Below are 51,784 nucleotides of genomic sequence, written 5' to 3'. Positions count from 1 at the left end.
GGGTCAAAATTACGTATATTTGTGCTTACTATACTAGTTGATGCTACCCAGTGAACGATACACACACTCGTATACGAAATTGTTAACGGCGCCAACTGGTGAGTAAAAATGCTGCCGAAAATATGCGGTCACGAGTTGGCGCCCCTGGCGAGAAGACTACTCGTTAGTGGCGCCAACTGGTGAGTGCAAAATTAAATGCGTTAGTCTCTTACCCGTGTGCCTTCACCAATTGGCGCCACTGGCGAGCCACAAGACCCTACTTGTTAATGGCACCAACTGATGAGTGCATTATGCGTTAGTCTTCTTAACCCGTGTGCCTTCACCACTTCACCAGTTGGCGCCACTGGCGTGCGACAAGACCCTACTCATTAGTGGCGCCAAATGGTGAGATTATTTATTTTTATTTTCGCAGGTGTTACAAGAAATGCACGAGCGTTCTCAGAGCGAGGGATACAAGCGAACTTTGTTCAAGTGCGAAAAATGCGTCAAAGGATTCAATTTCGAAGACGTGCTGCAAACGCACATGGAGAAACATTCTATGGTGAGTAGTGTTGAAAATGACCAAAGCGGCTGAATTTAACTGACCGTCATTTACGGTCAAATTGGTCAAAAACAAGTCATAAACTTTCAAAAACGGTCAATTTGATTTCATTAATAGTTTAGTACTTCTTAGATTTTGTGATTGATAAAAGTGTACAACATCTTAATTGAAACAAAAAAGGGGTTTTTAAAAATTTATAGTGAGTCTAAAACTTCTAAATTGAAACATTAATGTTTTGTAATGATTTATTGTGCTCTCTTTCTTTCCCTACGCAATTGCCCTGCACCCCGCTCACGTGCATCATAGGTGAATGGCAATGTCGCATCGCTGCGCACGTCATTTTGATGACGTCTTATCTTAATTTATTACAAAACTAGCTGACCCGGCGAACTTTGTTCCGCCTTAATGGCAATAAATAAGCAGACTTTTTTTTTAAATTTCGAACGGGATAAAAAGTATCCTATGTCCTTCTCCTGGCTCTAAACTACCTCCCTGACAATTTTCAGCTAAATCGGTTCAGCCGTTCTTGAGTTATAAGTGGAGTAACTAACACGACTTTCTTTTATATACAGGGTGTTACTTTGCATTCTTGCCATATTTACAGAGGTTACTATATTACTGATACTGAACACAAATCCGTAAAAAAATAATGCCCGAAAAAATTTTTTTTTAATCTTGAGTATTTTATTTTATCGACAATCTGTTAAACACACCACTAATTATCGTAACGCATGCACATCACTTGTTGGCGATGGCGATGGAGACTTTTTTACTTTTTATTGTATTTTTAAATATCTATTGCAATCTATTGTCTTTAAAATGTCTTTTTGACACTTGTAAAAAACTGAGAAATCCATCAAACACAAATCACGTTATAAATAATACAAAAATGACTGAAGTGTATTCAAACAACGAATAATTTAATCAAAATGGTGCTTGGAGTGTCTGCAAGACGTCTTAGACGAAATGCTTGATGACGTACCCTTAGCGTTACACCAAATGCTGTACTACCAGCAGGATGGTGCTCCCCCACAATGATGACGTCAAGTGCGCGAATAATACGTTTGGTGAACAGTGGATTGGACGAGGGGTCCAGTAGCTTGGCCACCACGATCCTCGGACCTGACACCAATGGATTTTTGGAGTGACTCGAAACGACTGGTATGCGCAGAAGAGATAAACAGTGTAAACGCATTACATGAAAGGATTGTTTTAGTGAAACTGTGATACAAAACGTTTATGTGTTGCGAAAACTAAAGCGAAAAACCTACGTTTCGCCGTGCTAGACTGTGCCTTCATCAGAAAGGAGGACACTTTGAACACTTGCTTCGCAGTACGTAAACTTTGTAAGTAGGAACTTATAAATAAATAATTAATTGTGAATAAGGTGATTTCATTTCATACTTAATTTATTAATTTGTAAAAATAGGGTACAATGTTGTAAATTAATTGAAACCCTATTAATTATTACGTATTTTTGACGGTCCTAATCCCGTAAAGTAGAAAGGAAAATCTGTAATCAACTAAAGAGTATTTTAAAATAGTTATTATTACTGGATAAAAAGGCTGGTACCCAAAGCCATAAAATTAAGAACTAGGCCACGCCCACTAGGTTTATTCCACTTGCACCTGTAGAACGTGCGAGACAAAATTGGTTTATTCCAATTTGTACTGAAAAACCAAATTTACTAAAATCTTAGTGTACTTTCTTTATGGGAGTCTCTTGTTTATCTTAAATAATAGGTATTGTTACCTACTTTTATCTCTGTGAATATGGCAAGAATGCAAAGTAACACGGTGTATGTTACGGCTAAAGATAGGTGTGAACATAAACTTAAGATTAGCCGGCTAAACTTAAGTTTATCTTCGACGAGGTGTTAATGTTAGTTTCTTCTATCTTTAGCCGGCTAAACTTAAGTGTAACCGCAGACCCCTGGCTAAAAATGTAGAAGGAAATGGAAAAGGAAACAATGTAATAATGTTTACTATTTTGACACGAAAACTTAATTAAGAAATAATCACTTTCATTACACATACTTTTATGTACTAGGTACTCAAAATTACAATTATTACAATAACAAAATATTAATTACTTAAAACTATATCTACCTAATCATTAAAATAAAATAATAAGGAACCATTTGGTCATTACAGAATCTTCTGTAGGTATTTAAAATTACAAAATAAAACTGCGCGCGCGTTGTCTCCCCACCGCCCCCTCAAGCCCTCCGCCGGCCTGGCGCGCCCATCGAATACATTTTTAGCCATTTCGTTTTGGCTAATGTGCACATTAGCCGGCTAAAGATGGAATATCACGACGCAAACTAACATGTTATCGAACTTTAGCTGCTTCTCGAAGATAAACTTAAGTTTAGCCGGCTAATCTTAAGTTTATGTTCACAACTATCTTTAGCCGTAACATATACAGGGTGGAAACGATAAGTGATCTCATTCGATTATTTCTAAACTATACAAGATATTGAAAAACTGGTTACTGATCCTGAAAGTGCTTTATGAGCTCTATCCAACGGTACCAATAATAGGTTACAGAATTAACTGGATCTATCCGAAAATTAATTGTTTTCAGCTTCCATACATTTAGTAAAACCACATAATATTAAAAACTATACAAGATATTAAAAAACTGGTTACTGATCCTGAAAGTGCTTCACAAGCTCTATCCAACGATACTAATAATAAGTTACAAAATTAACTGGATCCATCCTAAAATTCAATGTTTCCAGCTTCCATACATTTAGTACAGCCACAGTCATGGCACTCATGTCTTGATAATATTATAGCAAGTAAAGCCTAAAACCAATGTTTTCCATGAATAATTTTAAATAAGAATGCAAATTACGAGTTCATTTTAAGTGTTTATTGTTTAATAAAAAAAATTAATACTTCTAATTTTGTTTGACTGGCATACATTTAGTATGGAGGCTGAAAACATTTAATTTTCGGATAGATCCAGTTTATTATGTAACCTATTATTTGTACCGTTTGAAAGAGCTTGTGAAGCACTTTCAGAATCAGTAATCAGTTTTTCGATATCTTGTATAGTTTAGAAATAATCGAGTGAGATCACTTAACGTTTCCACCCTGTATATAGATAACGTTCCTTCTTTTAAAATTGCACATAAATTGGGTACGTAAAGAAATAAATTATTCGGTGGTAGTACAGTAAAATTGAGTCATATTGACTGAATTTGACCGTTTTTGAGCAGTCATTTATATGTGCGTGCGCGCCGCATACGTATTGGCGCGCTCACATACAAACCGCGCTCGGTGCGTTTCTATGAAGATAACCTACTCATTTGTATTTACTCTGATAATATTTAGCAGTAATTTGTGCCCTTGTTACGCAGTCAGTAAGCGACCGCTTGGGGCTTGATGGGTTAAATGAATGTATGTTTATTACCTACAGATTCGACAACTACAATTTTCTTTTCAGGAGAATGGCTCCCTCCAATGCGACATTTGTACGCAGTACTGCCCCAGCGTGGTGTCACTTAGGGGACATATGAAATCCCATACCACTAGGTAAGTTCATAGAGTTGCACGGGAGGGGGGGTGACATTGACATAATTATTATTATTATGACGTGACAGAGCATATAAATGGCAATGCCAGATTTTGTATGGAAAGTGGCGTCTTTTTTTTTTTCGCGCGGCCATCGACCAAACTTTGTTTTTTGATTACAAAATAGTGTAATAAACCAAACTTACTATGGCATGTATACCTCTAAACTCAGTCTGAACTGAGTTACGAGCATTAGAAGTTTGATGATTTTCATACTAGATTTGCTTTTTGTGCGCAAGTTTTGTAAGAAATTGCAACAAAATATTGCGCTATTTTTTTATTGCGCTGATTCTGCTCCATACTGATGACTGGAGCCTATAATTGATGTTATTGTTTGTTTACACATACAATCTCACTATTTTGTTGCAATTTCTTACAAAACTTTGCGCGCAAAAAGCAAATCTAGTATGAAAATCATCAAACTTCTAATGCTCGTAACTCAGTTCAGACTGAGTTTAGAGGTATACATGTCGTAGTAAGTTTGGTTTATTACACTATTTTGTAATCAAAAAGCAAGGTTTGGTCGATGGCCGCGCGAAAAAAAAAGACGCCAATTTCCGGCATTGTCTTTTGAAGGAGACACCCTCACGTGCCGCTCTCAAATGTAAATGTGTGTTTCCTTAAAAATTAAAAAAATGTTTTCATTCAATTCCCGATACAAAATGAAATTTCATAGGCAAAGAAACAATCTAAAGTCCAATCGCTGAGTACGTAGAATTTCGTCCAATGACCCCAAGCTACCCATCCTTATCGCTCGCGCGTAATTATATTGCTGTCGCGACTGTGCGACGGGCGCCCGCAGTGAGTGTGCGAGCGTGACAGCAACATAATTCTACGTGCTCGACGACCGGACTTTGGAATTTATATTTTTCAAATGTCTGTATGCAGTTCCAAATTTCATACTGCATAAAATTGGGAATTCATTTATGGGGAAATGTATTAAATTATTTAATAAATTACCACAAACTGTTGTAGAACTACCCATTCATAAATTCAAGGCACATATTAAAGGTACCTTAATGAAAAAGTCGATGATTATTTAAAGGATAGAAATGTTTGGGATGCGTAACTGCCTAGGTCGCATAAATATTTATAACTATGTATTTTGAAAACCTGTAAACCTTTGAAAAAGAGGCTGACAATAGTGTCTGAGTTTCTTGCGCTGCTTCTTCTCAGCACTGGCCCATTTATTGTCCTGAAGCAGTGGTAGGGTTAATACTGGGACGTGTAAAAGTGCTTTTTTAAAGCCTACTTACAGAAATAAATGAGTTTTACTGAGTTTTTTTACAGATATAAATGCAAGCTATGCGGCTGCGTGCGACAATCGCGACAACATTTATTAGAGCACCACAACACCACACACACTCGCGGCGCGCCCGACTACACCTGCCGGCACTGCGGGTTCACTACCGCGTGAGTGTCATCATCATCATCGTCATCATCATCATTTCACTTACCAAACTTAAAATTTGCATGGAATTTATTGTCATAAACCTAAAATTAAATAATTTCTTCAAACGTGTGCGACCTTAGTAGCTGTTCTATTTGTTATTTTCGTGGATAACGGTGCTGGTTGTGCATTTATTTAAGATATATCTGTAAGACTTTTTGTAAAACCGTTTGTACAATTGTATGTTGTCCCTAATAAAATAAAATAAAATCATTATCATCATCGTCATCATTATCATCATCGTCATCATCATTATCATCGTCATCATCATCGTCATCATCATCATTATCATCGTCATCGTCATCATCATCATCATCATCATTATCATCATCATCGTCATCATCATCATCATCGTCATCGTCGTCGTCGTCATCATTATCATCATCATCGTCGTCGTTGTCATCGTCGTCATCATCATCCATCATCCATCATCATCATCGTCATCGTCGTCATCATCATCCATCATCATCCATCATCATCATCGTCATCGTCGTCGTCGTCGTCATCATCGTCATCATCATCGTCATCATCGTCATCCATCATCATCATCGTCATCGTCGTCATCGTCATCGTCGTCATCATCATCATCATCATCATCATCATCATCGCGCGAGCTGTGCGGCTGTTTGCTCGTCGCTCCTTAGTGGCGCCAAGTGACTATAGTGGCGCCTTAGCCTTCCTCGATCAATGGACTACGTGTTGAATAGGTGCAGTCCTGTTGTCCCCCCTGCTTGGCCCCCCTGGGGGAGCCAACAGGATTTCGAAATCCTGTTGTCCCCCCTGGCTAGGGGAGACAACAGGACTAGATTTTTAATCAATGATTTGAGGACTGTTGTCCCCCCTGGCAAAAATTATTTAAAAGCCATACATTTCTATACCATAATATTTATGAAAAACTAAAAAAGAATTTGACTGAATGCCAAATTACCAAACTGAATACCGAAACGTTTGTCAAGTAGGTAATAACACAGAATAATAATAAGTACTACGTACAGAAGTTTTACTTCGCGAAGGTATTTAAAAAAATGTATGCTCAATGTCATTAACAATATGGTGTAATTTAGCTTGTCTCAAGAGTCAAGCAAGTTTGTCAGAAGTTTTGTTGACAAACGTCAGTGATCGGTACTGCGCCGAAGCTATAGGGCTGACTTCGGTAAAATGATGTGACGTGAGGTGCCAATCTGCAGAAAATGGCGGAGGAAATACATGATTTAGCATGAATTATCATGAATAATATTAACTACTTATTTACCTCTCAGTGTCTTCAGGCAGCTTAAAAAAGTACATTCTGTGTTTTTATTATTATTTAGGCAGTTAAATACTGCACAGTATTTAGTACACCATTTTCTTTATTTTTGTCCATCATACACAAGAATACGCGTGCGTGAGTCAATGTTCGCTCGTATGTGAGGCCTTGTCGAATAGTACTCTTGTAGGGGGCAATCGTGCGTGTTTTGTTTTCGATGTAAACTCGCGGAGATGAACAGGCCTGGTAATAATTACAATTTTGATAGGTATTGGTGCCGGCCGGTATTAACTAACACCTACAAACTTGAAATTTGGCAGGTAGGTTCCTTATAGAGTGTAATTTATTTATTAAAGGATAGAAAATAATATGACGAAATCGCGGGCGGCCGCTAGTTGACACACTGTCACTGAGCAAGTAATTTGTTGAATATTATGATTAATTTAAAATTATTCAGTTTTAGCATCCTACCTACTAATGTTGTAAGTAAATGCGGAAGTTTGTGAGTATGGATGTTTGATACTCTTTCACGTAAATACTACTAAACGGATTTTTACTTACACTTGATAAACTTTACAGTAGATAATATTTTTTATACATGAGAATAGCATAATAGAGGTACCTACTTAGCTTTTGCCTACGGCTTTGTCCGTGTAAAATTTTGTCTGTCACAGAAAAAATATAGAGCGCATCACTGTTTCAAAAACCGGGATAAAAACTGTCCAACGACTTTTCCCAGGACTCAAAACTATCTAAATATCAAAATCGGTTCAATGGTTTAGGCGTGAATTCGTAACAAACAGACTTACTTTCGCATATAGAATATTATTTGGTAGGGATAATTCAAAACGATCTGTTAAAAGCAAGTAAAGCAGATTTTGAAATAAAAAGTCTAAAATAGTACCGATACCAATAACTTTTTTTTTTGTTATCCAAATGTTAATTATATTATTATTTGACATAGGTACGTTTAGGTATTTAGTTTGGCAATTTGGAATTCATTCAGGTACTCCAGTCCTTCTTAAATGTTATAAAAATTTATGGCTTTTAAATCATTTTTGCCAGGGGGGACAACAGTCCTCAAATCATTGATTAAAAATCTAGTCCTGTTGTCTCCCCTAGCCAGGGGGGACAACAGGATTTCAAAATCTTGTTGGCTCCCCCAGGGGGGCCAAGCAGGGGGGACAACAGGACTGCACCTTGAAGGTGCATTTATCGAGATATGACACCAAGTACGATCAATAGGGGCGAAGTATCTCAATGAAATATGTTGAAAAAACGAAAAAATTTTTTTGTATTATGTCTGTCAACAGCAAGCGAACGTCCATGCAACGTCACGTCAAATCCCATCGCGCGGGTGAAAGACACGCGTGCCACCAGTGCGGGAAATTATTCAAGAGTCTGGAGACGTTGCGGGTTCACACCATGTGAGTAAAAACTACTAGAAAAATATTATCATAAGTGCCACCTGTGGTCTAACTAAATTGAATATAACTTTTAAAAAAAAACCGACTTCAAATGCGTGAACACAAATAATACCTATTCAACAAAAAAATTATCGTTCAAATTGGTTTATAATCGGCGGAGATATTGCGTATAAAAAAGTTCATCCCCAATTTTCCACCCTTGGGGGTGAAATATTTTCTTCAAATTCGCATGAAACCACCTATTTAATAATACCTATTCAACAAAAAAATAATCGTTCAAATTGGTTTATAATCGGCGGAGATATTGCGTATAAAAAAGTTCATCCCTAATTTTCCACCCTTGTGGGTTGTTTTTTTTATTATTAAATTTAAATGGGACCACCCTTGAGGTATTACTTATACGCCGAAAAAAGATTTGTTCAAATCGGTACATAATTGACGGAGTTATCGCGTAACATAGAAAAAAAACCATACGGGTCGAATTGAGAACCTCCTCCTTTTTTTGAAGTCGGTTGAAAAAATACTTTTGATTTTGATTATTTAGCGGTTTAACATTACGTCCGATTCATCCGCCAAGATACACACCTAAAAGTAAAAAACTAACCTAGTATCTTATCACTTGGCGCCATACGCGCACTGCTCACTAGGCACCAGTTGGCGCCCATTTGTGGCTAAGACAACACAAATAAATTGGAACTGTCGCATCTAATTACATCATCATTTGGCGCCATTGACGAGTGAGGCGATGTAACTCGCCAAAGGCGCCAACTGGTAAATACAAAGTAACGTATGTTCAATATTTGACAGGCAGATATAAGATTTCAAACTTTTGCGTTCCATTTCAACGACTAGACGTTCAAGCCGTGAGTACATAACGTGGGTTCAATTCCCGCCTTAGGCACTTCGATTTTTTCAAGTTATTTATAATTTTCAAATTAGTTTGAGAAGCGACTCTTAACGCTAAAAATTAAAAACAACTATAACGTAACTCATTTATGAATATTGCGTGTCTTTCTATTTTAGTTAGATATAAGTATAAAATTATGTACCCTTGATAATAAAGTACAAATAAATTATTTTTATCGCAGGCGCCACGACAAATCCAAGCGTCTACAGTGCGAAGAGTGCGGGCGCGTGTTCATATACCCGTCTCTCTTGCACCGCCACGTGCAAGCGGTTCACGTTAGGAAGGATTATTACTGCGTGGAGTGCGACGTGGAGTTCAAATCCCGGGTAAGACACTTAAGCCCGTATTCACAAACGTTACTATGAGGTCTCACAGTGCGCGTGGACGCACAGGGTGACACACGAACCAATCACAGAGCTCTATTCAAAGCTGTGCGTTCGATTTGCTGCTTCACTTAAGCAAGCATCGTTTGTGAATCATCGCATCGAAAGCATCGGGCGTTGGCGCCGCTGAGGAATGATTTTTTTACTTATCCTACGGCGACGAGTTGACGCCACTCTTGAGTAAATGTCTCCAGTGGCGCCGGTAAATTTTGGACATTTCTTGAACTTGGCACTAGGCAGGCTGGCACCGTCCGAGAATATTAATCATGGTATTTGTCCTAATAAATAAATAACTTAATAACGTAATTATTTCTATACTTTTTAGTGCAGTTTTTTTGAGTATATTTTAATTTTTTGTCAAAATTTAATAGAATACTTATGTCGGTTTTTCAGCGAGCTATTTCTCAAATTTCAAAAATAATAGTAGACATTTATTTCTTGTCTTGTATGGTGTACAATAAAGTGTGTTCTATGTATTTTTTATTTTTCACAGGAAAATCTCAGGCTACATTTCAAGAAAGCTAAGCGACACAGAGATGCTTCTTCGTACCAGTAAGTTTATACTAACTTTCCACCAGTAGCCGTTAACTTAATCTGTGAATATCTTCTTCTTCTTTTTGGTGATGTTGGCAATACACGTCGAGGTCGACTTGATTTGTGCCATTTTCAAGTATTTATGTTATTACGAGTTACAAAATGAGATCAAGTAATGATATAATGAAGGATGATAGATGATACCCCTTCCCACCCCTTGAGTATCAGTAAAGTTGTGGTGCTTTACTGAGACCTCCTATGGACAACTTGACAGAACCAGAAGAATCACGATGCACTGTTTAGCTTCACTTGCCCACACCCATGCACGTTCACGAACACTCAATGGTTAATAATCCACCATTATTACACATTAATAGTCGCCCAAACACGAATTTGAGGAAATAAAACAAAACCGCTAACATGACGCTTCAGATTCGTTGCTTGTAGATTGTTCGTTGTTGCAGAAGCGTTGATGTGAAATGCAATAAAGATTTGAGTATTGAGTATTGATTCCCGCCAAGAAGCATCTGTGAATATCTTGCGTAGCCAAGATCTACAGTTAACCGCCAATAAGAACCCAACCAGTGGAGGCTAAGTTTGACCAAGTTTTGCTATAACTTTAGATTCATTTCGTTCATTCGTACGCACGTTTCAGCCAAATGACGTCCACTGCTAGCTGGACAAAAGCACAAAATAGATAATCACGTGTGTACTTAATTTTGCATTCGCACACAGACATCTCAAGCGGGCGGTAATAGCGCTTGCACTGGTTTAGACTGGTCTGCGATTATTGACGATATCGTGATCGTGTGCGCTTTGTATGTATATTGTTTTCTGCTCCTATCTATTTTGTGACAAAGGCCCCTCCAAAGATTAAATAATAATAATTAAAGATAAATGTATTGCCTACTTATTTTCAGGTATGAATGCGGTCAATGCCCCGAGCGCTTCGTTTCCCCCTCCACGTTATCTACCCACGTGACCATGGCCCATGGACAACTGGTAGGAAACAAAATTTTTAATTACGAGTTTGTACCGGACGGGATGACGTAGAGCAGTGGTTCCCTAACTTATTTAGTCTACTGCCCACTTTGAGAAATTGAGAATACATTATTTTTTAGCGCCCCCCATTTTTGTAGTCAAGAGTCGAGCTCAGTCGATGTCTAAGAGTCCTCCTAGTAGATGACGCCTCCCAAGCCTCTACACAACGTCCCGATTTTTTTTTCTGGGTCTCTTACCGCCCCCCTTTAAGCCTGCAGCGCCCACAAGGGGGCGTTATCGCCCACTTTGGGAAAGACTGACGTAGAGTAAGCAAGCCTTCCACTCGGTGGACCGACGATTTTGATAAGATCCGCTGTCTCAATTACTGCAACGCTATTACTACAACTATTTTGTCTACCAACACGATATTATAACTTTATCAAAATGAACTGTGTAGCTTGCAACAAAAGAATTGGCTCAGAATGTTCCTTGAAGTGTATAGCCTGTGGAGGACTATACCACTACCAGTGTCTTGGCATGTCCAAAACACAATATTTGAGCAACCAACATGCTACCCTCAAAAGTTCCTGGCGCTGCCCATCGTGCACAAATGTCACGCGCCGTAAGGACGACAACACGCCGGTACGTAGGCCAGCAGCGCCACAATTGAATGACTCGAACATGTCATGCGAAGATGATTCATCACCGCAGAACGTAGATTTATCCAAGCGCATTGTGACCGACACCCACCGACCGTTAGTGGACTCGCGTGCCCCTGCGTCGGCATCTAATCAGATGACCATTACTTATGCCCAATTTGGAGAGCTCTTAGATCAAAAACTAATGCATATTAGAGACAGCATTACTAACGACCTAAAGGCTACCATTCACTCTGAAATTAACAGTGCAATGGAGAAATACAAGACAGAATTCAGCCAGAGTATTGAGTTCCTAGCGGACGAACAGCGTGATTTCAAAGTGGCTATTGACGCGACACAAGCTAAAATTAAATCTATGGAAGCTGAAAAATCTAATCTTCAATCAGGTTTGCAGAATATCGAACGACGTCTGGCAGCTATGGAAAGAACTTCGAGAAGCCATAACTTGGAACTCCATTCGGTCCCTGAAAAAAAAAGTGAGAACTTGCTGGCCTTGTTGAAAAACTTAGGAGACCTGTTAAAAGTCAACATCCCGGACACGGTTACGGCACGTAGAATCGCCAAATTTGACAAATCGAATAATCGACCTCGTAACATCCTTGTGTCGCTGCCTTCGGAACGTCATCGGGATATTGTTATTGCTGCTTTCAAGAAGTACAATAGGGAGAACCCTGCCAGCCCACTGAACTCAACAATCCTCGGTGTTCCTGGAGAAGTGTAAGGAATTATATGCAGCGGCTAGAAAATTCGCCAAAGACCGTAAATACAAATTTGTATGGGTGAAGTATGGAAGAGTCTTCATTCGGAAAGATGAGAGTTCTACACCTATACTCATCAAAAATTCGGAAAACCTGTCTGCGTTAACTTAAGTAGCTATGCAGTCTTATGTACCTACTAGATATTTTAGTCAAAATTTTTTATCACTTGTATTATTTTGTTTATCTTCCTTTATTATGAATTTTATAATTTTAATGAAGTACTTTAACAATGAATTATTATTTTTATATACCAATTACAATTTGATTTTTAAATTGCATGAATGTTGTTACTATTATAATTACTATTTTAAAATGATGTCAAAGAACAAGTCATTTTCTAATAATGCGAATTTTCCACTTGCCAGCTTTTTAATTTTAATGAATTTTAAACTTAACAATGAATTTTTATTTACTTTTTATACATTTTACATTGAGATTTTGAAGTTGCATGAATTTTGTATCTATTCTTGTTACCTAGGGATGTCAAAACCAAAACTTAAACCGTACTCAAACATTACGAATTTCTTATGTATTAATTTTAATATAATTTTAATTAATTTTAACATTAGCATTGAATTACTTTTTATTTATAAATTATACAATTTGACTTTGAATTTGCATGTATTTTTTTATTATTTTACTATCCAATGATGTCAATATACAAACGCTTTTATAATTATGTGATTAACTTGTCTAACTGTGTAACGATTCATGTTTGCATTAAGTACCTTGCCAGTCTGTTTCCGACATGTATCTCTTATTCGGGGTACTACTATGTAATTTTATTGTGTTTATCTTTTTCGCCTCTGTTGACTCGCTTCTCTTTGCACGTTTGTATTGACTTGCCTGCCATGACCGGCAGTGGCTTGGGCTGTGTTGCAGCGGCAATGGGGTCGAATTGTTCCGTATCAGGTTATATCAGATCTTTTACCATCGTATATCACCCACTTTATGTCCTTATAACATTAGAAATTATCTGTCTTATCACTCCCACACTTAGTCGCGCTCCTGCCTTGACAATTGTTACTCAATACCTCAAACGCTGTTTTGCTTATTTGGTACAAATATTAAATGAAATTCATAAAAATCAGTCTTTTTAATGCGGGGTCTCTGAGCACCGGTGATGAGGACTTTATCGCAGCGATGCTCAACATCAGTCCTGACATAATTGCGATTAACGAAACCTGGCTACGTGAAAACGAGCTTACAAAGGCACCTGTCGTGCCGGGTTATCGTCTGCGTCATGTGCCTAGGCCTGCAAGCATGCGTGGGGGGCGCGGTGGAGGGGTGGGTTTCTATGTGGCGCGTGGAACTATGGCACGTACCCTGTCACACCCATTGGCCCAAATTGAGCAGATGTGGATACGGGTAACCGTCAATGGTAAGAAAATCGCCGTAGGTACTGCATACAGACCCCAGTGGCTTGATGTGGACACTTTCCTCGATGCTCTCTCCGACAGCATCGTGTCATTCTCTGACCACGACCATATAGTACTCCTGGGTGATTTTAACATTAATTTAATGAATGGAGGTGACCCAAAAACCAGAAAATTCCAGGACTTTCTAAGTTCGATCAACTTGGAGCAAGTCGTAAAGTCACCAACACACTTCACAAGTCAGAGTAATAGTTTGATCGATGTGATCTGTACTGATGCATGTGTGAGGAATGTTGATGTTACTCATGTCCCTGATCTGAATCGTCACTGCATCGTTAGCATTACCCTTAAGCTTAAAAAGGAAAAGATCCCACCTAAGACTGTAACTTACAGACCTCTAAGGGACATCGACCGGGTTGCTTTTGACAGGGACCTTTTTCTGACGCGCTGGGAATCTGTCTACTCTGCTCACTCCGTAAATGAAATGGTTGAAATTTTCAATGAATTCGTAACGGTGCTGTTCGATCTTCATGCGCCTGAGCGGACGACCAAATTCAGGGAGGGTTTAACGCCTTGGATCACAAGCAATGTGAGAGCAATCATGAAGCTACGGGATGCCGCCCTTTCCAAATACCGCGCCGATAAATCTGATCTTAAAAAATCCGAGTACAAACAGCTTAAAACTTTGGCTGCTTCAGCGCTCAGGTCTGAAAAGTGTGCATATTTCAACACTCATATTAACAGTACGATTGACGACCCAAAATTATTATGGCGAAATCTCAAAAATAATGTATTACCTGACAGTAAATGTAAGCCTGACATACCTCATTATTTAAATATTCCTGACGATATTAATGATCATTTTCTAAATATTCCTGGCAGGGACTCGGTGGAACTGTCACAGCTAACCTATTATGAATTCCATAAAACCACTGCCGATACTTTTTCATTGCAACCGGTTTCATGCGATAAAGTTGCTAAAGTCCTACTGAGTATGAAATCTAATGCTAGAGGGGTAGATAACATCTCTCTGGACATGATCTTCCTTACTCTGCCTCACACTTTGCCCCATATCACCTTCATAATAAACCAATCCATCACCACAAGTACGTTCCCCGACATTTGGAAGATAGCTAAAGTCGTGCCTCTTCCTAAAAACAACAACCCTCAACAATTCAAAGATCTGAGGCCAATAAGTCTACTCCCATGCCTATCCAAGGTACTGGAAAAAATTGTGCATGAACAGGTAACCAAATATCTGGAAGACACTAACATACTCCCGAGTCTTCAATCTGGCTTTAGAAGGGGACATGGCACTGCAACAGCGCTTCTCGACGTGGTTGATAATATTTTGGCGGCTCAGGATCAGGGTATGGCTACTATTTTGGTTCTCTTGGATTTCTCTCGCGCTTTTGATTCAATCAGCGTGCCCCTCCTGCTCTCCAAACTCACTTTCTACGGCTTTGATAGTGGGACTGTAGCATGGTTTGCAAGTTACCTGGAAAATCGTTCACAATTCGTGGAATTGGCCTCAAATGGTGTCACCCAAAGTTCTAAATTGCGTTCACTCCACAGAGGAGTTCCCCAGGGTTCAATACTGGGGCCTCTGTTGTTCATACTATACAGCTCTGATGTGCCTTGCGTAATTCGGGACTGTCGATACCATATGTATGCCGATGATCTTCAAATTTACCTGTCCTTTGACCCCAGAAAAACCGAAGACGCAGCGGTTAAACTGAATGAAGAACTGCATAGGATCAAAGTATGGGCTCAAAACCATATCCTAACGCTGAATCCAGCTAAATCAAAGTATATGATCTTTGGTACCAAGAAGCAGATCGAGTTTGTTGAGAGTAGAGATCCAAGTATTACAATTAATGACCAGATAGTGGAACGAGTCTGGTCAGCAAGGAATCTGGGTGTGACATTTGATGCCGGCCTCCGTTTCGAGAGTCATGTCGGCGAGTTGGCCAGGTGTTGCCTCTACAGGCTGAAAGTCTTATACAGGTTCAGGGACTACCTCAGTTCGGAGCTCAGAACTAGGCTCGTTGAAAGTCTTGTTTTGTCAAAGCTAAATTACTGTTTACCCGTTTTTGGCCCTTGTTTACTTTCACGCTCGTGCCGAGTATTGCAACGAGTTCAAAACGCGTGTATGCGATTTTCTCAGCACATTCCTCCGAGAACTCACGTGTCTCCTTTCATAAATGAAGCGAATATGCTGAACATGAAGTCCCGTCGAGACTTACACTTTGCAAGCTTGCTTTTTGGCGTGATTAACAGTGAGACACCTGAATATCTCCATAAAAAATTGCAGTGGTTACACTCATCCTCTGTGTACAACACCCGGGGTAGGTCCTGGAAACTTGTCAATCACAAACACAGGACTGCCGCGTTTAGGGGTAGCTTTAGATACTTGGCAACCAAATGCTGGAACAACCTGCCCCCGCCCATTAGACAAGCTCAATCTAAGTTTACTTTCAAAAGTAAACTTAGAAAACACCTACTCAGCATTCAAAAAATGACACGTTGCTAAGTATCATCAAGTCCTCTAGTTGATCTTTATGATTCTTTTTGACATCTACAATTCTATCGTTTTTGACATTTAATTTTGACATTTCCTTTAATTATACATATTAATGTTGTTTAATTATTATTATTTTTTATTTGTATTAATTTCTTCTACTACTTGACATTAAATTTGACATTTATAAAATTCATATCCTGATACACCGAGCAACTCAGACCACGGCCGCCGTCTGAAAATCAGCGTCATGTGGTATGCACTTGACACATGCTGAGACGGGGACCTTTTTGCTGCTGCAGCGCCGCCAAGTAACTGTCCCGATTAATTTTAATTTTAATTATCATTCTTTTGACTGGTTCTGTAATGTTGACCGTTTGTTTTATGTATGTATGTGTATTCATGTGGCAGCAAAATAAACGTTATTCTATTCTATTCTATTCTATTCAACGCTATCAATTCTGATAGATTAGTCTACTGCTCGTTTGGTATTGCGCAACTTATCATAGTAAATAAACTAATAATAGTAGGTAAAAGCGCTTTTTAAAAGCCTATTTGCAAACATAAATGAATTTTATGAATTTATTTTAATATTAAATAAGCTAGGTTATAATAATATTTCACAGGACTCACCAGTTGGCGCCACTTGCAAGTCAGCTCCTTTAACTCAACAGTGGCGCCAACTGGTAGTTACCTCTTTATAAACCATATGTACGAGCGATAAATCCGAAGATTCGTAAATTCTACTCACACAGCGGTTGCGGGGTAATATTCACCATAGGTCGTGGTATTTTTATACTTCAGAAAAGAGATCAAAGAAAGGGAAGATTGCTGCTTTCTACTACTACGAACAAACAGCGCACTCACCCGTTCTGCAATCCACCAGCACCAGCAGTTTCAGGGGGGCGAACCGCGGTTCCCAATCTCTTGTCTGCCCTCGAAGATGGAAGATGATGAAGGACCAGCCTTGACTCCGTAGATCAAGGCAGCGGGTGCATATAACGCGCACTTCACAAACACGCAATATTTCAGTTCTCAGCGTCGGCTGAACAGTTCCAGCTTATAGTACAGTACAGCGGTGTGGACTTCAACGATAGAAGGTTCCAGCAAGAAGAGGCGGTAACTCCGATGCGGCGCGACGGCGTCCGGAGTGAGCCACGTCAATTCGTAGACTAGTGTAGAAAGCAGCGAATAATAGCGGGGTAAATTATTAGACAGAAGCGGGTAGGTAGGAAAAAAGAAAAAATATGAATGCCCACATTGGGCATGAACACCATACCTGCGTCAAAAATAAATTATACAGGGTGTTTGGCGCATCGTGTGCCAAAATGATTTGGCGGATAGAATGGGTCATTTCCTATATTTTCAGCCCCCATAACACGTTCCATGCCAGGCGGCTACTTTTATATTATTTTTTTTAGTAATTTCACCAAAATACCCAAATCGCATCATTTAATTTCGATTAAAAAAAAACTACTAGGCGCAGCCCTAAAGTAAATATTTTGTTTTGACGTGCATTAATGTAGGGTTGCATCAAATCTAAATTTACTGGAAAATATCATCTACTTTTTTTTTAATTCAGCTTTGAAGTTTTCCGAAAAGTTAAAAATGGACTGAACATTTAAGTTTACATAGGTATAAATTTTTTTTAAAAAGAGATAGCGATCTTCGGATTTTATCAAAACTTCTCTAGTCTATCCTCATTCAAACGGTATACTAATCTTGTTTAAATAATAACAACAACTTCACAAATTCCTTAAATTAGTGCATTGACTCTACTCGGACTGATTTGCGAAATTTGTGTTTATAGCCCCTTTTTGTGTGAATAGCATATTGAACACCTAACAGGTAAAAATTATTTATCTTATGCAATGTAAAAACCTTTTCCCAATCGTTTTTCAATGTGGATTTCTTGAAATTAAAGATGAAATTAATTATTTTGATCGTTAATTAATTATCACAAATTTTGTTCAAAATGGCCTCGACAACGTATAAACTCACGACATCTTCTAATTTCGACTGTTGTTGTATGCAGCCACATTTCTCTTTTTATTACTACAAAGGCGTTTTCTACTCGTGGATTGGAAGACATGGCCCTATACAGTGGCCTGCACGTTCCCCAGACCTAACTCCGTTCGATTTTTACATCTGGGGACAAGCTAAAGAACTGGTGTACGTAACGCATTCAAACAATAGAAAAACTACAACGAATAGAAAACGCCTTTGTAGTAGTAAAAAGAGAAATGTGGCTGCATACGACAACAGTCGAAATTAGAAGATGTCTTGAGTGTATACGTTGCCGAGGCGGACATTTTGAACAAAATTTGTAATAATTAATAAACGATCAAAATAATTAATTTCGTCTTTAATTTCAAGAAATCCACATTGAAAAACGATTGGGAAAAGGTTTTTACATTGCATAAGATAAATAATTTTTACCTGTTAGGTGTTCAACGTGCTATTCACACAAAAAGGGGCTATAAACACAAATTTCGCAAATCAGTCCGAGTAGAGTCAATGCACTAATTTAAGGAATTTGTGAAGTTGTTGTTATTATTTAAACAAGATTAGTATACCGTTTGAATGAGGATAGACTAGAGAAGTTTTGATAAAATCCGAAGATCGCTATCTCTTTTAAAAAAAAATTTATACCTATACAGGGTGACTTTTGTATCAGTATCCAAATTTTTTCCTGACATTAGGTATCGTTTATAGATGACATTTTTAATAAAAAATAGGTAGGTCAAATTTTAACATCAACTATTTTTTTCTTAACCAATTAATCACGTAGTGTGGTTTCCGCGCTTAGCGCGTAAACATTGTGCGGGAGAGCTGGTCGAGCGGAGAGCTGGCAACGTGTGGCAACGCTCGACCGGCCGGCCTGGCCGCGCGGCGCTTCAATCAGTCGCCCGCGCAACCCATTACGAGACGCGCGTATCGATGCGCGCGCCGATTGTTCCGTCGTGCGGTCAACGTAACGATGTATTCGCAGCGCGAGTGTTATGAAATGATTCGGTGCTACATTTTAAGTGGAGAGAGTTTGACCCGGGCCCAGAGGAATACCTCGACTTCGTAACCAAGGACTAAACCCAACAGTGCCAAACCGGTGAACGATTTTAGCGGCAAACTGAAGCGAGATCCGCGAGCAAGTAGGTAAGTACCTACACGAGACGCGAAGTGCGAAATGACACTGTAGTTTTAAATAAACTCAAAGACAATGTCTAAAAGCGTGCAAGTCTGTCTGGAGAAAAATGGTATGCACTTTGGGCAATTATTAAAATAACTACTCATAATTTGTTAGTTTGTTGTTAGGTTAGGTAGGTTTGGTAAGCAATCTCAATTATTGCACATGAAAATAACGATAAATACCCCCGAATACACAAGAAAAGTAGTGTTACCGCTCTCGGAGATTTTATTTTCTTTTTGATAGCGTAATTATTGTCGTAGGTATTTAATTTTTCTACCATAAATTAGTAAGTCTGTTTAATTAAAACTAATTACCACTTTGAAATCTTTTGCATTTTGACGGTCCTAAGCCCGTGAAAGTATGAAGGGAAAATCGACAACTTATAAATCGTATCGCAATTAATGAAATGCGGCGCGGGCAGGCGCGTACGTGTGTGCGTGCGTAAGCGAGTCAGCCGTGACCACGGTGTAAGTGTTTTTTCAGATTGTTTCTGGGTGCTTTATTTTGAAATTTTTGTACTGGACGATACAAAAATAAAAAATACGTGTTTTGTCTTTCGCTTCATAGATTATTATATTAAAATTTGGATACTGATACAAAAGTCACCCTGTATAAACTTAAATGTTCAGTCCATTTTTAACTTTTCGGAAAACTCCAAAGCTGAATTAAAAAAAAAGTAGATGATATTTGCCAGTAAATTTAGATTTGATGCAACCCTACATTAATGCACGTCAAAACAAAATATTTACTTTAGAGCTGCGCCTAGTAGTTTTTTTTTAAATCGAAATTAAATGATGCGATTTGGGTATTTTGGTGAAATTACTAAAAACATTAATTTAAAAGTAGCCGCCTGGCATGGAACGTGTTATGGGGGCTGAAAATATAGGAAATGACCCATTCTATCCGCCAAATCATTTTGGCACACGATGCGCCAAACACCCTGTATTATTTTTTCAACAGAAACAACACTCCTGCCCGGTTTGCAGGCGTCTCTACAGCAGCAGAGACGCACTAAGAGCGCACACCAGAGACAAGCATTCCATAGACAATATACACTGCGGTATCTGCGATAAGAGTTTCAGCGTGAGTGATCTTTCTCTTTTTTTATGACAAATCTGATTGATAAAATGAAATGTCATTACTTCTGTCTTTACTATTTGAGGATATGACTTCACATTTCTGCCAACCCAATGAGGGCTACCGTTTTAAAGCTCACCAGTTGGCGCCACTGTAGAGTAGGGTCATGTCAATTGACAGTGGTGCCAGACTGCCAATTGTTAAGTATAAAAACGATAGCCCTCATTGATTAACTATTTATTTATTTCAAGCTACTAAAAATCAAATAATTCAGCAAGTTAAAGAGTTTTTCTCTTTAAAAACTTCAATTTAAAGAGAAAAACTTCATGAATTAATCTACTATATAAAAATAAGTCGGGTTCTAGAACGCACGAACCGATTTCCACGGTTTTGTATTCGTTGGAAAGGTCTCGGGCTCCGTGAGGTTTATAGCAAAGAAAATTCAGGAAAATTTAACAAACGAAATTCCACGCGGGCGAAGCCGCGGGCGGAAAGCTAGTTGGTTATAAATAAGTCTAAACCCAATTGTTATAATTAGGCCACAAATTAAATATTAAATTTGTTATCCTTTAGCGCAAGACTATTCTGGCGGCGCATATGAGGACGCACGGCGCGTGCGACTCTTATGAAGACAAGGACAAGGTAAACCAAGTCGTCACGTGACACGGTGACATGACATTTTTGTCGGGATTTTAATGGAATAACAATGTTTTTTTATTAAAAATCTATTTCAATTGATTTATTAAAGATTTTTTTTATAAAAATCGATGTTCTTATTACAAAATTTTAATAACAATTCCAAGATGCAAAAAATCGGTTAAAATTTTAAATTAATACTCGAGAGTCGAGAGTATAATGCGTTTTTTTTTTTACTAAAAACTAATCATAATGTTTTTTCTCGCAGAAACTTGAAGATTCAATGCTGATAGAAGAGCCACAACCAGCGCTTCTAGAAAGTTAACCATATTTTATACCTTATTGCTATGGACTCAAGGTTCAAGAACAATTAAAATGAAAACTTTAGAGTTTTTTTTTTATCTGGCTTTGAGAAACAGTATTACGCCGTTTGCTTTTATATTAACCCATTATAGACTAGCGGTCCCATATGGTACCACTTTTTTGTGTGTTTTGATTTGGCTCTTTACATTAACACGTGAAAAGATGCAGTGCTCTGATTGATGCAAATCGTAGCCAATAGATATGGTCTATGCTTCTAGGAATAAAAATTGACAGTTATTCTTTTCAGTTGTGTGTAATTGATGATTGAAGTGAGCGCATCAAAATTTTCTCATAAAAATTGACGCGCCATAAAAGTAAGTGATCATATTTTTTTTGTGTGATAGTGAAATACTGATTTTGTTACAATCTTGTATTCTCCATAAGTGTTTTTATTGTGAAATGGTGTAAAATTACGTCGATAGGTAATAATAATAGGAAATATTGTATGTCAAAATTACTGGTACCGTACGGTACCGCTAGCCGCTTACCGTGTCTTTTTAATTATTTTATGATTTTTAGTTTTTACTGTATTTATTGGGAAGTATGTGATATATTCAATGGTATATAGGGTATACAGGAAGATAAAGTAAAATAGTTTCCTATACTTTACAAAACCATGGGTTTTTATTTATTTTAGATGTAACTTACACGAAACATTGGCAGTTTTGGAGGACGATGATGATCCCAAGACGAAGCAGAAATTTATAGAACGAACTCAAGATAATTGCAACTCTCGAACAATATCAGAGTATAGAAAATGTAACGTGGGGCTATGTGCAGCGTGCAATGCCAAGCTTCATTCCAAAATTTTGAATATTCAAAGATAAAAATGAATATTGCTTACCCAATATACAGCTTTTTTACATTTAATATCACTCCTGTTATTTGCTTGTATATTAATGCATATTATAATAATAATAAAATATATAATTTACTCTATTTTTATAAAGTCCATGATAAAGTTATGTTTTAACCAACTGACACGGTACAGTAGTACACATTTAATAAGGCTCACCGATGTACCTGCGCAGAAGACGAATTTAAGTAGCGCGGGAAATGCTATTGACCAATCGGGATACTCCACGCACGGCGCGTCTTCTTCCTGTGCCGGTATTGGTCCGCGCCGCGTGTCATGTTTGCGCGCGCTGTGACACATGTTAGTTAGCCGCCATACTCTAGAGTGCGTAGACGCGTTGCTGACAAAAGTACACATAGTGGCAAAAAAAGTGTTTTATTTTTGTGAGCCTCCAATCTCCGTACATCTACACATTCACAATTCATTCATAGATTCAGCATTAACCTTCTCACATTCGGAAATTCAAATATTTATTTGCCATTTATTAGAGTACAGTATATTAAAGATATGATAAATAAAATAAAGTGCATTATCGTAATTCGCTACAATTATATGTAGCATGCAAATTATAACATTTCTAAATTATGGATTAAATACATCCCACAAAAATAATCCTACTAATATTATAAATGCGAAAGTTTGGATGTCTGGATGTTTGTTACTCTTTCACGCAAAAACTACTGAACGGATTTTGATGAAACTTATTATTGTTTATAACCCAGAATAACATATAGGCTATAATTTATGACGATCTATGACAAACTAAATTTCACGCGGGTGAAACCGCGGGCAAAAGCAAGTAAATAAATAAATACATATTAGACGCGTACATCGCTCCGATCGATCCCAAAGTATGTAGCAAAAGCACTTGTGTTATGGAAATCGGGAACAACGACGGGTACCACAAGTGTATTTGTTCTATTTTTTATTTTTTCTTTTTGTGTCAAATAAAGTTTTTCTTATCTTATCTTATTTATTTAAATACTCTATTAAACTTTTTCAAAAAGATAAATATTTTATTCCCCGTACTTGGCCTGCAGTGTAATTATGAAATGGGCGGGGCTTGCGCAAGTGCGACGGGGAACATAATCGGAAAAATTTTGTCCTTGTCTGCGTGGCCGAAGATTCACGACGCGCCTTATTAAATGTGTACTACTGTAAGAGGCTAGCGGTACCATATGGTACCAGCATATTTTTTCTAGATTACAGGTCGGATAATTTTTTTAATGCTTGTATAGCATTATGTAGACCATAATTATGAACACATTTCAAAAAAACTAAAATCTGACACTTTAAGAAAACTCAGTCTATAATGGGTTAATGTATTTTGTGATAAATATTGTGATGTGAAATAAAAAAGATAAATAATTTCAGATTTTTATTAATAAAAATAAACTCTAACGAATAAATGCGAACGATGCACCATATTTACAATTGATATACTTAAATTTTATTACTATATTATTTAATTTAGAATTCATGCTGATCACCATTCAGATGTTTAGAGGTCTATAGTCTGGTCTGCGAGCACGTAGAATTTTGTCCAATGACCCCAAGCTACCCATCCTTATCGCTCGCGCGTAATTATGTTGCTATCGCGCTCGCACACTCACTGCGGGCGCCCGTCGCACAGTCGCGACAGCAACATAATTACGCGCGAGCGATAAGGATGGGTAGCTTGGGGTCATTGGACAAAATTCTACGTTCTCACAGACCGGGCTTTAGAGCATAACTGAGTCAGTGTTTGAGGTATGGTAGCGGCACGGGAGGGTGACATATTATGATGACATGACAGAACATACAAGTCTGAAGCACATCAGGGCCCCGATTGCGCTAAATACGCGACTAGACGACGAACGAAAATCAAATTCGTATCGCTGTGTCACTTTGACAGCTAGTGCAAACGAAAACAAAACGCAACTGCTTTTTTGTGTAAAAGCTAAAAGAAAGCTACTTTATCTCAAATTCAAGTCAAACGCCTTCACGAACATTTGCTGTTTTAGTGAAAAAATGAAGTGATCGGACTTTTAAGAAAGAAAGAAAGAAAAATTTTTATTTGGTCCAAAACAATTAATACAATTTATACAATTTTACAGTTCAAAGTATTTGTACATGTTTGAACCAAATAATATAATATAATAGGTAATTATAAACTTAACAATTCACAAAACTTAAACAATTAGGTACATACAATTTTTAGTGTGTGTGCTAGGTGTATGCGTTTTTTATATGTGTGATCAGAAAGTGCTATATGTATCAGAAAGTTATGTTTATGCAATAGAGGAAAGAGATACAGAACATCTACTCAGGCACCGGACATCTGTTCGTTTAATAAAAATTCCTTTAAATTACGTTTGAAAACAGCATTTGATTGTATTACATAGTATTGCTTTTATTGGTAAGTGATTAAATCCGTTGTTTCGTCTTTGTTTGCGCGTGAACTTTACCGCGATACAGAATTTGCACCTCAGCTGGAATGAAAAACGGAGCGCAACTGGAGTAGAAGCGCCAATGAATTGGAGACGCTAATAAGTATGCTACACAAAAAACAAATTTAAACTACCTACATCCGAAACTTTTGAATCGGTTACGGTTACGGATGTCCATAACATCCCTGTACGAACTAATTGAAGCGGACTATATCATAAACAAAATAGACGCTACGTATAAAGTTTTGTTATTGTGTTGTCTTAATTGGTTAATAACTTTACTAGGAGTAGTAGTAACTATAATAACTTTTTAAAAAAAATATAACCGACTTCAAATGCGTGAACACAAAAAAAGAACTAAAAATTAAAAAAAATTGATAATACCTATTCAACAAAAAAATAATCGTTCAAATTGGTTCATAATCGGCGGAGATATTGCGTATAAAAAAGTTCATCCCCAATTTTCCACCCTTGGGGGTGAAATATTTTCTTCAAATTCACATGAAACCACCCTTTTGATAATACCTATTCAACAAAAAAATTATCGTTCAAATTGGTTTATAATCGGCGGAGATATTGCGTATAAAAAAGTTCATCCCCAATTTTCCACCCTTGGGGGTTGTTTTTTTTATTATTAAATTTAAATGGGACCACCCTTGAGGTATTACCTATACGCCGAAAAAAGATTTGTTCAAATCGGTTCATAATTGACGGAGTTATCGCGTAACAAACATAGAAAAAAAAAACATACGGGTCGAATTGAGAACCTCCTCCTTTTTTTGAAGTCGGTTGAAAATAAGCGCAATCGGGGCACTGAAGTCTCGCTGACGTTTGACGTCACAAAAACACCCTCCCGTGCCGCTCTCATACCTCAGGCGCTGACACAATTAAGCACAAGACCTGTAATATTCCCGTTAACCCCTCTAACTAAGCTAAATATAAGCTTATGGTTTAAAACTATTATGCATTTAAACAAGGCGAACTTAACGCCATCCGGCATTCTCCTCCAGTTAACATTGGGGCCAAAGTGAGAATATAGTCATATTTGTATTACCACAAAAAAATATTGGACTTTTTTGTTTTACTTACATTAATAAATAAAGCACTTGAAATCATCTTAAGGTTCAATTTCACTAGTCCCTGATAAAGTTTCAGATAGTTATCTGTCATATCACTATCTATCAAATAAAGGATACAATAATCAGTTAATTTAACCGCCATAAAACTATTTGAGACGTGAAAACAAATTTTTAGTTTATCTGGCAGATAGCCTATCTATCAGAGACTTTATCAGAAAGTGGTGAGACATGCCCTATTTCTAAGAAAGGGTTACCCTAGCACCGAAAATATATTTATTATATTAATTTAGGTTATTATACTGTATAATTCTTCAGCTAAGTTTATTTACATTGATATCTTTTTATACTTTACTATGTATTTATCTCAAAGTTGGAAAAGAATACACCAAAATATGCCACGGCATGGCGTAATTACCACGCCCGCGCCATAACATAGTATTGCTACCTATTACATTAAATATTGCTAAAAATAACAAAAGAAAACCATGGAATGTAAACACACGTAACAAGTACAGTAGTTAACATGAGATAAATAGTGTAAACATATAAAAATTTAATTAAACATTTTAAATCTAATAAAGAAGGTTACTTCAGAATTTTTCGTGCTAAAGCCTGGTCTCCGAGCACGTAGAATTTTGTCCAATGACCCCAAGCTACCCATCCCTCGCACGTAATTATGTTGCTGTTGCGCTCGCACACTCACTGCGGGCGTTCGTCGCACAGTCGCGATAGCAATATAATTACGCGCGAGCGATAAGGATGGGTAGCTTGGGGTCACTGGACAAAATTCTACGTGCTCGGCGACCAGACTATAGAGGTACTGTAGTCACGTTCTGAAGTTATCGGTAGTCAAACTGTTGGACTACCCGCAAGAAAACCTATATCAGTCTCTCCTCATACATTTCCTTTTCTCCAACACAATCATGCCTTTCAACGCGCTAGCTACAGCGTATCTCAACTCATGGAACTTAGTTAACGACAGCCTATAAACATGGTTCTGTCCGTCTGTGAGAGTAAGAATTAATATTATGTGAGTATGACGATGTAGGATTTCTTTGCAACGTTGGGGGTTGGCGCTCTCTGAATGTATTGTTGATTGGCTGAAAAATAAAATTATTCAGTTAGAGAATAATGCCTTGGTTTTAAAAGTTATGAATTACTTTTTTCTTTCTCTTATTTTGGCTGTACTTAAATCCTAGACTCACTGTAAAATAAGTATTGAAATCGGACTGGAAATAAACATTTTAAAGCATTTAAACTTTGTATGGAAATAGCTTTGCGTCGTGCACACGTGAAGCAGAAATATTTGGAACGATAAAAGGGCTTTAAGTTTAAAAAGGCCAACTTATTTTTTTCCTAATAATCACTAATTAATTGCCTTTTAAGCATTAATATAATCATTTTAACACCAATATCACCTTAGTACCACATAAGAGCCCACTTAACGTTACAATAAAACTATTAACAACTTCTCTGAATCAATTACTTAATGGATGGTATTTTATTACTTAAACATTGTTTATGAATCATGCCATTATAATTAGCAACAATAGAGCCAATTGGTTTAACGAAAGGATTGAAAACACTTAGCTAATTAATTGCATATCGTTAATCATCAATATTTCGCGTGCGTGGAAGTTATTGAGGATGGTTTAAGTTTGGAAGGTTTAAGAAAATTGCTGAAACTAAGTGAATTTATAAAAACTCAACGACTATTTTGAACTCAGCGCGTTTGTTGATTATTCATGTGAAGTCACGGAAATAGTAACAGACCAATAAAGAGAAAATGCGTGTAAAATCCGGTCGCCGAGCAGATAGAATTTTGTATAATGACCCCTAGCACCTATCCTTGTCGCTCGCGCGTAATTATATTGCTGTCGCGCTCGCACATTCACTGCGGCCGCCCATCGCACAGTGAGCTTGGGGTCATTGTACGAAATTCTATCTGCTCGGCGACCGGACTTTAGATACATACCTTAGAGACATATCAATTTTCCACTGTAGTCCTGCTAACCCCGGCTTAACCCTCAAGTGTGTGGGGATATTCTCATATATCTTGTCTACGCACACTAAGGACGCCAGCTCTGACACACATTCTGGAGAAAACCTGGAAGATTGCAAAGGAACCTACTTAAAAAAACTGCATGAATGGATTTTTTTAAACTTAAGATTGTGTGGACTGGATTCTATGTATCTCTATAGTTAGCGATAGGACATCATTGGGAGAGATTCATAGATATATTTACATAGAAAACAGTCTGCTGCTGCTGTGTGGAGTACGCTACATAATATTACTGTAAGTTTTAATTTTAGAATCGTTTTTAGCTCTGTTTTACTGGTTTTACATAGCGGTGGAAATTCTCATTCTAAGTTTGAATAGAATTAATGGGGGCGTTTGGCGGAAGCGATTGAAAGCGCTTATAAGCAAAAAGCCAATCGCTAAGGTCAGTTTTCGGCGAGGGCACGTTAACTTTAATAGTGACGTGTTTAATTCATTTTTTAGCAGTGACACTTATCGCTTTGCGATCGACATTTTGCTTAAAAGCGTTTCCAAGCGATTTTTTCCGCCAAACTACAATTCAAACTTCAAAAGAGAATTTCCACAGTGAGATAGCCTATACAAAAGAGCTCTAAAACGATGCCTATTATTTGTTAGCCTAGGCGCAAACCACCGATTTTTTGTCGGCCGATAGTTTTGTCGGGCAGTTAATCAGTATGGGCATGTATGGAAGAGCGCACATTATACCGATTTGATTTTCATACAAATTAAAATCGGGTCCAACTATCGGCTGACTAAAAATCGGTGGTCTGCGCCTGGGCTTAGTTTCACCTAAGTCCCTCTAAGAACGTAACAACATCCTCCTGACTCCAAGCCTCCTTGCTGGCCGATCTGCACCTGGCGAAGTGTCTGACCACCGCGCGCACAGCTGAGAACTTGTCTGTGCTCATCAGAGACTTTAACCGACTGTCTGGGTTGCCTTCCAGCTCTTTGATCGCCACTGGAAGAAAGATTAATCATAATGGGCATATTTCCTTACTATAGACCTGTAGAAATAAAACTTAAAAATCCCTACTAATATTATAAATGCGAAAGTAGCTTAGTCTGTCTGTCTGTATCGCTTTCACGCCTAAAGATTCGGCCAAACCAATGCGATCACACGCGACACCAGACTTAAATGCCATCACTTAGATCGCCATCGCTGCACGCCGGCTGATCGCGTGTGATCGCGTTGGTTTGGCCGAACCTTAAACCACTGAACCGATTTTGATGAAAATCGGAGATAGTTTGAGCCCCGAAAAAAGACAGGATAGTTTTTATAAAGTATTTTTGTGACAAACAACATTTTATGAGGGGGCCGCGGTCCGAAAGCTAGTAGAAATACTTAGTTAACTCTACTTTCTCAAAAATAAAGATGTACCTACTATAGTAGGCTGTGAACCACTTTAACGTTTAGTGTTTGCGATAGAGTAAATACTTACTTAGGCCCAGTTTCCGCGAAGCGGAGGTGTCGGGCGGTTTTTATTTTTAATTCTTTTTTTTCTAGAAATGCATAAATTAGGTAAAGCCGAAGTTACAGAAATTTTTTTTCTATAACTAACAGTTTACGTAGGTTTGGTTGGATATTACATGGACGTTTTGTGGCTCTTCCTAACCTAAGGGCTCTTCATGGTAAACATTGGCGTAAAATCGAACTTCACTTAGTAAGTTCGTTTGATCACCTAATTATGTCACACTTTTCGGAACATGTTTTGTAAAATTGTTACAGCTTTTCAAAAGCTTAAATAATACTGTGCTTTGTCCTAAGGCTTTTTCTAAATAAAGACGTGTTAGTTAGTAAGGAGAAAGGTAACTCACGAGCAACAAATGGTTTGATCTCCTTTTTCTGGATTTCCGGTGTGACGAAACTCACTGAAGTCCATTGAGACAGGTTCTCAGTTAATATTTCTAATTGTTGCGACATTGTTTTTGAAATCTAGCAGAAAATAACAAGAAAAATAACAAAAGTTTTAGAATTTTCGCAGATGCTCATCAGCTGATAACAAATGTCATAACAACGAATTAAAAAAAAACTGCCACAGATTATGTCTGTTTACCGGTTTTTATGCGCGTGGTATTTATCGACATAACCGATAAATACCACGTGCGATATCAAGTGACGCGGTGATCGAGTGGGGGCACGTCACTTTAATTTGTTAATCTGTGTTGTTAATGGCTGCCGGTCGGTTGTTTAGCGTCTGCAAAAATTTTGCTTCAGTTTTATTTTGAGTCGCGATCCGCGCACAAGTTTCTAACTGTTCTGTGATTGTGTAGTGTTCATCAATAATTATGGCTGCAGTGCAACAAGGACAACCAGGCAACAAGCCGTGGCCCGCCAGACCTGGAATCCAGCATCAGAATAGTCAGAGCAACGCTAGTCTCACTTTGAATAGAACAATAAACTTGTATCCCCTTACAAATTATACATTCGGCACCAAAGAGTCCCTGTTCGAGAAAGATGCATCAGTCCCCGCCAGGTTCCAGAGGATGAGGGAAGAATTTGTGAAAATTGGGATGCGGAGGTGAGGTTATGTTTTGACTAACTCCCACACTCAAAATAGCTGTTTTAATTAATTTAAATTTGTTAAACATTACGTTAAACCAAAACGGGTAAACCTAGAACAATACCACAAGAATTCTAATGCAATTTAAGTTTGATTTTTGTATTGGTACTAAATAAAAATATTTTTCTTTCTTTCTTTCAATGGCTTCAGAATCGTGGTATTTTTCTGTATATAGTTTGTGTGTCTGTAACTACACCAGCTATGGTTGCAGGTTCGAATTCTGGCTGGTGTTTTTTTTTCTATCTAGAAATCACAATAGAATCTGATAATTTTGATTGAAATGTATATTTTAATTAGTGTAACTTGAAGCATTTTAAGTTGATTAATGGGTTAGTGATGATTACTAATGATTTTTCTTAAAATTAATTACATGTAGGTACCTTATTTTTAAATGCATGTAAAGTGTTATCTTAGAGTAACTTGACTTGTTTGCATTTATAATTTGAACTAACCAAATGAATACACAAAATGTGATGAAAAGTGATGTATATTTCCTATTAGTTACTTATTTAGGACTAGCTGACCAGGCGAACTTTGTACCACCTATGTTCACTAAATGTAAGAAATTTAATGGTGAAAGTATTTTCCAAATTGGTCCAATAGTTTTAAAGCCTATTCAATACCAATAAACAATGAAATCTTTCCTCTTTATATGTATTTAGTGTAGACTATGTATCATGTGTGAATGGGATTTTCAAAAATTTCATCTTCTCTACAGGTCTGTTGAAGGTGTTCTGTTAGTTCACGAGCACGGACTACCCCACGTGCTGTTACTGCAGCTCGGTACTGCTTTCTTCAAGCTGCCGGGCGGAGAACTAAATCCTGGTGAAGTAAGTTCTTTCATTTGCCTTGTGTTTTGTTTGAACAATCTTTCCTTCCCATGCTTTATCATCATCATTTCAGCCATAGGACGTCCACTGCTGAACATAGGCCTCCCCCAATGCTTTCCACGTTGATGCTTAATGCTTGAGCTTATTTGAGACGTACCAAATTTTTTTTTCTCTCATATCCGTGTTCTCAGCAGAAATCTGTAGGGAACTCCTGTGTCCGTTTGCACTGTTCTTTGTCATGTGCAGGGTGGAGTCCAGTGACTCAGTTGCCCTCAGTGGTCATGGTTTCTCAACTGTCCTGGAATCTACTAAGGAGACCCCTGACACTAGCTCTTTGCAGTCTGCTGAATAGGAAGCCTTCAATAGTCATGAGTTGTTGGACTGATGAGTTTGGATGATTTGAAAATTTATGTGGCTCTTTATTTCCTCTCTGACGTACCAAATGCCTTCTTTATTATTCTACTTTAGTTTTAAATACATTAATTTACTTGTTTAATAAATATTAAATGTTCCTATTCATTTTACTTACCTGCTATTTTGAACATATTTACAGGATGAAATTGAAGGCCTGAAGAGATTGCTGACGGAAACGCTAGGCAGGCAAGACGGTGTGAAGCAGGACTGGCTGATCGAGGACACGATTGGTGAGTTCGGATTATTTCGTTCGTTTCAGCCGAAAGACGTCCACTGCTGGACAAAGGCCTCCCCCAAGGATTTCCACAAAGACCGGTCCTGCGCCGCTCGCATCCAGGCGCCTCCCGCGACCTTCACCAGATCGTCGGTCCACCTAGTGGGAGGTCTGCCCAAGCTACGTCTTATTTAGATAATACATTTTTTTTTAAAATTACTTATATTTCTTCTAATCCAGTTATTCACGTGGGAACATGAATGTGGGACATAGAAAAGTGGGGATATTCATCGGTCAACTCTATTAAAATGTTCCCATTGGCATTGTGAAGAAATAAGTTCTTTATACCTCAGTTTTAGTACAAAAGTTTTGTTGTCCCATTGCCAACTTTTTACTAAATTAGCCCAATTATAAGTCAGTCAAACAAAATAAAAATAATAATAAATAATACACTTCTAAAAAAAAATGTAAATACGTACATTTATACATAGTAACACCCAGACTCATCACAGAAATAAAAATTCATCATTTAAATTTCTGCCCGGCCGGGAATCGAACCCGGGACCTCTCGGCATATTAGTCCGTTCCGAACCACTACACCAAACGGCCGACATAATATGTGTAACATAAGCCAAAATATCCTACAAACATCCAAAAACAAGTAAAGTAATCAAAAATTAATCTTTTTCAGGCAACTGGTGGCGGCCTAACTTCGAGCCTCCACAATACCCGTACATTCCACCGCACATCACAAAGCCCAAAGAACACAAGCGTTTATTCCTGGTACAACTCCAAGACAGAGCGCTATTTGCTGTGCCGAAGAACTACAAACTGGTTGCAGCACCACTCTTCGAGTTGTATGACAATGCCCAAGGGTACGGACCGATCATTTCATCGCTGTCCCAGAGCTTATGCCGATTTAACTTTGTGTACATGTGAGGACGGTATAGATTTAGACGGAGGCGTGAGAGAGTGAATATTTCGTTTAGATAGCCAAAAGTGAGTGAATTTTGTTTACGTTGTAAAGGACGAAGCACACTTATCAACCCGGAAATGGATCGTAACCGTATCAACTTGTGGTGGTCAGTATTCTTTGTGGCGAAAGGCGATACGGTGTTGATCCCTTTCCAGGTTGATAAGTGTGCTATGACCTTGAATTGTGTTTCTATATTATACTGTTTGGTCACTGCTAATTCTAATATAAAGGCTAATCTAGTGAAAAAAACATTTTATCGATTAAAGAACAACCTTGCTTACTTTTTACGTTTACGTTTTAAGACTTTTTTAGGTGTTTTAATGAAACATTTAACATCTATTGCCTACTTTTGTAGCTGTCGGACTAAACCACTTAATAACCACTTAATTTTTTTAATATAATCCGGGCGTTTTCAAGGCGAGATTGAATAGGCACTTACAGGGCAGATATGTACCATCCTAGACTGCATCCCACTTAACATCAGGTGCGATTGTGGTCAGATACCTGCCTTGTCTAGCATAAAAAAAAATCTATTGCCTACTTTTGTAGCTGTCGGACTAAACCACTTATATCAATAGTATTCGTATCATTAAAATATTGCCAAATAAATGAATTTGTTTTTGAAACAGGAGCAAAATTTTGGATTTGATTAGTGGCCAGACAGTATTCAAAAAGGAATTCAAGAAGCATTGTATGTGATCAGTGGAACACAATTTTATTAATTGATACCAATCACAAGTTTGAATGTAGATTGGTAGTATTGTTACTGAATTTGTCAGTATATTTGGCTTTCTAAACTAAGTATTTTAGGTAATTAGTATTTAAAAATGTCACTATAGAGGTGTTAGGGCAGTGTGAAATCAAGTCCGTATTACAAAGCAAATCAAACTGGATTCGAACTCAGTCATAGATTCTCGCCCGTATTCACAAACATTACTATGAGGTCTCACAGTGCGCGTGGACGCACAGGGTGACACACGAACCAATCACAGAGCTCTATTCAACGCTGTGCGTTCGATTTGCTGCTTCATTAAAGCAAGCATCGTTTTTGAATACGGGCGTGTGATTGTTTCGTGTGTCATCCTGTGCGTCCACGCGTACTGTGACCTCATAGTAATGTTTGTGAATACGGGCGTGAAGCTTTGATCTGTTTGAATTTCAATCGAGTTGTGAACTCTATTTGGTGTGCATAAGGTTCATTTTATAAACTACGTTCAAAACTTGACTCAGTCTAAGTATTGAAAAACCATCACATGCTTGACTTAGGCCCAGAATAAACGGTGAAACGCAACTGCAACGAAACTGCAACTTTCTGATGATTCTGATGAATGAAACTGAAAGTTTCAAACTGGTCGCGTCATGTGTGGTCTCTCAACGGACGCTATGGCAGAAACTTAGATGCAACTCAAAAGTAACTAGCAGTTGCAGTTTCGTTGCAGTTGCGTTACACCGTCTGTTCTGGGCCTTAGAGTTGGGTTTTGAGCGTTGTCTCATAGTTAAAGTTTTATGAAGTACACACATTTCTAGCAAGATTGTAAGGGCAAATACACTGGGGATATTGAGTTAAAGCACAGTCAGCGTTCCGTAGTTCCGTGACACCCAAAGTAGCCAAAAAGTTCGCAACACGTCTTTGTTACAATGAGGGCTATCGTTTTAGCGCTCACCAGTTAGCGCCACTGTAGAGTAAGGTCCTGTCAATCGCCAGGGGTGCCAACTGTTAAGTATAAAAACGATAGCCCTCATTGGAATAAGGTTATGTTGTCAACTTTTTGGCCACTTTGGGTGTCATGAACTATTGACGCTGACACTGTATAATACATCAAGCTAAATGGCGTCTTATCAAGTGGTGATAAGGTGCAATTTTGACACAAAATGGCCCATATGAATTTGCCCCATGATAATCGTTTCATCCACTCGGCCGCGCCCCATGTGTGGTCCCGGTCGCGCGGGGTGCGGGGAGTGTGGTCCGAGCAAGCCGTAAGGCATTACTGTAGTGTGCGTGTGCACTCATGGAGCATTAGCGTGTACCGATAACACTCACACATTCGCGGGAGAATCCACCATTCTGCGTCCGAGTGGATGAAACGATCTACCTACCTACATATTAAGTAACATTGTAATAATGTTTAATTTAGTTAATAAGGTTTTATGACTAAACTAAAATGGAGACAACATGGCGTTTTATTTTTGTACCTCAAGAAAGAAGACTGTTATTAGTTTTAAGTGTTGCTGTATTCGGCGTGTGTGGTGTTGCCACACTAGAAAAAGTTGTAAGTATGGTAGGTTTTTTATTATAACAAATATTTTTTTATTGTATCGTGAATCACTTTGACATTAGAGAGATCATGGGATTGTAAAGTAACAAAATTAAGATACAAAAAAGTCAATTTGTATACTTTTAGTTTGAAGAATTACGTTTAGTAAAGTTGGTTGGGCTAGTCAATGTAAAAATAATCAAATTATTTAAAATTAAAATACCAATGAATAGCTTCATAACTTATAGATTTATTTATACAGATGTTTATAAACATTATAATTATTTTATTCAGTTAAATCCCTGTCCGTGAGCACGTAGGATTTTGTCCAATGACCCCTAGCTACCCATCATTATCGCTCGCGCTTAATTATATTATTGCTGTCGCGACTGGCACCCGCAGTGAGTGTGCGAGCGCGATAGCAACATAATTACGCGCGAGCGATAAGGATGGGTAGCTAGGGGTCATTGGACAAAATTCTACGTGCTCACAGACCAGACTGGATTGTAACACGAATTGTGGTGATTTAGTTTTGACGAACAAAGTTAAATGTGTAAAAACTCACAATACGTAAGATTCAGGCCTAATTCATAACACTCGATGTTAACAACACCTATAATATACTCAATTTAATGATTTGTTTAAATTAATGAGTAAATTAATGTTTCAAGAACATTTTAGCAAACGAGCTAGCTAATATTTAATGTTAATTGTTCATACAATAATGTAGAATTCTAGTCCATATAAATTTCGATTTATATCCTTTATTGGAATTTATAAAAAATAATTGATGTGATTTTAACAATCTGTGATATTACAAATAATTATATTTTTAATCGACATCCAGAACTTTTTTCACTTGATGAAGCGTCTGTCTCAGTTGAGATGAATCTACGACCTTTCGCTTTAATATACGTAGGATAATTACATTATTTTGTAATTAGGTAAGTACTATTTTGTAGTTAGGTAGGTACAGTCAGCATCATCGTGACACCCAAAGTAGCCAAAATTGTTGTTAAGTCAGAATACTGTAGTTTTCTGTGCAGTCGCAGTTTTTTTGCTGTCGATAGCTAGCTGTTTTAGGCCTGGTTTCCACCAAAGCGGAGCGGAGAGATGTGTGAGCTGTGCGTAGTTGTCAGCTGTCAGTCTATGAAACACCCACCGCACAATCGTATCGCAGAATCGAAGAAACGCGTCTGTATTGGAGACGTTAAAAATTACCGTAATCGGGGCTCTGCTCAGAGGGCCTATTAGTGTGTTTACATCAAATGGTGAGCGCGTAAAAAAATGACATTAAATGTATGACGGATTCTACAGCGCCCCTAGCGGAAACGTCCAAGAACTAAAATTTCATAATTTTTTTTTAGCGCGCTCACTAGTGAGGAGTGAGAGGACGTTTGATGTAAACACACACTCGGCCCACTGCTCTGCCGCCGCTGTTATATTCTATAAAAACCCAACACTTCTCTCTTCTCCGCTCGGTCCATTTCCACCGAAGCGGAGCGGAGTTCGAAGTGGATGTGGAAATAATGAAACTGATTGGTTATTCATAACTTGGTGGAATCCGGGCTTCAAAGTGCCCGTGTATAGCTGCTAACCACAGATAACAGAAACTAAAACGAGATGTGAAAAGGGGGCGGGGCCGGTGTCGCAGCAATATGCCCATAAACGGAACACATTGCTGCAGACGTCATAATGTAGACAGTTTACATTGCTTGCGTAGTACTAAAGATTATTCGACCGTTGAGTACTGATACCGCAGTGCAGTACAGTGGATAATGAGCACATTTTTGATTACTTTGTGTAGGTATGTCAATTTCTAATGGGACACTGACACTCATATTCACAAACGATGCTTGCTTAAGTGAAGCAAGCAGCAAATCGAACCCACAGCGTTGAATAAAGCTCTGTGAATAGTTCGTGTGTCACCCTGTGCGTCCACGCGCACTGTGAGACCTCATAGTAATGTTTGTGAATACGGGTGTGAGTTTCGAACTCGGCGCATTAGTTGGCATCTCTCTATATCTCTATGCTGCTAACCTTTTATCAAATTCTAAGCAAATAAAACCTACTTTTGTACTTTCGTATAATCGCAAACTTCATTCCGCTCAACCGAAGCAGAAAAGCAATTTTCTTCAATCGTAAAACAGTTTTATTGCAAGCAACATGCTCTGGCTGTTACTAGTGCTGTGCGCAGGCTATGGCAACTGCAGACTTTGGCCCCAAGGCATTGTGCACTATGCGATCAACACTAAAGACTATGGTGAGTTGTTAGATTGCAGAAAAGGAGGTGTTTTTTGTATGTTTGTTATCTCAGAACTCATTTAGGAACTGATTAAATTTTGTATTGAAAAGATAAATTTTTGTGAATTAAATTTTAAATCTATGTCATCTAGGTAAACGAGATTGCGGATTTTGTTTTAATGCAACTTTACTGTTTTTATGAAAGTTTTAATGTTAGTTGATTCTCAGACATGTTTTTATCAAAATCGGTTCAGCCGTTTCAAGGTTATCAGCTTAGTTCTTAAGGGTGAATCGATTTTAGATGCGTTTTGTAAGTGATTTTCTAGCAGTGGTTAAATACACTGGTCATCACAAAAATCGGCCCACCTACGTATTACAGGAAAACTCGTTTCTACTGACACAATCATGGTGCCCCAACAATATTGGTGTTATTTGAAAGCCCAACAAATATCCTTAAAGAAAAACACATTTAATTTCTTAATAAACGAGTAACATATACAATAAATGTGACTTGAAAAAAGACCTCACTTTGGGCTCACCTCTGGGATCAATTAGACCAATTTTTATGGTTATAAAACCAAATAATGATCTCACGTGTCCTCTTTAACAGATGGATAGCGATTAATTCCAACTTAACAGTTTTATAGCCATAAAAGTTGGCTCAAGCGTAACTACCTACCTATTTTTTGAAGAAGTGACTGGATTCTTCTACAGACACATTTTTTGGGCACCTTTCCTTTAATGAAATGAAGTCTAAACAAGGCTTTTAAATGGTGCCAATATTGGTGGGAAGTGGGGATGCATATGTTTGAAAGTGCTTGTCGGTTCATTCATTCCATCTATTTCTTTTTTCACAAGACCTCCACTCACAAGACGAGATTATGGAGACGTTCGCTCGTCTGCAAAAGGAGCTTTGCGTGAAGTTCTTCAACACGCCGACTAACTTCACTGCGACTGCTGACAACAAGGTTCTGTATATCAGCAACCCTGATAAGAAGAAAGACTGCCCGCCCATTGGCTATGACTTTAGCAAGAGCGTTGTGGTGAGTACACTGGCTCTAAATAAGTTCCCTAGGCCAGAAGCTAGGTATGACTTACCCATCTTAAGTCAGAAGCTAGGTATGACGCCCCTCCTTGGCCAGAAGCTAGGTAGGTATAGTTAGTTAGTTTTGCAGGGCAATCGAATACCGCACTTAACCTCATGATTGGGCCATTGTGCGCGATTTGTGGTTTATCTTCCTACTCCAACCACCCCAGATCCCCGAGAAGGCGAGCAGCCCGTCTAGGCTGCTACAGGCCTCCTGCAGCGACGATGGTGATCGAAGAAATTGAGCCCGTTGTTCTTCCACGCTACTGCACTCCAAGAGCACATGCTGCGGTGTTTCCTCTGCCTCCATGCACCCCCTGCACAGTGGGCTGTCTGTAACACCTATGCTATGTTGTGTAGGTGCTTGTTTAGCATACAGTGTCCGGTTATAACACTCAGGACCTTGAAGATGAGTATGCCGCCCCTCTTACTCCAGAAGCTAGGTATGACGCCCCTTCTAGTCCATAAGCTAGGTATGAATTGACCACGCTTTGCGTGAAGTTCTTCAACACGCCGACTAACTTCACTGCGACTGCTGAAAACAAGATTCTGTACATCAGCAACCCTGATAAGAAGAAAGACTGCCCGCCGATTGGCTATGACTTTAGCAAGAGCGTTGTGGTGATGTTATTGTCGCGCTCGCACACTCACTGCGGGCGCCCGTCGCACAGTCGCGACAGCAATATAATTACGCGCGAGCGATAAGTATGCGTAGCTTGGGGTCATTGGACAAATTCTACGTGCTCACAGACCAGACTATAGACATAACTTGACCTAGGCCAGAAGCTAGGTATGACGCCCCTCCTAGGTCAGAAGCTAGGTATGACTTGCCCCCCCCCCCCCCCCTCTAGTAAACTCTAGTAAAAGCGTTGTAGTGAGTACAGGAACCTGTTTCCCACTGTGATTGTAAAGAAATACAAGTACCTACGTCATCATCACAGCCACGGGACGTCCACTGCTGGACGTCCCACGCTGCGTTTTCCGGTACGTGGCCTCCACAGAGCCTTGCTGCTTAATATTTTGCGATTATGTTATTGGGGCAGCAAGATTCTGGAGCGGAGGCCACGATCGACGAGCTCATAAAGGTAGCAGGAAGGCGCAGTAGGTATCTAATCAAGAAATCATTGGGGAAAGCCTATGTTCAGCAGTGGACGACCTGTGGCTGAAATGATAATGAATTGCCAAATAGTCTTATCTTCTGACAAGAAGAACCTTTTTTAAAACTCAGGAAAAGGTCATGTAAAAATAAAAAGATAGCCCTCATTGAGAAAAGTTATTATTTAATGTACTAACGCATTTTCTCCTTCCAGGACATGCCAATAGGGTACAGATGCATCAACCAGAAGGACATCGCTAGAATCACAGTGGACATGCTGAAAGCTAGCGTCATACAGAACGGTAAAGAAATAATGTTTTTAACATACGTTTCTTTCCATAACTAAGGCTGAGATGCACCACCTAACTTTAACCGGAACTATAACGATCACTGGTGCTTTTTGTATGAAGTTTGACCTTTTTGACGTTCGTTAAAGTCAGATGGTGCAAGTGCAACCCAGGCTAGGTTTGCAATTCGGTTGTGAATCTGGCTCGAAGGACCATATTTTGTAACGTATTTTTTTCTTTTCAGTTTCAATTTACAACAGCTACGATTTGGTCAAGCGGTTTCACGAGATGGTTTGTACAACAGTAACATTTAGTTAGATCATATTTAAAGTTATTTAGATTCCCGCGAGTTGAGGTCAAATGGATCGTTGAGTGTCACAAGCCGTTTAGGCTGTAGGCCGTGCCAAAGAAATATACATACATACACTCGAAAAACATAACCCTCCTTCTGGCGCAGTCGGGTAAAAATCGGGATAAGGTCATGTGGAGACAAAAGTCCCGTTTTACGGGACGCAGTAATTTAATGCAGAATGGATTGCCATAGAAAAAGACTTTTAGTTACTTCGCTCCGGCTTATCCCGCAGGAGGATTCGGTCCCCCGCTCGGCTCTCCTGCCGCCCACCGATCGGAACTACCACTCCGAATGCGGCTCGCTGGGCCAGGCGAGCGCTAGACGTATCAACGAAGTGCCAGCGTCGGCGCAACTGACTGATGCATACTAAAGTCATTAAACTCGATCCAGTTAGTTACACTGTTCCTACTAGCAGCTTCCTGCAAAAAACGGAAAAACCTAGTACCTGCAAAAGACGCATTAACGACGTGCCGGCGTCGGCGCCGCTCACTGATGCTTACTAAAGTCATTAAACAGGATCCAGTTAGTTACACTGTTCCTTCCTACTAGCAGCTTCCTGCGAAAAACCAAGTACTTGCAAAAAACGGTATACGTAATCTGAAAACTCCAGTTCACTAATGCAGGATCCCGCAATACTGGATTGCCGTAGCAAGGAGTCTTTAAACTGGACCAGCAAAAACAGGATCCAGTTTAGATAATAAGTAGGCCGCAAAACTGGAGTGCGATGGAAAATGACTATTAAGCTGGTCCAGCTAAAAACAGGATCCAGTTTCATTACACTGTTCCCACTAGCAACTTTTTGCAATAAACGGGATTCCATTTTTGCTGGATCCACCAATGCAGGATCCCGGAAATCTGGATAGCCGTGGGAATGGGTCCTTAAACTGGATCAGTAAAAAAACAGGATCCAAGTGTTCCTACTTCAGTTTCCTGCAATTTTATCTTGCAAATAACGGTATCAGGCGTGTGAACATTAGAATTTAGAACATAGATCCAGTTTTGCGGCATTCATTTATGCAGGATCCAGCAAAACTGGATTGGGAAAGGGCCTTTAGTTACTTAGCAATGCCTCTGTACAGGAGGATTCGGTCCCCCGCTCGGCTCTCCTGCCGCCCACCGATCGCAACTACCTGAATGCTCACTACCACTCCGAATGCGGTTCGCTGGGCCAGGCGAGCGCTAGACGCATCAACGACGTGCCGGCGTCGGCGCAACTGACTGATGCGAATATAGAGTATTATAAAGACAAGCTGTGGCCGCTTGGGGTGGTTATGTATGGGGTGGATAAGGATATACGTGAGTATTTTGGATTTTATTATCATTTAGCCATAATTATTTATCATCAACAGCCCTTTACAGTCCACTACTGGACTATGAGCCTCCTCCACTTTAGTGGAGGGTTTTGCCATAATCTCCAGGCTTTACAGGCGGGTTTGAGACCGCAGTTTAAAAGATTAGAGAGCGCTGCTGCCCGTTCTCTGTTGTATGTGTCCCTAAGCTAAGTCTACAGGGTTGGTGGAAAAATTTAATGTATTCTACTCTGCCTTCCGTCACCACGTACGTCTAAAATGACATTGAAAATTTAACTGAAATGATACTGAATGCTGGTTCAACATTGAGCCCTTTAGTTCCAATGTCTACGATTCTCCGGTGACAAAATTATATCTACTCGTATTATTTTTTAAAGTTTTTCCCTGAATCCATCAACAAAAGTAGGCTACTATGGTACTAGGCTAGTACCTACTTACTTGAAAGCAGTTTTACGTAGGTACCTACTCTTACTTATTCCTTTATTTCAGCTTCAAACGACTCAAATTTATTGCGAATCAAGCAAGCGATGTCCGTGATAGAATTGAACACGTGCGTGATGTTCCAAGAAATTTCCTCTGAGGGTGTGCTGGAGCCGAGGAACTTCCTCTGGCTCAGTTATCAGGGGGAGGATATGCCGCAGCTTGGGTTTAAACAGGGGAATCAGGTAAGTAGTTAATACTTGCATCTTTCACGCCCGTATTCACAAACATTACTATGAGGTCTCACAGTGCGCGTGGACGCACACGAACAAATCACAGCTCTATTCAACGCTGTGAATTCGATTTGCTGCTTCACTTTAGTAAGCATCGTTTGTGAATACAGGCGTGTAGTACCTTGATAATAATAAGAAAAGAATTACGGAATAAGTATTATAATAATATTAGAAAAGTAGTATAATACACTCGCGAGCAAAAGTATGGAATCACTTACATGAAGTTGTTTCCACGCGATCTTGTGTACTAACGAATTTGTTAGTAACAAAAAAAGTAGCACCATTTTAAAGATTAAACTTTTAGCTTTAAATTGATACCAAATTCATTTAAATCACACCAGTATTTAAAAAGATATCCCGGTTGAAGTGAAGAAGTAAGGAAAAAGACATGTATCAACTGTTTGATACGTCGCGAGTTGCGGCCTATTTACCCCCTATAAAAGCACGTGTTTTCGGATTTTTGCTTTCACACGTTGATTCATACACATCTCCGCTTCTTTTGACACTTTACCTGGGATTCTACACCTACAGAAGCAGCACAAATCGTTGCACTATTGCAAGAAGGGCTCAGCCAGCGGGCTGTCGCACGTCAGCTCCACATAAGCCAGTCCTGGGTTTCGAAAGTTTTAAGACGCATTCGGGAGACTGGTGGCTGTATCCCGAGACCAAGTTCTGAACATTGCCGGTGCACATCGCAGAGGGATGACCGTTTTTTCATGTGAACCTCTCTATAAAATCGTCATTTGCCTGGTATCGACGTCCAGCTAGAGCTCAGAAATGTTCGTAGGATAGCTGTTAGCGAGTGGATAGTTCGTCTAAGATATAAGCAATAGAATTTGACTCCAAAAAGGCCTGCCACAGGCTCGAAACTGACGGCAAGTCACCGACAAGCACGCTTTCAATTAGCTCGCACTTATTTTGATGGGAAGGCGAGTAATGGAGGCGAGTTTTGTTCTCCGATGAATGCAGACTGTGTTTGCAATGCAGCAGTCGAAGAGGTCGGGTCTATAGGCGGCCTGGGGAGCAATTTGTGCAGTGCTGGTTCGCTGAAACAGTGGCTTATGGGGGTGGCTTGCTCGACTTCCCATCGAGATGTGTACGAGCAAATTGAAAGCGTGCTTATCGGTGACCTGCCGTCAGTTTCGAGCCTGTGGCAGGCCTTTTTGGAGTCAAATTCTATTGCTTATATCTTAGAAAAACTGTCCACTCGCTAACAGCTATCCTACGAACATTTCTGAGCTCTTGCTGGACGTCGATTCCAGTCAAATGACGATTTCATAGAGTGGTTGACATGAAAAAACGGTCTTCCCTCTGCGATGTGCATCGGCGCTGTTCAGAACTTGGTCTCGAGATAAAGCCACCAGTCTCCCGAAAGCGTCTTAAAACTTTCGAAACCCAGGACTGGATTATTTGGAGCTGACGTGCGACAGCCTGCTGGCTGAGCCTTTCTTGCAATAGTGCAACGATTTGTGCTGCTTCTGAAGGTGTAGAATCCCAGTTAAAGTGTCAAAAGAAGCGGAGATGTGTAGGTATGAATCAACGTGTGAAAGCAAAAATCCGAAAACGCGTGCTTTTATAGGGGGTAAATAGGCCGCAACTCGCGACGTATCAAACAGTTGATACATGTCTTTTTCGTTACTTCTTCACATCAGCCGGGATATCTTTTTAAATACTGGTGTGATTTAAATGAATTTGGTATCAATTTAAAGATAAAAGTTTAATCTTTAAAATGGTGCCACTTTTTGTGTTACTAATAAATTCGTTAGTACACAAGATCTCGTGGAAACAACTTTATGTAAGTGATTCCATACTTTTGCTCGCGAGTGTAGGTATGTACTCAGATCATAGAAAGAGAATAGATATGAAGTCGCGCGTAACTACAACGAGAACCAGTGTCCCCACATTTCCCCCACCACAGCTCCCACACACACATTCAACTGTGTAAAAACAAAGCGACTGAGAGTCTACGACAACATGTGCAACCGGCTTAAAAGTGCTGTGATTGGCCAGAAGGCGTGCCTTATGGCCAATCAATGGCCGCGTGACGTGACGCACACTTTGAAAAAAGCAATTAGAGAGAAGAAAGATAAAATGGAGTCGATAAGATATCGATACTTTAAATCCTGGGGGCAAGGCTCGAAATTGGTTGAAAAAATGCTTGTATGAAAACCTTTTTATTATTATACGTTATTATTATGTTCTTTAACGATTTTTGCATAAAGGAGTCAGTTCCATTTTGTATGGACGAAAAACTCAGAATCAATTATTGGGACTAAATGAAGTTACCTTATATTAATTTACCCCAACCAAAGCTCAATGTCGTTATCGATGGAGTATAGAAGTTATAGACTGACAAAGTTTGTATGAAAAGTCATGGGTTAAGTAGGTACTTGCGATTTTTACCAGTATTTACAATATTGGTAATATATTATTATTTACTTTAATAATAATAACAGGATCACTGTAATTATTATTAACTACTATCGCGCATTAACTTTTTAATTATGGCGAAATTCGTACCGCCTATGTTTATCAAAAATAATGCCTATATTAGGCTTTCAACTAGCTCTTATAGTAATTACATAGTTGACAGTTACTAATCCCTTCTACTATTGTTATTGTTTTTGTAAAAACTTAAAAATCGCAAGCAACTCATGATTTTTTCATTCAAAATTAGAAAATAGAAAATAATAATTTACTTCTATTTATCGATAATAGGAAACCGTATTAGAACACGAGCCCTGCACTATGTTACGACCGGCACATGCGGCCGTACTGTGTATTTTCACGCGTCAGTGGATATCGGAAGAAATAAAATACATTGCGCAGTAGTTACGCATGACATAAAGTGGTTGCTAACTAAATCGTCAATGTACAACGTGTTTGAATTTTTATCACCACTAATTTCGATATCGCAGTAAATGTCACGGCACTGAATTCGTTCGTAAAAATGTTTAGTTTTTTTTATTTATAAGCAAAATACCAATGGATTTGCAATACTTACATGTGGTAAATGACTTCATTGTTCCTGTAGTTCTTCGTTTCACTTATGTTATTGCACGTTACGACGCATTATCCAACAATATCGGAGAACATTTCCTCAGTACGACTGAATCGCGACTGACCTGGCGTCGCGGGCGATGTTCGTTTCTGGGCATATCGCGGAGACACGCGCCACGCCCCCGTTTCACATCTATTCTAGAATCCATTATTGGCTGTAAGAACAAAAATACCTGTTTGTATTATTATTATAAAGAGCTGTGGTTTTCTGAATAAAGAAAAATAAAATAAATAAAAAGTTCCGCTGCAACTCCTGTGTAGCCAGGATCTACAGCTTGACCGCCAATAACCCAACCAGTGAAGGTCAAGTTTGTCCCGGGGGAAAGTTAAACTGTCATTTGACCCGCAACGAAATTAATCAGAAGCGAACACGTTGATGCACTGTGGCTTCACGGATATGTGTGAATCGACTATAAAGCTGGCAGCTGGAAGAAAAAAGTGGGAGATAGATTTTCTGCTTACCTTGCTATTGGGCAAAGTTGTAGCAAACGAGGTATCCGAGAGGAGCTTAGCTCTTAGCAGCCTATAAATAAAATAGGTACGGCAATGGAAAAGCCACAAGGAATATATTTAGTGGAAACCGTGAGAAAGAAATGATACATTATACTCTTTAGGGAAAGCCTGAATGAATCGCGCGTCTGAACCAGGCCTTAATTCCAACCCCACGCACGACTGTCTGTCTGCCTAAATCAGTGGTTATTCACCTTTATGTCATGAGGGACCATTTTACCAAATTTCTGTCTTGTCAGGGACCACCTCATAATCATAATCGGTCAAAAGTAAACCAGTTTGACTGCAAAAAGGACTGTTAAAAGTGGTTTTGACCAAGGTGTGCAAGTGCACTTCGTGGACCACTTGGAATGCCTCCAGGGACCACCAGTGGTCCGCGGACCACCGGTTAAGAACCACTGGCCTAAATAATGTGACAATGTGTCGGCCGTTTGGTGTAGTGGTTCAGAACGGACTACTATGCCGAGAGGTCCCGGGTTCGATTCCCGGCCGGGCAGAAATTGAAATGATGAATTTTAATTTCTGTGACGGGTCTGGGTGTTACTATGTATAATATGTATGTATTTAAAAAAAAAAAGTATATAAGTAGTATATCCGTTAAGCTAGCACCCATAACACAAGCATATTAATTGCTTACTTTGGGGCTATATAGCGCTGTGTGAGATTGTCCAGAGATATTTATTTATTTATTTAATATAATGTTTCCACAGAGCCTGAACATAGCGTCGCTAACGCAAGGCGCGCCCGGGCACGCGGCGCACGCGCTGGCAATCCTTCTGCGCGCGCTCGGCGTGCCCATGATGTCCAACAGACGGGACCGGGACAACCACGTCGCGGTGGATTGGAGAAATGTTGCACACGGTGAGATATTAATGTAGACTAGTGTTTCCGACTAGTGACCCCGTAACTAGTGTACCCTACCGACTAGAGACTAGTGACCAGTTCCCGACTAGTGACTACTAACTAGTGTCCCCGACTAGCTACCAGTGACCCCGTAACTAGTGTACCCGCCCGACTAGAGACTAGTGACCAGTCCCCGATTAGTTACTAGTGACCAGTCCCCGACTAGTTACTAGTGACCAGTCCCCGACTAGTTACTAGTGACCAGTCCCCGACTAGTTACTAGTGACTAGTCCCCGACTAGTTACAAGTGACCAGTCCCCGACTAGTTACTAGTGACCAGTCCCCGACTAGTGACCTAGTATCCCCGACTATTGACCTGTCCCCGACTAGTGAGCAGTGTCCCCGAGTAGTCGCTTGCGACACTTCTGCGCGCGCTCGGCGTGCCCATGATGTCCAACAGACGGGACCGGGACAACCACGTGGCGGTGGACTGGAGAAACGTTGCACACGGTGAGATATTGTAGATTAGTGCTAGTACCTGCTAGTAACCAGTGTCCTCGTATAGTGTCTAGTGGCATCCACTGACTAGTATCCCCGATTAATAACCAGTGACCCTGTAACTAGTGTCCCCGACTAGTGACTAGTATCCCCGACAAGTAACCAGTGACCCCAACGAGTGACCAGTGTCCCCGACTAGAGACTAGTGTCTTCGCTTTTTGACCAGTGTCCCCTGATTAAGTTACTAGTGACCAGTGTCCCTGACTAGCGAACTGTGACCCCGTAACTAGTGTCCCTGATTAGAAACTAGTGACCAGTGTCCCCGACTAGTAACTAGCGTCCCCGACTAGCGACCAGTGACCCCGTAACTAGTGTCCCCGCCCGACTAGAGACTAGCGACCAGTGTCTCCGATTAGTGACCAGTGTCCCCGACTACTGACCAGTTTCCCCGTATAGTGACTAGTTTCCCCTACTAATTAGTATCCCCGACTAATGACCAGTCCCCGAGTAGTCGCTGGTCATCCTTCTGCGCGCGCTCGGCGTGCCCATGATGTCCAACAGACGGGACCGGGACAACCACGTCGCGGTGGACTGGCGAAACGTTGCACACGGTGAGATATTGTAGACTAGTGTTTCGACTAGTGGCCAGTGACCCCGTAACTAGTGTACTCCACCGACAAGAGACCTGTAACCAGTCCCCGACTAGTCCCCGACTAATTTAATTTAATATTTGCATGTCAGAAATGACTAATTGTGAGACCTAACCATTAACTGTATCCATCTCCTGTACCACATTTATAGCAAATAAATGATGATTCTGATTCTGATTCTAGTGACTAATGTCTCCGATTAGTGACTAGCGCCCCCGATTAGTGACCAGTGTCCCCGACTAGTGACTACTAACTAGTGTCCCCGACTAGTGACTACTAACTAGTGTCCCCGATTAGTGACTAGTGTCCCCTACTGATTAGTATCCCTGACTAGCTACCAGTGACCCCGTAACTAGTGTACCCGCCCGACTAGAGACTAGTGACCAGTCCCCGACTAGAGACTAGTGACCAGTCCCCGACTAGTGACTAGTGACCCATGTCCTCGGGTCCACCACCTGCTAGTAACCAGTGTCCTCGTATAGTGTCTAGTGGCATCCACTGACTAGTATCCCCGATTAATAACCAGTGACCCTGTAACTAGTGTCCCCGACTAGTGACTAGTATCCCCGACAAGTAACCAGTGACCCCAACGAGTGACCAGTGTCCCCGACTAGCGAACTGTGACCCCGTAACTAGTGTCCCTGATTAGAAACTAGTGACCAGTGTCCCCGACTAGTAACTAGCGTCCCCGACTAGCGACCCCGTAACTAGTATCCCCGCCCGACTAGAGACTAGCGACCAGTGCTTCCGATTAGTGACCAGTGTCCCCGATTAGCAACCAGTGTCACTGACTGGTGACCAGTGACCCCAACTAGTGACCAGTGACCCTGTAGCATTGTCCCAGACTAGTGTGACCAGTGTCCCCGACTAGCGACCAGTGTCTCCGATTAGTGACCAGGGTCCCCGAATGGTGACCAGTGTCCCCGACTAGCAACCAGTGTCACTGACTGGTGACCAGTGTCCCCAACTAGTGACCAGTGACCCTGTAGCATTGTCCCCGACTAGTGTGACCAGTGTCCCCGACTAGTGACCAGTGTCCCCAACTAGTCGCTGGCGACACTTCTGCGCGCGCTCGGCGTGCCCATGATGTCCAACAGACGGGACCGGGACAACCACGTCGCGGTGGATTGGCGGAACGTTGCACACGGTGAGATATTAATGTAGACTAGTGTTTCGACTAGTGGCCAGTGACCCCGTAACTAGTGTACCCTACCGACTAGACTAGTGACCAGTTCCCGACAGTGACTAATGTCTCCGATAAGTGACTAGCGCCCCCGATTAGTGACCAGTGTCCCCGACTAGTGACTACTAACTAGTGTCCCCGACTAGTGACCAGTGTCCCCGACTAGTGACTACTAACTAGTGTCCCCGACTAGCTACCAGTGACCCCGTAACTAGTGTACCCGCCCGACTAGAGACTAGTGACCAGTCCCCGACTAGTGACTACTAACTAGTGTCCCGGACTAGTGACCAGTGTCCCCGACTAGTGACTACTAACTAGTGTCCCCGACTAGTGACCAGTGTCCCCGACTAGTGACTACTAACTAGTGTCCCCGACTAGTGACCAGTGTTCCCGACTAGTGGCCAGTGACCGCGTAAATAGTGACCCAACTTAGCTACTAGAGACCAGTGACTCTGACTAGTTACTAGTGACCAGTGTCCCCGATTAGTGACTAGCGGCCCCGACTAGTGACCAGTGTCCCCGACTAGTGACTACTAACTAGTGTCCCGGACTAGTGACCAGTGTCCCCGACTAGTGACTACTAACTAGTGTCCCCGACTAGTGACCAGTGTCCCCGACTAGTGACTACTAACTAGTGTCCCCGACTAGTGACCAGTGTTCCCGACTAGTGGCCAGTGACCGCGTAAATAGTGACCCAACTTAGCTACTAGAGACCAGTGACTCTGACTAGTTACTAGTGACCAGTGTCCCCGATTAGTGACTAGTGTCCCCTACTGATTAGTATCCCCGACTAGTGACCAGTGACCCCGTAACTAGTGTACCCGCCCGACTAGTGACTAGCGTCCTCGACTTGTGGACCAGTGTCCCCGACTAGTAACTAGCGTCCCCGACCAGTGACCAGTGTCCCCGACTAGAGACTAGTGTCTAGTATCCCCGGCTAGTGAGCAGTGTCCCCGAGTAGTCGCTGGTCATCCTTCTGCGCGCGCTCGGCGTGCCCATGATGTCCAACAGACGGGACCGGGACAACCACGTCGCGGTGGACTGGCGAAACGTTGCACACGGTGAGATATTAATGTAGACTAGTGTTTCCGACTAGTGACTAGTGTCCCCGACTAGTGGCCAGTGTCCCCGACTGGTGACCACGTGTACCCTACTAGTGACCCCGTAACTAGTGTCGCTGATTAGAGACTAGTGACTAGTGGCCAGTGTCCCCGACTAGTGACCACTGACCAGTGGCCCCAACTAGTGACCAGTGTCCCCTACTAATTAGTATCCCCGACTAGTGAACAGTCCCCAACTAGTCGCTGACGACACTTCTGCGCGCGCTCGGCGTGCCCATGATGTCCAACAGACGGGACCGGGACAACCACGTCGGGGTGGACTGGAGAAACGTTGCACACGGTGAGATATTAATGTAGACTAGTGTTTCCAACTAGTGACTAGTGTCCCCGACTAGTGGCCAGTGTCCCCGACTGGTGACCACGTGTACCCTACTAGTGACCCCGTAACTAGTGTAGCTGATTAGAGACTAGTGGCCAGTGTCCCCGACTAGTGACTAGACTCCCCGAATAGTGGCCAGTGTCCCCGGCTAGTGGCCAGTGACCCTGACTAGTGACCAGTGGCCCCGTAACTAGTGTACCCGCCCGACTAGTGACTAGCGTCCTCGACTTGTGGACCAGTGTCCCCGACTAGTAACTAGCGTCCCCGACCAGTGACCAGTGTCCCCGACTAGTGACTACTAACGTGTCCCCGACTAGCTACCAGTGACCCCGTAACTAGTGTACCCGTCCGACTAGAGACTAGTGACCAGTCCCCGACTAGTTACTAGTGACCAGTCCCCGACTAGTTACTAGTGACCAGTCCCCGACTAGTTACTAGTGACCAGTCCCCGACTAGTTACCTACTAGTGACCAGTCCCCGACTAGTGACCTAGTATCCCCGACTATTGACCTGTCCCCGACTAGTGAGCAGTGTCCCCGAGTAGTCGCTGGTCACACTTCTGCGCGCGCTCGGCGTGCCCATGATGTCCAACAGACGGGACCGGGACAACCACGTCGCGGTGGATTGGAGAAATGTTGCACACGGTGAGATATTAATGTAGACTAGTGTTTCCAACTAGTGACTAAGTCCCCGACTAGTGGCCAGTGACCCCTACTGGTGACCACGTGTACCCTACTAGTGACCCCGTAACTAGTGTCGCTGATTAGAGACTAGTGACCAATGTCTACGACTAGTGACTAGACTCCCCGAATAGTGGCCAGTGTCCCCGGCTAGTGACCAGTGTCCTCGACTAGTGACTAAGTGTCCCCTACTGACTAGTATCCCCGACTAGTTAGTGACTAGTGACACCGTAACTAGTGTCCCTGATTAGAAACTAGCGACCAGTGCCCCCGTATAGTGACCGTAGTCCCTGATTAGAAACTAGTGACCAGTGTCCCCGACTAGTGACCACTGACCAGTGGCCCCAACTAGTGACCAGTGTCCCCTACTAATTGTATCCCCGACTAGTGAACAGTCCCCAACTAGTCGCTGGCGATCCTTCTGCGCGCGCTCGGCGTGCCCATGATGTCCAACAGACGGGACCGGGACAACCACGTCGCGGTGGATTGGCGAAATGTTGCACACGGTGAGAAAAAACTCATTTATTTCCGTAAATAGGCTTTAAAAA

General features: G+C 40.4%; 4 protein-coding genes across 5 annotated transcripts; 3 read left to right on the top strand and 1 right to left on the bottom strand.

Annotated features, from left to right (window-relative positions):
• The first annotated feature begins 415 nt into the window (after positions 1 to 415).
• On the top strand, positions 416 to 21,704 carry LOC135085113 (zinc finger protein 57-like). Its single transcript, XM_063979873.1, has 10 exons — positions 416 to 541; positions 3,996 to 4,084; positions 5,414 to 5,536; positions 8,133 to 8,246; positions 9,335 to 9,479; positions 10,030 to 10,088; positions 10,991 to 11,072; positions 20,513 to 20,635; positions 21,203 to 21,271; positions 21,534 to 21,704. Exons 1-10 carry the CDS (start codon positions 425 to 427, stop codon positions 21,588 to 21,590), a joined length of 978 nt encoding a protein of 325 aa, XP_063835943.1. The 5' UTR covers positions 416 to 424; the 3' UTR covers positions 21,591 to 21,704.
• A 2,145-nt stretch (positions 21,705 to 23,849) lies between these two features.
• Positions 23,850 to 30,058, bottom strand: LOC135085255 (uncharacterized). Its single transcript, XM_063980006.1, has 4 exons — positions 29,849 to 30,058; positions 28,823 to 28,991; positions 27,968 to 28,099; positions 23,850 to 27,092 (listed from the first exon to the last, which is right to left on the bottom strand). Exons 1-4 carry the CDS (start codon positions 29,952 to 29,954, stop codon positions 26,876 to 26,878), a joined length of 624 nt encoding a protein of 207 aa, XP_063836076.1. The 5' UTR covers positions 29,955 to 30,058; the 3' UTR covers positions 23,850 to 26,875.
• Positions 30,059 to 30,207: 149 nt separating this feature from the next.
• On the top strand, positions 30,208 to 35,079 carry LOC135085544 (cleavage and polyadenylation specificity factor subunit 5). Of its 2 annotated transcripts, XR_010260156.1 has the most exons (5): positions 30,208 to 30,552; positions 31,313 to 31,424; positions 31,978 to 32,068; positions 32,744 to 34,294; positions 34,498 to 35,079. XR_010260156.1 is itself a non-coding variant. In XM_063980325.1 (4 exons), exons 1-4 carry the CDS (start codon positions 30,320 to 30,322, stop codon positions 32,989 to 32,991), a joined length of 684 nt encoding a protein of 227 aa, XP_063836395.1. In that variant the 5' UTR covers positions 30,208 to 30,319; the 3' UTR covers positions 32,992 to 35,079. The 2 variants fall into 2 exon arrangements, 1 of the variants encoding a protein (XP_063836395.1); XM_063980325.1 differs by having other exon boundaries at positions 32,744 to 35,079.
• A 2,854-nt stretch (positions 35,080 to 37,933) lies between these two features.
• Positions 37,934 to 48,338, top strand: LOC135085170 (zinc metalloproteinase nas-10-like). The gene is made up of 7 exons (XM_063979924.1): positions 37,934 to 38,570; positions 39,925 to 40,012; positions 40,242 to 40,288; positions 41,429 to 41,645; positions 42,149 to 42,324; positions 46,653 to 46,803; positions 48,268 to 48,338. Exons 1-7 carry the CDS (start codon positions 38,409 to 38,411, stop codon positions 48,336 to 48,338), a joined length of 912 nt encoding a protein of 303 aa, XP_063835994.1. The 5' UTR covers positions 37,934 to 38,408.
• Positions 48,339 to 51,784: the final 3,446 nt, after the last annotated feature.

Source organism: Ostrinia nubilalis, chromosome 28, assembly GCF_963855985.1.
Source record: "Ostrinia nubilalis chromosome 28, ilOstNubi1.1, whole genome shotgun sequence".
Taxonomy (NCBI): Eukaryota; Metazoa; Arthropoda; class Insecta; order Lepidoptera; family Crambidae; genus Ostrinia; species Ostrinia nubilalis.
Note: the sequence above shows the minus strand (reverse complement) of the source record. Positions and strands in the feature narration are given on the sequence as shown.

Excerpts from the sequence above, each read along its gene's own strand:
- LOC135085113 (XM_063979873.1), top strand. The coding sequence starts at position 425 with ATGCACGAGCGTTCTCAGAGCGAGGGATACAAGCGAACTTTGTTCAAG. Across the intron at positions 542-3,995 it reads ACATGGAGAAACATTCTATG|GAGAATGGCTCCCTCCAATG; the intron begins GTGAGTAGTGTT and ends TTTTCTTTTCAG. Across the intron at positions 20,636-21,202 it reads TCTGCGATAAGAGTTTCAGC|CGCAAGACTATTCTGGCGGC; the intron begins GTGAGTGATCTT and ends GTTATCCTTTAG.
- LOC135085255 (XM_063980006.1), bottom strand. The coding sequence starts at position 29,954 with ATGTCGCAACAATTAGAAATATTAACTGAGAACCTGTCTCAATGGACT. Across the intron at positions 28,992-29,848 it reads GATCAAACCATTTGTTGCTC|TGGCGATCAAAGAGCTGGAA; the intron begins GTGAGTTACCTT and ends TCTTTCTTCCAG. Across the intron at positions 27,093-27,967 it reads AAAATTGATATGTCTCTAAG|CCAATCAACAATACATTCAG; the intron begins GTATGTATCTAA and ends TTTATTTTTCAG.
- LOC135085544 (XM_063980325.1), top strand. The coding sequence starts at position 30,320 with ATGGCTGCAGTGCAACAAGGACAACCAGGCAACAAGCCGTGGCCCGCC. Across the intron at positions 31,425-31,977 it reads GAGAACTAAATCCTGGTGAA|GATGAAATTGAAGGCCTGAA; the intron begins GTAAGTTCTTTC and ends ACATATTTACAG. Across the intron at positions 32,069-32,743 it reads GCTGATCGAGGACACGATTG|GCAACTGGTGGCGGCCTAAC; the intron begins GTGAGTTCGGAT and ends AATCTTTTTCAG.
- LOC135085170 (XM_063979924.1), top strand. The coding sequence starts at position 38,409 with ATGGAGACGTTCGCTCGTCTGCAAAAGGAGCTTTGCGTGAAGTTCTTC. Across the intron at positions 38,571-39,924 it reads ACTTTAGCAAGAGCGTTGTG|GACATGCCAATAGGGTACAG; the intron begins GTGAGTACACTG and ends TTCTCCTTCCAG. Across the intron at positions 40,289-41,428 it reads TCAAGCGGTTTCACGAGATG|GAGGATTCGGTCCCCCGCTC; the intron begins GTTTGTACAACA and ends GCCTCTGTACAG.